The sequence below is a fragment of the Oryzias latipes genome, chromosome 9 (assembly GCF_053564925.1).
Source record: "Oryzias latipes strain Hd-rR chromosome 9, Olatipes_Hd-rR_3.1".
Lineage (NCBI taxonomy): Eukaryota > Metazoa > Chordata > Actinopteri > Beloniformes > Adrianichthyidae > Oryzias > Oryzias latipes.
In genome coordinates, this window is record NC_136245.1 from 15,803,582 (window position 1) to 15,873,040 (window position 69,459).

The 69,459-nt window shown below is 40.3% G+C and overlaps 4 protein-coding genes across 13 annotated transcripts; 1 reads left to right on the plus strand and 3 right to left on the minus strand.

Annotated features, from left to right (window-relative positions):
- Nucleotides 1-5,049: 5,049 nt before the first annotated feature.
- Nucleotides 5,050-33,720, minus strand: gapvd1 (GTPase activating protein and VPS9 domains 1). Of its 8 annotated transcripts, none has more exons than XM_020706101.3 (29): nucleotides 33,530-33,718; nucleotides 24,856-25,076; nucleotides 24,173-24,440; nucleotides 23,505-24,077; nucleotides 23,336-23,419; nucleotides 23,114-23,248; nucleotides 21,185-21,377; nucleotides 20,517-20,597; nucleotides 19,148-19,305; nucleotides 18,733-18,862; nucleotides 18,428-18,553; nucleotides 18,125-18,298; nucleotides 15,845-15,976; nucleotides 14,757-14,891; nucleotides 13,968-14,087; nucleotides 13,501-13,572; nucleotides 12,545-12,858; nucleotides 12,334-12,421; nucleotides 11,740-11,772; nucleotides 11,208-11,264; nucleotides 10,995-11,123; nucleotides 10,780-10,900; nucleotides 10,562-10,674; nucleotides 9,297-9,456; nucleotides 8,974-9,161; nucleotides 8,484-8,697; nucleotides 8,188-8,260; nucleotides 7,885-8,082; nucleotides 5,050-7,625 (listed from the first exon to the last, which is right to left on the minus strand). In XM_020706101.3, the coding sequence occupies exons 2-29, from the start codon at nucleotides 25,038-25,040 to the stop codon at nucleotides 7,485-7,487; spliced, it is 4,395 nt and encodes a 1,464-aa protein (XP_020561760.1). In that variant the 5' UTR covers nucleotides 25,041-25,076; nucleotides 33,530-33,718; the 3' UTR covers nucleotides 5,050-7,484. The 8 variants fall into 8 exon arrangements, with proteins under 8 accessions (XP_020561760.1, XP_020561759.1, XP_078808329.1 ...); XM_020706100.3 differs by having other exon boundaries at nucleotides 13,495-13,572; XM_078952203.1 differs by lacking the exon at nucleotides 20,517-20,597 and having other exon boundaries at nucleotides 33,530-33,720.
- A 1,088-nt stretch (nucleotides 33,721-34,808) lies between these two features.
- Nucleotides 34,809-42,135, minus strand: unm_hu7912 (un-named hu7912). Of its 2 annotated transcripts, none has more exons than XM_023958619.2 (2): nucleotides 41,872-42,135; nucleotides 34,809-39,321 (listed from the first exon to the last, which is right to left on the minus strand). In XM_023958619.2, the coding sequence occupies exon 2, from the start codon at nucleotides 39,270-39,272 to the stop codon at nucleotides 36,090-36,092; it is 3,183 nt and encodes a 1,060-aa protein (XP_023814387.1). In that variant the 5' UTR covers nucleotides 39,273-39,321; nucleotides 41,872-42,135; the 3' UTR covers nucleotides 34,809-36,089. The 2 variants fall into 2 exon arrangements, with proteins under 2 accessions (XP_023814387.1, XP_078808330.1); XM_078952204.1 differs by lacking the exon at nucleotides 41,872-42,135 and adding an exon at nucleotides 40,581-40,752.
- A 6,570-nt stretch (nucleotides 42,136-48,705) lies between these two features.
- syn1 (synapsin I) lies at nucleotides 48,706-59,738 on the minus strand. Of its 2 annotated transcripts, none has more exons than XM_023958618.2 (14): nucleotides 59,482-59,738; nucleotides 58,825-59,322; nucleotides 58,144-58,201; nucleotides 57,058-57,149; nucleotides 56,775-56,931; nucleotides 56,598-56,687; nucleotides 55,976-56,038; nucleotides 55,756-55,898; nucleotides 55,609-55,683; nucleotides 55,420-55,522; nucleotides 55,195-55,344; nucleotides 53,505-53,574; nucleotides 52,906-53,410; nucleotides 48,706-51,452 (listed from the first exon to the last, which is right to left on the minus strand). In XM_023958618.2, exons 2-14 carry the CDS (start codon nucleotides 59,184-59,186, stop codon nucleotides 51,425-51,427), a joined length of 1,896 nt encoding a protein of 631 aa, XP_023814386.1. In that variant the 5' UTR covers nucleotides 59,187-59,322; nucleotides 59,482-59,738; the 3' UTR covers nucleotides 48,706-51,424. The 2 variants fall into 2 exon arrangements, with proteins under 2 accessions (XP_023814386.1, XP_023814384.1); XM_023958616.2 differs by having other exon boundaries at nucleotides 48,706-51,490.
- A 3,033-nt stretch (nucleotides 59,739-62,771) lies between these two features.
- On the plus strand, nucleotides 62,772-66,730 carry vgll4l (vestigial like 4 like). The gene is made up of 5 exons (XM_023958615.2): nucleotides 62,772-63,357; nucleotides 64,777-64,900; nucleotides 64,979-65,213; nucleotides 65,713-65,794; nucleotides 65,943-66,730. The coding sequence occupies exons 1-5, from the start codon at nucleotides 63,291-63,293 to the stop codon at nucleotides 66,236-66,238; spliced, it is 804 nt and encodes a 267-aa protein (XP_023814383.1). The 5' UTR covers nucleotides 62,772-63,290; the 3' UTR covers nucleotides 66,239-66,730.
- Nucleotides 66,731-69,459: the final 2,729 nt, after the last annotated feature.

The window sequence follows — 69,459 nt, forward strand, 5'->3', positions numbered from 1 at the left end:
AGCAACGAGGTGGCATTGACGGAGAAATGGCATAGAGGAGGTTTGCTGCGGCCATTTGTCACAAAAGGAAAAGTTGGACCGTATTTCACGCGCACTCACACGCGCACACGTTCAGACAATCCGCCAATGAAGCACATGACCTCTGACAACACCGATCACATTGGCCAGTAAATGCTTAATTGCCATTTTTCCATTGGAGTGCTTTATTGATGTCATTTCAAAAGTGATTAATATGAACTGTTTAGTAGCTGTTGCATTTAGCACTAAATAAAACTGAGCTGGCACGTTGAGCTTAATTGATTCCTTTGATTTTTCTGACGACGTGCTTCGACGAAATGAACGAAAACATACATTACGGAGGGGAAAAAATCTCATAGATCAGCACCGACTACAGAAAAAGGCACTGAATATTTACACAGATGACTTTTCTATATATATATATTTTTCTTTTTGTTGAAACACACTCCGCCCCCCCCATCCCTCCCTGCACCCTCTCCGTGGCGCTTAAAAGGGTCATTAACAGGATCACTACCTCTTTTAAAGCACACTGGTGGAGGACAGCGTGCGCAGCACTCCAGTTTTTATCTCTCAGTCTGGAAGGGCAGAGACAGAAATATGAAGACGTGGCTTACAGGAAGGAAGCCTATGGCAGCCTGATATTAAAATGGTTCAGGAGTCAAGTAGAACAAGTCAAGCAGCTTGAGGGCAAACAACAGAGAGGAGAAGGAGGAGGAGAAGAAGAACAGGTCATTCTTAAAAGCTAATGGACTGTCAGTGGTCAATAGAATATATCAAACATTATAAAGCATGTTTCCTTCATGGCCGGACTGAGCAATGAGTCTTTCATTGTTCATTATTCAAATTAAACAATATGGTAGAAATCGGTTTATTTTTTTACCAGAATTTTTTCAGTTAGCATTTTGTGAATTTAACAGCACACATAGTTTGTTTTGCTTTTCTAAAATATTAATTTTTAATTAATTTGTCTTTTTCTGCTCATCTATTGATGCTCGACCAGTGTGAATATCAAACTGGGCAGTTCTCAGATCAAATTTGTTTTTGTTCCTGCACATGCCCAAATGCACAAAACTTCGTCATATTTCTATTTAGATCTGACAGAACTTGACATAAACACATTGGAGCAATGCATTGCTTCATGATCAGTTTTTATCAAGCGTGCCTTATCCCAAAGGGTGACTTTTCTAGATGTATCCAGCAGGAAGGATGACCGGCTTCACTTATCTGCACAGCCTCTCTCCAGCGACAGAGAGCTTGATCTATCCTGAAAGGGGGTTTGAACTCTTACAAGATGAAGACATGACATCTTCAGCTTACTTGATGTCAATGATAGGACAGCTCACTTGTACATCGGGCATGTTGCCAGCCAGCTCTCCCTAGGTCCTGAGCACTGCCTCTGAACGGAGGCCAAAGACACAGATGACATCCGGGGGAAGCCCATCACCTGTTGCTTTAGGACAGAATAATCAAAGTGGGTCATGGCAGGATGCTGGCCTCTCAGTGTGCGCAGGGCTAGCTAATGTGTGTGTGAGTGTGTTTTGCAGAACTTGTCAGGGGCAACAGCAATAGCTGAGCTTTGAGATCCACCCCAGTGACAGAGATCATCAGCATCAGCAGCAGATCTTCAGCCCAGATCATGTTCACAGTGAGGGCCACGCCAAGCACACACACCGCCGCCACTGTTCAGCCGGACAGAAAGAACACCGCCGGCCAACTAATGTCTGCACACCAATCAGCATAAGTATAAGCAGCACGCGCATTTCTCCAGGCAATAACCACAATGGACATTTTAATATAAACAAATAACAGCCATATTGATTTACATGCACCCAGATAAAATACTACATTATTACCCCTTAAGGGATTTCCCTCTTCCAATCAACACTTGACACCTTCCCCCGAACAATATTGCTTGATTGCAACCTCAATGAAACCTCAATCAGGAGTGAATTTACTGTCGAATTTATGGAAATGCACCAAAGAGCCCCGTGCTAGTTGTAGGGTACACCTGCACTTGTCAAGGTGCTCAAGTGCGTTGTGTAATTGGCTGTTGATTGCTGCCATTAACATGTGATGGCTAAGTGCGTCTAATTCCTGTTCCATTTCCACAGTTCAACTTGGTGTTGCCACCCACTCTTTCTCACAGAGGTGATTAGCAGGACCCGCGAAAATTGTTCTTTTTTCTAATGATAGAAGCCCAATACAAAAGGAGCGTTTGCTTTAAAGCCCCACTGTAACTGACACTTTTGGCAAATTGATATCCTTTATGGAGTGTTAAAGAATATGAAAACACAGGAAGTGTCGTTCATCCATGCCTACCGGAGATTCTTAATTTTTACATTTAAATTCCAGCACTTATGAGATTTAAAAAAAAAAAAGCCACTATTTGAGTTAGCATTTTCTATATTTATATGATTATAGAACAACCATATAGTATAACAAAATAAACACATATTATTTGTTAAAAGAAACAATAAGCTCCTTTGTCTCTGCAGTTTAGGTCAAAATTGTTGAGGCCTCTTCCCTTCTTCAATATCAGCACCTCCGGGCACTGAGACTTGGTATCCCTTTGAGTTTTAATTTTCTGCCTACATCCTCGCGGCCGTTTCATTTAAGTTTTAATATGTGTATTTGACATTTTGTTCATTTAGACAAACCCCAGCTACCCACCCAGCCCCCCTCTTTCCTCCCTGCTACATTTAATTTAATTGACATGCTGCTGCCGGATGTTGTTGTTCTCCTTTGTGCAGATTTCCCGCCACTGCCAGCAGGATGGTCCAGGATGGTGAAACGGTGAAGCCTGCAGTGTACCTGGGGGGGGGGTTAAAAAAATAAAAAAAAATAAAAAAAGGCAGCACACTTATGTGAGGAGCTCTAAAGCTCCTCCACATAGAACAAAAAATGCTTGAAAAAATCAAATATTAAAGCTATTTTCTGCACATTTTTGTCTTGTAGGATATTGTATCCAATAGGGAGAAAAGGTGAAAACTAAACAGACTAAAAACTTAATTAAAAAAAAAGTCTAAATATACAAGGCAGCATCAGTTCCAGACAGCAGGTCTAACTGGTTTTAAATGTGAAGCCCTCATGGCCAGGGGAGTTCTTTGTCTGAGCAGCTTTTCTGTCAGACCTGCAGAGCGTCCTCTGGAATGGTGTGTCTGCCATCTGCAGGTCAGGGCGGGTATTGCAGTCCCTCCCTCTGGACTGCACTCTGCAGCCGTGCAGCAGCTGCTCCATTGTGAATATGAACAGCTTGCATTACAACCATATGAGTGGTCCCAAAGCTTCATCAAATGGTGCTTAAAATCACTAACAATTACAAACTGCTCTAAAGTTCTATATTTATTTGATATAGTTGATTAGTTTATTATACAGATTTGTATAATTCTTTAAAATTTGAATCTTAAAAATGGAGAAAACTGTCTCTTAATCTTTTTTTTTTATTTTCCACGTGTGCAAACTTCCTTCCCACAGAGAGGAGTCTTTATTTTTAGACTATCATGAGATCATTGTCTGGTGCAAGGTGGGAGGCCCCTCTGTACCCCCACAGTCAGCAAACACAAACACGTGAAGTCATGCATGAGCCCTGCTGGACTGCTCATCGCTTATCCCACAGCGATCCGTGCGAAGCCTGTGACTCCTTCACATGTGTGAGGAGCACCATGACATCAACATTTAGGATCAGTCTTATAGGGATGAAGAAGACAAAAACACTCTTCCTCACATCATTTGTCTGCCATTACCTGTACATATTACACCCAAAGCATGTTTTCCTTGGAAACGTGCAAATGTATTTTTAAGCATGTGCATCCTCATGATGAACTGAATTTAACTTTTAAGAAGGTGATGCAGCTTCTGCCTCCTTAATAAACTGTAAATCAGCAGCTAAAATCCCACTTAACAAAAATATGTAAAAGAACACAGAATAAAATCCACTACATTTTAGGGCTTAGGGTAAACTCTAAAGTCTAATAGCTCTTTTTTCATGTAAGATTATTTTTCTTTTGCAAGGATCAAGGATTCTGTTACTTTAAAAATCCTAAATGTGCATTTTCCAATCGCATTTAAGCAATTTTAAGCAAAGGTTCTTTTTCAAAATGTAAACTGGATCATGATAGCAGTCAGGGCCACTGGACCACTCTGTCGCTGGATTCGTAACAAAAGTAGAAACTTACAAAGTTGCAGGAAAAAAATGTAATAAAACAATAATGAAGTTGTTGCACGCATTAGCTTATAGCATTATAGCATTGTAAATCTTTTCAACCAAGAAAAAATGTCTATTTTTCATTGTAAATGTCTTTTTGAATTTATATTGATTTAATACACATGTATTAAAAAATAAAAATCAAAGCTTGAAGCTCAAACTCTGTTAATATTGAAATGGACATTCAAATGTAGGTTTCAGTGTTTTTCCCATGAAAAGTCATGGGAAAAATATATTGACACTTCAACAGTTATAGACAAATACTACATTTAGGTCTGTATAATAGTGGCAAACACCCTAAAATAAAAAAAGAAACCACACAGGAACATTTAAATAAATAAAAAAGAAAGAAATCAAGCCTCTGTGCATCTCAAATCAGTTAGGTGCTAAATAATCAAAAGATTCCATCTGTAAATCTGGTCTTTTTAGCCATAGGCTTCTACCACTAATTAACTTCTCACTCGAAAATTTGAATTTAAATTAACAATTGTGAGATATCATCAGGGGATACAAAGCACCCCACCAAGTTTATGATGAAAAAAGAAAGAGTATTGGAAGGCAATTGGTGAAGTGCGGAGGGCTCTCAGATGAGGGGGATATCTCCAATTACAATCCACTGAAACACTTGTCAGCTGTAATGAAATGTTTGCAGAGAGGTTGCTATTTGTGGCTTCTCAATAGGATGCTTCTGCATCAACCAGCCAAGCCCACAATCATTATTCATGCATACCTAATGTTAGTTTTTTATTTTTTATTTTGCAGCTACCTAAAACAGAAAACTAAAAGAATTTAAAAAACAATAACACCAATAAATGAGAAAAAAAAGGTAAGTTATTTGTTTCTTTTATTGTTTTTGAAGAAATACATAATGCATTAATTACAGTAAAGACAAAAAACTTTCCCGTATGTCAGAATTGTGCAAGCTTATAATTAAAATTAGACGAAAAGTTGTTTTTTTTTTCTTTTTTCTTTTTATATTTTGACACCACTGCACAGGGAGCAGCACTACACAGACCGAATCCCCCACCTAAGACTACAACTCCTGACACACAATTACATGGATTTTTCTAACTTGGTTTTCATCAATACCTCAATGCATCATGTGTAACTGCCGTGATCATCAAGCTGCGGGATGCACTGACGCACACAAACCAGGCCCGAATAATCCCATCACATCTGTCCAGAACGTACTCCTTATTAAAGTGACATCACATAAACCTGATTATACTAGAAGATGCAACCTGCAACTTAATTTTCCAGGGCATGGTTTTCTCATCAAACTGATTACGCCGACTTTACGAGGAAGTGCGCCGCACATGCACACACGCGCCGGCTTGAGCTATGGCGAAAGGACATTTAGAAAAGCATTTGTGATGATGCCCGTTAATGCTTGGAAGAGCAACAGTGAGGTGCTTCAGTTTGCGTCTGTCAAAACATGTGAAATCACAACAGTTAAGAAATGATCAAGGCCAAAGCAAGGACATGTCAACATGCCCATCCAACCCCCTTTTTTTTTCTTCCAAATATCCCAGGAAAATACATCAGTTTTGTGCAAAATAGATTTTTGATATGTGTGTATCACAGATGCATCCTCTTGCAGGTTACTGGCTCGTGGCACACACACTATGGGAGAGCGAGGATTACTTTTTTTTTTTTTTTTTTTGTGGTTTTTATGCAAGAGGAGGCGGGAGGTCGAGCAATCACACTCACATCTCATTCACACTCGCTTGACCAAAACCCACACATACGTTGACCACACTAGCATAAGCTGCAGGTCAGTAACACGTTGATCGTGTTGGTTATTTGCTTTTCCGGCCTCCGTTTTGTGCCGTCAGGTCAACTACTGGTTTGTCGAGAAACTAATACATGTGGCACGTCTGCACAAAAATGAAAAACTTTTTCCTCATTTCTACAATGCTTAAACTATATTAAAAAAAAGGCAAAACTATAAGGGGGGAAAATAAAATAAGTGCACATAAATACAAATCCCTTTTTTGAACTTGAGGAGTCGCGAAGCTAAAAATGATTTCCTGGATCTGATGCTGACTAAAGTGGTACTAAAAGATAAAGGAGACAACATGGACACCAGCTGGACAGATTCAAATGAATGTTTTGACCTTTTTAGTCATAAATAAAGAGACCCCCGTCAGCTCCTGCCTGACAGTTACTCAAACTGAAATCCAGCTCGTTGGCTTCAACTCTGAGGTAGGATCTAGAAAACCAAAAGGGGATTTGAGCTCCAGTTTGGCTAAATTAAAGGGACTAAAACCGTGACGACCAGATGTGGTGACGCCCAGGCTCTTTGTTTTTTTTCTGGATGAAAGTTTCCTCGCAGAGATGCCGTCTGCCCATTGGAGCGTGGAGGGGAAATAATGCCAATCTTAGATTTTCCAAACAAACTATACAGAGCGCCCCACATCCAAGGCACTACTATATCAATATATCCCATAAATGCCACCAGCGCTCTCTGCTTGCCTGCTCACTGCTAAGTTACCTTTACTAACTCGAGAACGTCAAACTAGCTCGTTGTAGCATTGTTTGCCTGTGCCATCTTGAACGGGAATGATATGCATTTTCATTTAAAAAAAAAAAAAAAAAGAGGCGTGTTAAATAGAATGACAGAAATAAATACACTTCATATAAATATGCACGCCCCCACATCCAAATTGAGGCTTGTTTGGGAATTAGATGAAGTAAACAGTTGGTGAAACAAGCTGCCCGACTGTATGATACAATAAGAGAACGTGGAGCATTGTGAGTTGATCTGCGTTTATAAGCAGTTAAATCCCATCAGCAGTTCTGACTGTAAATCCCCTTATTTAATAAGTGTTGTACTCTCATTTGATTGGAGGCTCGTAAATCACATCAATGAAGTCTAGTCCCTTTATACAGGATTATCTCTTACAGTGATTTAATGTTGTGTTGGTAATTATGAATATATAAAAATCCTAACAGCTTGAGAATCAAAACGGACTCAGAAGACAAAATGATAAAATTCTAATCAGATTCACGCTTAATATGTATGCCAAGTTTTTTTTTTTTCTTCAAAGGCGTTTTGCAAAACCGGAACTTGTTCACATACATACAGTTATATATATTTTGCTTTTCTTTCCACGTCTCTGACTATGTACAAGCTATACAAATAAAGAGCAGGCAGAGGGCCAGGCCTCTTAAGCTGTGCAAAAGGAGCAGTTGGTTGGGAAGTCTCCCAGTCTCCCGGCTCCTTCTCCTGCAGTCTGCCCATACAGGTGGCTGTTCTGCTTCACTTGCGATCATCGATGGTCTTAATGAATTCCACCGCTGCGGTGAACTGCATCCACCAATAGCACTCCTCCCCACTCAGCCGGCTGGCGTAGAAATTATTGATGTACTGCACGGTGGACAGCAGGCAGGGCGGGTTTGCCTGGAGGGGAGGAGACGCGGGGATGGGCCCACATTAGACGCTTAAAGAAGCTCACGCAACAAAGTACAGATTACAATCGTAAATACGGGAAATATATGTGCGGGGCTGGGGGACGGTTTGCAATGCAATGATGAAGGTATTAGGTGAGAACTTTCAGGTGATTGTTCATAAACTTGATTGACATGACGTCAACAACTGAAAGTGGAAAAAGTCTTAGAGAAGTCACATCATGACCACTAAATCCAGTTTGAAAACTTACCCTAATGAGCACAAAAACAAGCACAGGAACAAAATCATCTGCTCCTGGGACAGAGTCTTCATTAGCCAGGCTCAGGAGGTTCATGATGGTGGAGCACATACGCAGAATGCACTGCACTTTGTCTCGAGGAGTCTTATACGCATTGATGGACTTGATCTCAGCCTGCGCAGAGGGCCAGGGAGCTTCCCTCAGGTAAACCTAAGAGGCAAAGCGGTTTAACAGCCTAGCAACTTTCTGAGGTCTTTCTGCACATTTGCTTGTCTTACTTTATAGAAAAAAATAACAACAACATTGAGGTGATACCTCTGGAATTTGAAGGGCTCTGTGATTTGCTGTGACGACCTTTGAGAGCCGCTGGATGTGTTCGTAGAAAAGCCTGTGACGATAACAAACTCAGTTCAAGCAGACAGTAAGAAAATTACAGATCATAGAAGCATGTTAAACACCAAAAACACCAATTCTTGGGAGGTTCAATACCATGTATTATTTTGTCTGATTGCTCGAAAATGCTAACCAACAAATCTTGGGTGTAAAAATATGATGTAAAAGTCTCTCGGTGAAGCGGATTGGTTGACAGGGTTAGTAACGGAGCGACTCACTGGTCTCGGAGAATATCCCCATCCTGATTGGGGTAGAAGGCCAGTTTGAAGATGCGGTTCATAACGCTGCGCTCGATAGCCATCTGGGCATCCTGCAGCTGGTCCTCGCTCGCATATTGCCAAATGGCATCACGGGCCATGGCACCGTACAAATAGCGCAGAAAATCCTCCACTGCCGCCGTCTTGTCATCAGCTGCTGTGCACCCCTGGAACGCTGCAGTCGAGCACAGAAATAACAGATTTAAACCTCACACAGCACGCGTTTGTGTGTGTGTGTGTGTGTGTGTGTGTGTGTGTGTGCACGTTGATGCAGCGTCATTACAGTTCCTTTATAGATCTTGCAGCACCAGACAGGGTTTAAAATCAAATCTTCCAACCTAAGTTTATCTTGTAAAAATCTTTTGGTTTGGAGCCACAAAGAAAAAAATGTTTTAAAGTAGTGGAAATAAAGAAGCCAGGATTCGTTTTATACTGAAAAGAGAATCAATACCTTTGATGAAGTCGAGCATCTTTGACTCCATGTGTTCAAGAAGAAGCCTGACACAGACGGTGGTGAAGTAGAGATTAGCCACCTCTTTGTCTCTCAGAACCCTCTGAAGGAGCCTCTCCAAATGAGCCTGAGAGGTCTGCAGGCCCTGACGACATCTGGTGAGGTAAGCTATGTAGGGCGCCCGCTTCCTGCAAAAAGAACCAAAAAGAATGAGCGTTTCTTCTGCTTTTATACCCCGATGGAGCGGTCTCTGAAATGCCCTTTAAGTAAAATTATGTGTGTGGATGGCTTTAGTGAACTTTCTTCCTCTGTTCCCGTTTTACCTGTAATCTTCTGCAATAGCAGCCAGCAGCTTCCTGCAGGTGCGAGCGTCAAAGCGGCTAACACAGCGAGTGGTCTCCTGGATTTGAGCCATCTGGTTCTTGTCCTGAAGGTTGATGGCTTCTGCGAGCTGGATCTTCAGGAAGCAGACGATCTCATTTTCTGAAAAGGAGGATGTCGGAGATGGAGGGCGGGGTAGCTCTGCAGAAAAATACTGTGGCCAACAGGTTTGACCTCCTTACAAATGACCAGCCAGTTTGGCAATCCTAAGGAAAACTGGCACATACTAACCCAGAATAAACCAGTACAACCCTGCTACTTTAAAACATGTAATGGTTTTATATTTATTTATTTCGGTTAGGGCTGGGTATCAACAATAATTTCCACTCACCAGAGCCTGGATTGATTCAATTCACGATTTTTTCGATTCTTTCGATCCACTTGATTCAATTCGATTCAATTTTGAACATATTCATGTTAATCTGATATAGTTCACATACTGTAAAATGTATTAATGAAATAGCTAACCAATCACATAGTTAACATGTTACATGGTTTCTCAAACGGAGAAGCTACAACATAAATGTGCAGATCATAAACATTGTAAAGCCTTGAAACTGGCTCATGTTACTAAAATGAATGTTCTGCCTCTCCTGGAGGACGTTTCAGTTTGGCCACTAGGGGGAGCTCCACTATAGCTTTACACTTTATTCCAGAAGATTTGAGCAAAAGACGGCGCGTGAAACCACAGATGGTTACTTTTAAAAACAGTTTCCTTTAAAGAGTTAAGACTATTCATACCCAAAAGTATTTAGAATTTAGACAGCAGTATATGTTTAGGTTAAATGAGCGTTAGCCATACTATGGGAAATCCCATTATACGTTAGCATCAAGCTATTGGACTGCTGTTATTGTTAAAATAACCCTGTAGATGTATCGGAGCATATTAGTAATGTACCATGAACCTTCCGATTGTATTTTGTAAACTGTCTAGCAGTTTTACAGTTGTACACAATGATTGTTTCAAAGTCTGATCCCGCTAAATCTCACAACAGTAGCATTAGGTCACCGGAAAAGATCGATCTCTACTTTTATAGATTCATTAATCAAGCTTGGATAGATTCAGATCAATGAATCGATATTACCAACCCAGCCCTAATATCCGTATCTTTTGGAAAACTCACAAAGCACTTGCAGTCTCGTCTAAAGTGCATACTTCAACCAACCTCCTGTAGGAAATATGATTGTCTGCATAAAGTGCTTCTACCTTCAGGATCCATGTGATCAGGCAGGCCGTTGCGTGTGGTTGCTGGTGCCAGGAGAGGCAAAGCCACAGAGTCTGCCGAACATAAAGCCAACCTCAATTTTTTCTTTGCATCACTGAGGGAAAAAAACAAGAAAAAAAGTTAAGAAATGACAGTCTTTCCATTGGTTTTTGGCAAAAATTTGACCAAAAACTTTTGCTGGTTATGTTAAGGGAGACACCTGAAAGAGAACTTGGAATCGTGTTGTTGTGCCGACTGGCTAGCTGAATCCAGGAGGTCATCGGCAGAATTGTTCTGCAGAGCGTCTTCTCTGGGACAGTCGCTGTCTTCGACACAAATATCTGTACAAACATTAAAAAATGAAGAAAAGGAAAAATCTGCATGAAAAGGGTTCTGTGGCCGCAGATTGCATTTATGAGAATTTTCCTCCCTGACCTCCTGAGCCGTCATAGGACGCTCCTGCCGCAGTTCCATCGCTGGGGCTTGTCCTCTTAATATTCCTGTATTTGTCCAGAATGTCTTCAGCTGCCTGGGGTTGAGTGCTCTGTCTAGGCAGTGGCTCGTCTGAGAATAAACACAAAAACCAATCGTGTTAAAATAAAACCCATCAGCTCATATCAAAGGAGCAGGAGGCGAAAGGCTGCCGACCTTGTAGGACATCATCCTTCTCCTGTTTGTCTCTTTTCCTAAACGCTGCCATGGGAGCTGTGGGAAACACATGTGATGAGGTCCACTGCTTTTCACATGTCATTTTACTTTTAAAAACATAGCAAAGTAAGGGAAAAAAAAGCAAAATAAAAACCCTTGATTTGGAGCAGAATATCATTTAAAAAAAATAAGCTCATTAAAACTTTATTTTCCTTTTTGTGTTTATCTGATTAACAAAATGTGCCAACTGGACAAGCAGATACACAGGCTGAACAAGGTAATGGGTGAGGGATCTATACACTGATATTCTGTTTTATGCATAAGGTGGAATGACACTAGTGCAAACAAAAAAACAATTGTGAAGGGTAGCTAAACAGATGCATAGATGAGGAGTGGGATCGTGTGAACTGGAGCTACATCATGTCACGCTACAGGTCTCCAGGGTCTAAGGCAGCAGCTACAAAGCAGCGTGGTGCGCAGCCGCCGGCTGCAGCAGAAAAGCTAGCTCAGTGCGACAACATGGAAGCGTTACCTGGAGCATCGCTCTCAGCCGTCCAATACAGCACTGTGAGGAACACAACAGACACGGGTTGGCCTTTCAAGCACAGGTCGCCACACGGAGCGACAACTCGCTGCTCATGACCGTACAGAGCAACAGGACAAACAACAGACTGTGGTTTGGCACACATTAGGGGGGTGCAGGCTTTACCTTTGACATTAGAATGAAGTCTTATACTTTACTAAATCAATGCATTGTTTACTTAAGAGTTCTGCCATTATTTTCTTCACAGATATATAAGAGGTGGTTATACAAAAGCCCTACGACAACAGATCTGCCATCAGTTAGTGCTGATGACATGGAGGGCTATTTAATGACCATTAGCTGCTGGCTGACAGCACTACTGGGAGGGCTACAGCCCAACCATCTACACAACTAATGCCTCTCTGATGACTTATTAGCTCTGAAAAGTCTGAATAAATGAGTGGCTCCTGAGAACTGTGAGGAAAAGGACTGGACTGGACTGGACAACAAAGATCCTTTTTTAAAGAGAACAAATTCATATATCTGTTTGTTTCCATTGAAAACAAAGAAAAAAGGCAATCCGGAAAAGAGGGGATTATATACCTTTGGGAATGGCGGAGACGAAACGTTTCTTCCACCACGGTCTGTTGCGATCAGACTTCTCATCGTCACTGTCTTTCCTGTCTTCTACCTTTGAGTGGGATAGAAATTGATTTTAAAAGTCTATTTTAGTTTTTAAAAACCATTGATGCTATTTCATTTCTTTTGGTCCGTTTACAAACCGAAGAACAGTGTTGTGTGTACGACTTCTTACCTCTACTTTCAGAGAATCCTTGCTTGGCGATGAGACAAAAGCCCCGCCAGGTTCTCGCTCTTCGACTGCCACTCGCCTGTTGAGGCCGGGGTCGCTGGTGGGCCGGCGGCCCGGACACACGATGTCGGAGCTGCGGCTGCGGACCAGCCGGTCAGGGAAAGAGTGGCGCTGCTTGGTGAGCTCCAGCTCACTCAAAAGAGAATGGCGAATCTCTGGGGCCACAGCACTGGCTTCAGGGATGGGAGGATCAGGAGGAGGGTGAGGAGGCCGCACATAATGCACTTTGGGTCTAACTATTGTGCCGGTGGAGGAGCCTGCAGGAACACAGCACAAAGGAACCTTTCAAGCATCCACCTCTGTTAAGATTAAGTGTTCAGTAAATACTCTTCTTCATCTTACTCACCACTTCAAAGTTTTTTATTGTTTGATAGAATTTTTTAATTTATCACTTAATAAAGTACAAACATTTGCTTGGTCTAAAGAAGTAACTCCAAACATAAAAATAGTGGGGGGGGGGGGTCCTCAATGAGGGGAGGGAGTTAAAGAGAGATGCTGGTGGGATATGAGCCCTAGGTGTGGGTAGGCCACCTGTTCCAAGGGTAGACTCTCTCCTGAAAAGCTTCCAATGGCAGCCTCGTGCCATGAGCACAGTGGGACAAGAGAAAAGTGCCAAAGACCCTGGGGTGAGGTCTCTCAACCTGTCATCCTTTCACCTTGTCACAGACTCGCAGCCAGTACCATTCCCCTCTTAAATATTTACCTGCACTGCAAAAAACATGCACAAAAGGAGGAATAAAAAGGACTGCTGGGAAGAATTTGGGATTCCAAGAGAGCGAAGAGCAAGTGGCATTTACTTTCAAAATAATGTCCTGCAAGTACTGTTAGATGGTTTCTAGTTAATGTTTTACAACAGTGGTATAGAGTCACACAAAGTGACAAAAACTATTTACATTCACCAGTGGAGAGGGGGTCAAACATGGCAAGTAAGGAATCTGGCTGTGATGGTGGAGATGTCAAATGATGGCCTCCTGCAAAAAAAGAACAATAGACATTTGTAAATAGAAATTTATAAATGGCAGCACTTAAATTTCTATGGGCAATTATTTAATTATTTATTAAAAAAGAGCTCCTGAAAACAATTTTGTTGTGCATTGCATAATGATAAGAAAGATTCTGATTCTGATATTTAGTGCTGTTGGCTAAATTGCAAGCCAATATATACATATACTGGACAAACTAAGGTCTGCTTTCCTAGAGGACAAATACAAAAAAGCACTCATCTACAAGTAAAAATCTTAAAATATTTTAAAAGTTCGTTTTGCAGCAGCTGTGAAAGTGACGGCAACCAATGAAAAGTTGTTTGATCAGATCTATGATCCAGTGAAAGCTCAGCCAGCCTTGTTGAGATGTGACAGTCTCCTACCGTGACTCGACTCCTCCCCATCTGGACTCGTCACAGAATCCTTCCCTCCGAAATCGGAGCTGCATTCTGACCGCAGATCCTCGATCTTGTTGGGGATTTCTTCCGAGGTTGCACTGATTCCTGTTGCCCCCACAGAAAAACTTCAGTCATGCTAAAATTCAGGACAAAACTATATCACCTCTGCTGAGAAACGTTTGAGTCTGGCAACTGCCCAAAGGAGAGAAAAAAAAAAACACCTGAATGGGCAAATTATTCTGAGACAAAAGAGGATATTTCTCTCTTCAGACTATGCTATATGGTCACTCTCAGGTGGGAGCCCACTGGGATCTTTAAAGTGGTAATGCAAGCTCCCATGGGTTAAAAGAACATCCTAGATAAGAATGATCGTCACAGCGGACTATCAATCGGCTGAATCTCTAGAGACTGTTGTAGCTGAGCCAGGAATGTCACCGCTGGCTTCTTAATGTAAGATAGTACTTTATGCATGTCAGCATAGTATGTCCACCTGAGCCCACGGACAACACAACCAGCATTAACCTCTGTGTAAAGCCAAAACCCAACCGTTGCCACCGTGCAGGTCAAAAACTTTCACCAAAAAACGATTGCTCCACACAAAAACAAGGACAACTGAATCTAAAGTATATGTTTTCACAACTATATTCACAACTTTCCAAAAGACAGAATGTACTAGAAAGGTCAAAGATGGGCAGATAAGTTTGAGCTTGTTTCTGATACATAACTAGTTAGAGAAATTAGAAAACGGATGTTGTACATGGGTGTGATTCTTACCTGAAACAACACTGAGGCCTGGGGTGCTGGGTCTAGAACTCACTTCTCTGACCTCAGTGTCATCTGAGGTACTGCCAACACCAGAGCAGCTCTCCAGCTCCTGCAGACGCTCTTCCTGCTTCAGATCTGGAGCTTCTAGAGATGAAAACAAAAAAGAAAAAACATCGTAATTATCAAGAAACAAAGTACACACATAGGCAAACAAATCCATGCATTTTAATTGGTAATTCAAACAATAAAGATGCAGCTTCTAATTCTTTGGCTAGCTTATGGGTCAAACCCAGAGGCTTCACACCAGCAGCAAAGCTCATTTGCATGCTCGTTAGTAATAATGTGTTGGTGAAGTGATCTTTAGAGTGTAGTTTTCTGCTACCTAGCCATGAAACAAGTTCTCTACTTGAGGCAAGCCTGCATTTGCACCATTATTGAGCAGAACAGGGGAAGCAAACGAAACAAAAAGAAAGACACCCAAGCATGTCATTTCTGCACACAGTGAAACAGAGCACTACTTCAATTAACACAACAAGCTTAATTTTTTAAGAAAACACTTAACACTGTTTATTAAAGAAAAGCTATTGGTTTTCATTGCCTTTTGCAAGCCTTTGTGTACACTATTTGCAAGAATAGATTAGATGTAAATGTTAAAGTTTAAAAAAGGCACGCACACCTGAACAATAGTATAACTGATGAACCTTTTTTGGTGTACTGGTCTCAAATCAGCTTAAGAACTGACACTCTATAGGCTGCATGTAAACGAGGACAGCTGCTGTCCTTGTGTTTCCTCTTTTCACTGCTCTGTCACAGGTGCAAACACACCTGGTGGTCCCTCTAAGGAAACCCTTAGCTGCCTCTTACTGGCACGGGCAGATCTGCCCTGAAAGACAGGCAAGTGCACGCAAATATGATGACAGATGTATGCACACATTTTTGTGTATGGAATGCAGCACAGGTGCACCTGCTGTCCCATCCCCCACTATGCAGACAAAACCTACACATGGATGTGTAAATGTTCAGATGCACGTCGGAGTGCGTCGCAGGAATTTTAATCAAGCGTAGAATCAAAATGCAACATGAACCCGATCACCTACCTGAGTCGCTGGGAAGGACCTCCACGCTCCAGGCTTCACTCGTGGTCTCGGAGATGGTGGATCCATAAGGGTCCAGCAGAACTGAGCCTGAGCCAGGAAGACACAGCAGGCTGCCAAGCATGTTCTCTGCCGCTGGTCCAAAGAACAAAGGAAGAACAGGCCGGTAGCCTCCTTTAGAAACACCATCCTCATTGTTCGGAATTCACAGTGTACAGTTTTATGGCAACAAAACATTCTGGTTTTACATTTATAGCAAGCCTTAAGAATGGTTTAATTTTTTATTTTTTTATTATTTGATCCAGCATTTATGTGCCAGAAAGTGCATATGTAATGACAACTACAAATTACATTAGCATACTAAAAAAAATAATTTACTCTAAAGACAAAAAAATGAACTCCTACTAGTAAAACTTAAAACATTTGAAATCTTTTACATAGAACATCATTTCATCATGTTAAAAGTCCAAGCTGAGTTAAACATTTCACTTTTTGCACTCAGATCTGACTCCACGAGGATGCTTAGGTGCACATTATAGGCAACTATGGTCAGCTTTGGTAGTCCTTTGCTGGAATTCTAAATGGTAGAATTCAGGATACATCTCACTAATTCCGTGTATTGCCCTCACCACTGTTAAGCATGCATGCCATCTGGGTCAATCATCCCAAACAGACAAAACACAGAAATGGTGTGACATGAGCAAAAATGAACCGCAAGGAGTGATCCAGACACACCGTTACACCAGAAGATTGTGTGATTTTCATGCTGGGACCTAAATGCACGTGCATAATCGTGCCAAAGGCCAGAGGTTAATGACGGCGCCTCATCTTGAAGTAGCCTCCAGGGCCGTGACTTTGCCCAGCTTATTTAGCCCTGCATAACTCACAGCCAAATTACTGCTTAGTACAAGTGCTCAGTGCTGTCCCTCCATCTCCGTTTGGGAAGTGGGGGCTTAACAAGGCAGAAGAATGCAGAGGCGACGGGAGCAGAGCGAGCAGGTGTGAGGGGGAGTTGGCGTCTAAGGCTCACGACCAAAATGTCAACCAGTGGTAGCAGCCCTCCCTGGTGTGCGCGGCTTCCACTTCATGGCACACGCGTGCCATCAGCCAACATTGATGCCAGCACCCCGGCAACAGTGAGCACTGCACTTGGCAAGCCAGTGCTCTCATTGTTGGTGGGAAAGCTTTATCCCGCTGTCCATGTTTACAGTCTTCAAGGTAGGGGCGCAGGGTATTTGTCTTTCAGGTGGATGATTAAATGAGTGGCACAACAAGAAGTGAAACAATTAGAATTTCTGCCTCATTATCATGGTAATCTTATCAGTGGGATAATGAGGTATTAATGGATATTTAATGTGCATCTCATAACCCAATCCCTTGGAGAAAACACATAAGGAAATCACTGTAAATTCACTTAATGATGGAAAAGTCCCCCAATACCATATTCCGAAGAATGAAAAATGGTGAATGCAAATGAGAAGGAACCAAGGTCAATAAGACTGCAGGGACTGAGTGAATGTCAGCGCAAAGAGGCAGAGCGAAAGCAGGCCAAAGAATGGCAACAAAAACAGTGAGGCAGAGAGGAGACAGGAAGGGTCAGAAAGCAGACTTATACTCCGTCTACGGCTGCTTTCACAGCAAATGAACCACGTAAAAGGAACTTACACTATATATTAGACACTGGCTATATGGGGATAATCTTAAAAAAGGTTGATATATTGTTTTTTTTTTTTAGAAGTAAAGACAAATGCATTGTGGGTAGTAGCTAAAAATGCATGAAGAAACAAAAAAAATACAACTTTCATCTAGATCTGTGTTTGATCTCAAGTACAGTACAAAAGAGACCTACTGTAACAAGCCGAGTGGGCCGGTGTTAATGACAATAAGACCGACAATAACTAATGGTTGTTTGGACCTATAAGGCCCAATAGTGTGGAGTTCGCTTGAGCTTTTCAACAAATATGCCATCTAGTTTTTATCTAAATTAGTAAAAATCATCCCAACTTCCCGTCAACTGATCATTGTACCCAAGTAAACGAATTAAATACCTTCAACAAAATGACAAAAATAATCATAAAATTAAAAAAAATGACAATAAAATAATCATTTGTCTTCTTGTGAACATTCACATGTGCTCCACGTCTTTGTAAGAGCTAAAAGCAAACAAGTGACCTTTGATGCTATTTCATATAAGCACCACAAGGTGATGACATTTCCCAATACCTCCTCTGCCAAAGAAAAAGGCTGACTTAGGTTATGGGAATAAAAGGATCTGGGAGGCACCTGGCATTTCCTGCAGTCGGTCCTCATCCATGTTTGGGTCAAAGTCACTGCCCAGGACATCGGTGCTCCAAGTTTCACTGACCGTCTCAGAGATGTCACGGTCGTCTGTCAGGCCCATCATATCTCTGATCTCGAACTTGCGTAGTTTGTCATCCAGGTTGTCCTGGGTGGTCGCTGAAGGAGAAATGCAGTTTTAGAGTTGGACCGAGGATGCAAAGTTTTCACTTCTTTTCAAATTGTCTTTTGACATTTATGCAAATTTGAGCAAAGTTGAAGCAAACATTTACACATTCAAAAACACACCTTGTTCGTGCTCTAAAAGCTGCAGAGCCTCGACACCGTTGCTCCCCGACGGTCCGGCTCCGGAATCAGAAATAGACTCAACTTCCGGGTCCAAAGATGACACAGAATTGGAACGATTGGAAGGGCCTGTGGTAAATATTACAAGAGAATGAAGAATATGAAATATAATTTTCAGAAAATTTTACATCAAATTCTGACTTAATAGGTAATCTAAATTACACCATAAGACAGTTCTAACTAACTAAACAAACAACACTAATAAACTCAATTTATTTTCTGTTATGTTGTCCATGAGGCAGACCCACCTTCAGAGATTCCCTCTAAGTTATCACTGCAGAGAGAAAATCGCAAGGTTTTATCTGGTTTCCCATGATGCTTAGCTTCATCAGCATGACCCTCTCCTTGGGTCCCGTAAGCCATTTGCATGTTTAAAACCTAAAAAAGCAGCAGAGTGAAAAAAAAAGAACCTGCGTGAGAAAAAAAACGACTTCATCTGTGATCTTGATTTAACGTGACTCATTCTTGCATCTGTTAAAGCCATTTTTGTTTTTTTTGCTAAGAAATATAGTATTGGCAGTTAGCATAAGAGCTATAAAATGCATGACATGAATGGAAAAAAAACTTGCTCGCTTCAATGACAGGAAATAATATTACTCAGAATTTATCACATCATCATCATCATCTCCCTGCAAATGAGCGCATTAATTCAAGTCACATTACCTCATTCTCTGACATCATCCCAGGGACAGTCAGAGGGCCAGAGCCCAGAGAAATTACCAGCACCTCCTCTGGCATCAGCTCTTGTATAGACTCTTGGGAGCTGGCCTCTGCCTCCCCCTCCTGGGCTATGTTGGTACGGCTGCGGCTTCGAGCACTCGCTTGTTGGTTAAAGAAAATATAAAATAAAAGTTTTTTTATTCAAAAGTCACAACAATTTGCTTTGTAATTATCTAAATCTATAAAACAAGCAGTAAAATTTTCTGAGATGGAACAGAACAAGCCAGAATCTAAAACACACAAAACAAAACAAAAACACACTTCCAAAAAGAATGTCATACCAATGTGCCGCTTTTTGCAATGCACAGTATTGGATAAAATAATGTTTTTGTTTAAAAAAACTATGAGAAAAACACATCAACGAAACTTCACACTGGTATGACAAAAGGTTGAGCCTATTCAATTAATTTATACCAACAGACCTAAAATTCCTTCTAGTTTCTGAATGTTAAACAGCAGTTAGTAGCAAAACTAAAATAGTAGTTCTTAAAAGCATTTTTACCTCAACTGAATTCGATTGTTTACAGAACTCAAGCCTTCATACAGACCAAAGTGACTTTTGTATAGAACAGAAGTGACACTTTAGTCTGAAAAGTTTACTGTTGCCCTTTGTGGCGTTTAAAAATAGCAGAGCTTTAGAAGGTCATGTAAGGCAAATAAAGTTAAGAAGCAATAACATTTCAAGTTTAATTTGGAGTAAAATGTTGTATCAATGAGTTTTTTTCTGAATCAAGGACCAAAATGGTTTGAATGAATTAAATTCCAGGTTCTGTGAACAAAGCAGAAATAGTATCAACCAGCAGGTTTGAGTATCAAACTATTTTTAAAGAAACCAGAAAGAAATTTGAAATGGCCTAAAATCAATTAAAGTTATTGGAAGTTTCTGAGTCCATCGAAATTATTTCTACTTTTCTCTTTTACAGTATACATTTGAACAAATGTGTAATTAAAAAAAACACCTTTGCTATTGCTTAAAGAAAAATCCCAGTGAATGAAAATGGAAAATAGATGGTTCTTTTTTTTGGTATAGTCTTCTATTGCCACCATTCTATTGGTAACACTTTAATTGCAATATCAAAAAAGAAAAGAAGGGGAAAAAAGTGGAAAAGCATTTAGTGTCTTTTGAAGAGCCAACAACGAGAAGACCAAGCAGAACTAGTGAAGCACTTTCAAAATAATGGTGCAATGGTTACAGTGCAGATTGGACAACAAATTAATGCCTGATGAATGTTTCTTAAGTCAAAGCTGGATGAAGCAACACAGGCGAGGGTTAAGTTCTCTCCAGCTCAAACATAACTGATAGATTACCCACCAAAAGGGGTTACTAATGGAATGTGAGCACACAGATTGGTGGCTGTGGGGTCCCAAGATGTTATAGCTGCTAAATGTTGTCCTGGTCATTCAATGGCAGCACAAAGGGAAAGGAGAGGGACAAAGCAGGGAGTTGGAAAAAGAATAAAACAATATATCTCAGAATTCAGAGTAGGGTCACACATATTCTGTAGGTAAATGTCACATTTCAAAGGACCAAACAAAAGCAGTAGGTTTTCTAATTAAGAAATGTGCCACAGTATCATTTGTTCTGTAAAATGCTAACGAAGGTTTACTGTGGATATTTTCCATCCATTCCAATTAAAATGAGTTCATTTATATTTGGCGATTTAATTGGCTGTCATTTTTGTAATTGAACCTCAATCCATACCACGCTAATTATCTTCATAACAAGCTGAGAAAGAACTCATTAGGTTCCTGTAAAACACAGACTTCACCAGCTTTCACTTCCCAGCTCTTGTTTACAGTTCCTCTTATTAAGCAGAAAAAAAAAAAAAAAAAAATCACACAAATCGTACAAAGCCTTGTTTATTAAAAGTTAAACGATTTTCCCTTTAAGATCCTACAAATATAGAATTTATTGTGAGATGCTTCGGTGAAAAGAATCTAGTGATCAGCAAATAGCCGTTGGTTGAGAGATGAAGATACCTATAGGTAGTCTGTTCTTCTTGTTGGCAGGAGTGGTAGCTGGAGAAAGCTGAGGTGTGTTGGAGGGAGTTAGCTCCAGACTGTTGCTCTTTGTGGCTCTAGACTGGGGTACGTTAGCCAGCATGGTCTCCAGTGCCATTTGCTCCTCTTCGTGAAGGTGGTCCCCACCTATGACAGCCCGAACAAAGTCCACCTGCACAGAATGAACAAAGCATTTTAACATCATCCGATCATCCTTTGATCTATTGTAAAAGTGCTCCCAGTGACATTTTAATTATGATTGTGCCGTTTTTAGGCAATATAAAAAATAAAAAACCTGTATTGTCTGGTGTTTCTGCAAAGCGGCAATAGTTCATCAGAAATTTGCCTCAGAGTTGTGGGCGGGACCGTTGGGGTGGTGTAAGCCTGCCCACACTTATCTTCCCTTTGTTTACACTAGCCTACCGCTAGCCTACAGGCCCCCACACCCCCCAACCGAACATTACCAGAGCAACAAAAATGATTCACAATGATTTGAATAAAGAAATACTCAGAGATGCAAATTTAAGCTCAATTTTCCTAATATACGTCCTCCGTCATCACATAAATACCACAAGAACATGTTAAGAACACCAAAAACCCAATTTTTAACTAAGTGAGTCCTTAAATAAAAAACAGCTAAAAATGTAAAGAAGTTATAACAAGTAAAGTTTTAAGCTAAGGTTGTGTCTTTTCCTAACTTGCCTCTGACCTTAAACTTTTGGAAAAATAAGAAAAAAAAATACCACCAAGGGAGCCGGAAAAAGAAGTGATGCATGAGCTTCACAATTTCAAAACATATTCTGTCAGGTCAGATTAGGGCCACAAAGCCAAGTTCAAGCGTAAGCCTTTTCTCTAGCCGTTTCTGCTGTGTCTGCAGTTGCTTTGCAACAATCACGTGTAATGTCTCGCTACTTTTCTCTTGTGTGTTGGCTTTATCTGACAAATTACATGTTACCTTCAATGTAACCTTAAGTTGAGAAAAAAAAAAAAAAAAGGGAGAACAAACACAAGAACTCGCTTTAAAAAGGGCCTATATATCATGCTAATTCAACTTTTTGAGCTTTACAGTGTACTACAATTTTAATTACTCACAAAAAACAACCCCAGAGCAGTATTCTGATCCGTTCACATATTTCTGAGTATTCTTCTGAAAACCTGCACTCTGAGCACCGAACCGAAACTGCCGTACCAAAACGGTTTGGTTCAACTACGTGTATCGTTACACCCCGATGGATAGTGTTTAAGTCCTAATGTATAGTTGTCCAATCCCATATTTCAAGTCCAATTCCCTCTAGATATGAATAAATACACACCAATTTTTATTTTTCATTTCAAGAAATTAAAAACTTTTATGCTCTCGTGGGCCACATAAAATGACATGCGGGCCTTCAGTTCAACACATGTGCCATAAGCAAACAGGCACATATCCATCATACATTAAAGAAAGATTCTTAGCCAAACATTTCTCTTCCTGTTTGACGGCTTCTTCAAGTGTTTGTGGACAGTTGTGCAATAAATAAAATAACTTATTTATTAAAGGTTCCTTTGTAATGCTGGAAACTGCAGCAATTTGTTTCATGGTGGTTTACTTCAAAAGTTAAAAAAAAGAAAATCACGGCTCCATTAGCTTACTACTACCACCAGAAACTCTGAAAGCCCATTTAGCAGAAGGTAAAATGCCTCTGGAGAGAAATACAAAGTCCTTTTGAAGCATATGCAAAAGGCCTAAATGCCAAGATATTAAAAAGATCTAAAGAGGATGTGGTTTAATTATTAGTCCTGTGGTGAAAGGAAAAAAACCCCACAGCGGATTAAATGGTGTAAAATGTCAAACAGCTATTTCTACAAAGACAACCAGAGATCCCAATGCAAAAGCTTAGCCTGTTGTTACCAAAGTATCCTGCGTACCAGTGCAAGTAGTTGATTATGAGTTACGTAGACGGCGGTCCTACTCAGGCCTTCGAGAAGATTCATGGCAGACATGGGAGGAGTCTCAACCGCTCGTCCTCCAATCACCACATCCAAAAAAGCAGCAACACAACTCTGCCGATCAGAAAACCAGAGCAGGCATCTTCAGCATTAGGGGCTTAAGCTTGAATTGCACAGATTTTAAGTCAATGACAAACGCACCTTATCAAACTTAGACATGGTGCTTTTCCTCCTTGGGTCTGCATCGTCATCAGCCATGGCCAGTTTCTGCAAAAGCTGACCCACCTGCAGAAAAGACAAGCAACACCAGTCAACATTTTACAGGCTTAAAATTCAAACTTAACACATTCAAACACTCTGCATGACTTGCCTGCATCAGATTAAAGCGGGCGACCTCGTTGATGGGTGCATCTGAGATAATGCCATATTGCTCCGGGTTGACTATAGCTGGGCAAATGAAGCAGGTCAACAGCAGGTCTGTGCACATGGTGCGCACCTCACCCACTTCAAGGCTCTCCACACATGACAAAGTCTTGTACATTTGGGACACGATCCAGCGCAGGCTGTGAGGAAAGCAGTAGGTGTTTTGCTTCAAGTAACCGATAAACTTGTTCACAAGAGCAACCAGTTTGGCTTCGTTGGCTTCAACGGCGGCCTGCACCCTTTGCTTGTAACCTTCAGATCCTTTCTCTCCAAAGCGTTCCCGCTGGGCAGGAGTGAGGCCCTCCACCACCTTGGATGGGTCAGTCTCCAGGTGGTCCTCATCCTCCACCAGCAGTTGCATAATAGGTTCATGAAGGGTGGCGGTGAGGAAGAGCTTGGCTGAGTAAAGACCCTCAGAAAAGAGCTTGAACAGGATGCTGAAGGCACAGGTTCCACGCCGGAGCAAACGCCGAGGGTTGTCACTCTCCTTCAACTCAAACTCTATCAGGTATCTTAGCACCTGGGAGTGAGCCACACAATAAAAGTTATGAAATCATATTTAAAACCAATATGTTACTTAAATGAATATTTCTGCGATGAATGTCAAGAACTAACCTGAAGTAAGTAGCTCTCATCCTCCTGCATGATGCAGTTGCCATAAAGAGCTGTAAAGACTGTATGAATGACACCTTGGGTGGGCTCCTGGTTCAATCTCTCTCCTGCCACCAGGCAGGATGCAACCAGTCTGGGATTCTCCCTCAACCTGGCCAGGAACTCCCCATAGATCGTTTCCTGGAAACCCAGGGTCTTGTAGCCATCGACGAACTGTGTATCTTCCAGCATTTTGGCATGTTGGCAACACTCTGCCGGGGAGGCCTCCGCACTACAAACAGAGGTTTAATTATAAGTGTGCATCACAGAAAATCTTCTGTACCAGCAGCCGCCTTCGTTTGTCAGGTCCTGGAAGAGGTGCAAACCTTCGATTTGAATTCTTTGATTGGAACTACAGTGAGCATCTAATATTGATTAAGGGCCAATTGTCATCATCCATGATATTCTTACTTTTATAAAAGTTCCAAATTATTCTATTAGGTCTAATCTTCGACATTTAAAGTCCCACTCTTAACACCTTTTGAGCTATTGTAAAAGCATTCTCAGTGGCCTTTTACTTACGATTATGCGGTTTTTGTTGGTGAGGAGAAGCCCACCCCTACTACCCGTCACCCCCCTTTGAGTCTTTACCTCAAATGTGTTCATTATCATTACCATCAGGAGGAGCAGAGGGATTGAAGTCTGACCTGGTGAGAATGAGACGGTCGAGGTTGATCCTCTGCTGCTTGGCGATCCACGCGGCCCGGTACAGCCTCTCAGCCGTCTTCAGTACATCATTGTTGAGCCTCTGAATCAGCTGCTTCTCAGACATCACATATAGCCGCTCCTGCTTCAGGTGGTGGGCCAGAGTATGAATGTCTGGCTTCACCATCTTTAACGGCTTAAACAAGCAGACAGGGACGCAAAACTAGCACATGAAAGGGAGAAAGGAATAAAAGGAAAAACTTTTTATTTAAAAGAAAGCTTCAACAATGTTTTTTTTTTTCAAATCAATTTTAACACAAACATTTTTATTATTCTATTGCCAGACTACAATTCCTTTAACCCATAGTGATGCTTATTAAGAACATCCAGCTTATGAATAAACTGTACAACTCTGCAATCATTTATAGAACATAAGGATATGCCTGAGAACAAAACCCATATCACCTAGTCTCAGATGTTGTTTCAGTTCAACAAATCTAAAAAGGAAGCTTGGATTTCAGGACTGGTAACTGTTCTGGTTAAGAATTTCATTGCTGGGTACAGTCGGTTATCAAATATAAAAGAAGCATTCATTGTGTGATATTCAAGTCTTTTTTTCTTCAAGTTGGTATTATTTTGTCTCTTTCTTTTACCTTTTTTAAAAAAAAAAAACTTTTATGCTTTAAAGAATCGATAAAAGCCATTACAAAAAGAAACAATTGGACTTGGACTCCAAAAGGTAAAAACACTGATGGGTTTATTGAAAAGAAAGTATTAGAACTGAAAGGGTGAGTCTTATTTTCAGAAGAAAAAAAGAACTTGATAAGCAAAAAAGTTGTAAAACTTCTTTATTAAAGCCGAAAGTTTGTACAATTTCAGTTCTGTTTTTTTTTTTTTTTTTACAGCTTCAACTAAGATACAATAAGCGTGACAGTACTGAAAGAAAATGTTCTCATTATCTGTAAATGAAACACCAATGATGGTCACACCATGCGAGGAAGTGATTATTTGCATTCAGTGTGCAACATTCCAAACTGTCCAGGAGCTGTGACACAACGGCACATCCGAGCAGCCTTCTCTGCTAAGACGAGAGATGAAGAAAAGATGAATGTAATTCAAGCGGAGTGTATGAAATCGAAATGATTTGTCACAGAAGTTTCCACAAAAGTCTTTTTGTGTCTGCTCTCTAAAGCAGGAAAGAGATCTAAAGGCTGTAGGCAGAGGCTGAAACCAGACCTGAGAAAACTGCAAGAGTGTGGGAACAAGTGCAAGATGCAGTTATTTCCCAAAAAGCCTTTGACAAGCAATGTTTGAGTAGATGTCAGAAAAACATCACTGGTTCTAACTGGGTGGGAAAAAGGTTCTACTTGAAGACAACCTTATTACAAAATAAGAACTTAACTCATGTTTTCATTGAAGAGTTACTACAATACATCAACTTCAAATACTGAGAGAATTTTTTTTTATTTACATTAAGTAAAAATACATTTTTTACCTAAAAACAATATTATGAAGAAATGTCTCATAAATGAACTACACAGCCAGTGAGCCAAAAGTGTAACAAAGCATAACAGCATTGTATTCTTCAGTTTTACAAAAATAACCATGATCGTCAGGTCAGCTCATTTTTTGAAGGAAAACCTGAAGGGCACATTCTGATCAAAATGCCACAGGGATGCACCGCTGGTGCCTCACACCTCTATTAATACTCTATTAAGATTGATGGAACCATGAGACTCCACTTCATCCCTGTCTGGTGTGTGCGGAGCACCTAATTTGGCAGTGGAGGTTTGGAGCAACCAGGCAACTTTGGAGACAAACTGATTGAGTAACCCTCAAAGAACATTCTTAGACGTACGCATTTAAACTAAACTACTGTATGTAGAAACAACTTCTTCAAATACTAACATTTTTTTTTCAACCACAGTTAATGCATTGTTAGTTTTTTTAACCTCCTCCTCATATATAGAGAGAGACATTTATTTCGGTTATGTTAGACACACAAACTTAAAACATCAACATAAGCATCGACACTGAACAATGTCAACATAAACATTGAACAACATAAACATTGAACAAAATTAACCGAAAAAGGTGTCGGGTGAAGCCAAGGCTTATTTCCCGGACCCTGTTAGTTATGAGCTTTCTTAAATTTTATCCTTTTATATCAAAGCTGTTTTCAAAAATACTTTAGTTCAGATCGACTTTTCACGTTCCTCAATGAGGCAACACACCAGGTAAACAGCAGTATTAAGTAAAACTTTGTTTTAGCTTCCCCCAGTTTGAATTAATGTTCACTATATTGCAGTGGTATTGAGTCATCTGCTTTCAGACCCACATGAACTTAAGTCACATCCCACAAGTAAACCAACCTTTGCAGCTATAACTACTTCAACACATTAAACTTTGGAAAGTTTTCCTAAGTTTAGGAGTGTGTTAATGGGAATGCCAGAATATTCTTCCAGAAGAACATTTGAAGCCAAAACCTGATGTTGGACGAGAAGACGCAACTTAGAATCTTCATTCAGATACATTTCAAATGCTTTTCTGTGGGCCAGTCAAGCTCTTCCATTGTAAACCCTTATTGTCTGTATGGACCCAGCATTGGTGTGCAGACATGTATGAACAGGGAGGGTCAGTCCCCTACTGTGCCAATAAAATTGGAAGCATGGAATCCTCCGAAATTTACTTGACATGCTGAAGCATTCAGGTTCCCTGTCACTCAAACTAAGGTAGTTTTATACTTTAAGTCATGGCACATTTTTACATTGACAAAATTCTGGGTCAAACCAAAAAAGAAAAAAACTCACAATGTCCCTGTCCAGCTTAAAGCCCCACTTCAATCATCGTTTGATCCAATTTAAAAGCGTTCCCAGTTATATTTTAATTATGATTATTTTTTCCAAAATCAAAAAACCTGTGTTGTTTTCTAGGACAGTTTTTGCAGAGCAGCAATAGTACATCTGAAATTCACTTCTGAGTTGTGGATGGGACTTTTGGCCTGGAGTAAACCTGCACTCATTTCTCTTTGCTTACCTTCTCTCCTGCTAGCTTAAAGTCCCTCACAACCCCAATCTAACATAATCGGTGCAACAAAAATGGCAGGAAATATTGGTGCCATCAAGGCTTACGGTTCTGAGCCAGATGCCAGCTTAGACGAGAAAAACAAATGGATCAATTTGTCTGCAAGTAGATGCATTGGAATGAAGCAGAGCAGAGAGCTATCTATCTATCAATAATGTCATCAATCATGAGAAAATGCAACACGTTAAAAATACGAAAAACATGATTTTCATTGGAGTGGGTCTTGAACATAGTGGGTAGCATAGAATAGAATACAGATAGTAATATTGTTTCTAAACTTACACTAACTTATTGGGAAACTTGGGTCAGTTTAGAGAAAATGAAAGCTTATCTTCTTGTAGCAATGGAAGAAAGACACAAATGAAGCTCTTCTTTAACAGCTCCAAGTCACTCTGTTTTTCGTATTTAATCATAGTCAGGCTTAAAAACCTCAGCTTATACAGATATGTCGTGGAAAACTATATATCATGTACAGAATTATATACTTAAATGATATATTATAATAGCTTGGTTGACCAGAAAGGGGTACTCCTTGGCAGCAGTCAACCAAAAACTGTCCAACGAAAAATGAGCAAAGTTTAGTGTGTCAAATCACACACTTGTTTCATTTTAAATAGTTAATCTAGCTCCTGTAAAGTCATGTCATTTCCAAGAACTGATGGTAAGTTGTGTGGGTCCCCAACCCAGACAAAGGGTACTGTGAAGACTGAAGAGAAATATACAATAATTTCTTCTTAAGCGTTTTCAAATGTGTGTCTATCACCTCACATATTGCAGTGGTGCTGACGTGATTCTCAGTAAGTGGAAACATCTCAATGTTGCCAGAGCTGCACATTTAAATGGAATCCATTAATTGTATCAGTGCTTGTAAACAAGTTTTTATTTTGCCCTTGCATCCGTCTTACCCAGAGAGATGGTCAGAGGAATAGACTTATAGTGCTCAGCTGACATCGGAAAAAAAGATTGAAAGAGAGGAGAGATGCCCAAGAGAAGAAGAATAGCCACGAAGCTCAGTTGCAACTGGCAGGTGCGCTAGGCCTGCAATACATTTCACAATTTTTTCCAGTCACATTTGCAGATAACTTTCAACTTTTTAAACACGACTTAAGAGAAACATCTCACAGTAAACCGGACATTCTGTGACTCGAGTTGAAAATCACTGAACTAAAAGCCAAGCCCAGCCCCTTCCAAAGAACCCCAGACCTCCACACCCAACCATCATCATTTTCAAAAAATTTCCTGTTAGTAGAGTACAATCAAATAAGTTCCATTCTCATGGAACGCACCATACGCACATGCATCCATCAGCTTTCCAGATAAAAAAGCGGGATTTGTCACTTCAAAGAATGCGCCTCCACAGACTCCACTCTGAGGACCAGGTGCTGAGCGCTTTACTTCACTGCATCCGACTCGTCTGGGTGCACTTGATGCATTGCTAAGATGTAGCTGTTCGGCCACAGAAATCCATTCCATGAGCTCTATGAACTGCTCTTAAGTTAGGAGTGGCCCATTCTTTTCCACATGTTTGTTGAAGCTGTCTTCCTCCATCTCTTTCCAGTGAGGCAAAAAAAGTATTTGGCTGTCACCGATTCTGCAAGTTCTCACTTTACAATTCTTCAGAAACCTGTAACTTCTATCAAGTCCCCAATGACCACATGTGTGGACAAAAATGCACTCAAAAACAAAATCCCAGGACATAGGAGGTACTTCTACCCTCCACTCATTACCTGTATAAATGGTACCTGTTTGAACTGGACACCTGTCCATACCCTTACAGTAAGAATGCAACCTCTCCACCATGATCAAGACCAAGAGCTGTCGAAGGACACCAGGAACAAGATTGCAGGCCAGAACAAGACTGGAATGAACCAATCTACAATAATTAAAAAGCAATTATTAGAAATGTAAGAAATACAAGATCACTGACAAACTCCCTCTACTTGGTTCTCCATGCAAGGTTTTGCCTGGTGAGGTACAACTGATTTTTAGAATGGTGAGGTAACAGCCCTGAACTACACCAGGAGAACTGGTCAATGACCTGAAGAGAGCTGGGACCACTGTAACAAATATCCCTGAGAAACACACTAAAGTAACACACTTAAACCATTTAAACACTTTGATTACCTCAAGTTTTGTGATGTCAACAAAAGTTTCTAACTGAAACAACAATTAGCAGCAAGTGCTTTTCCACTAGAGTCACTGCAGTTTTTACACAGAATTTTAGTTTGCCCCATGGGCACAAATATCACTGCTCAAACACGCCTGGCTACCCATTCCTTTATCCCCACTTCATGCCACCAACACTGAAATCGAACCTTCAAAGGCACTCGATATTTTGAGGAGAAAAAAATTGAATAAACGCTCTTCAATATAGAAAAAAAGGTGTTTAAAGATTTGGGAAAATATTACATGTATGGTGCGAGTGTCTTATCTCTAAATCATAAATTTTAGGTGGGGAATCATTAAAAATTATTTAAAGGATGATAAATAGAATGCTATTCTCAGTTAAATAACAAATAACTGCAAATAATTACTGGTAGTCAGGTTGTTGAGAAATTACAACAAACGTTTTAGAACCAATTGTGACACAAAACAAGTCAAATTTTGTTTTTAATTACCCCAATTCAACAGACTGATAAAGAGAAATCAAACTAAATCTAAAGAAATGCTCACTGGTGCATCATTGCCACACAAAGGGAAATCAGCATTGTGCAAACAGGTTTAATTTTTCAGGAATGTGTTCACGTCACAGGATAATCTATAATTTTTTCACAACAAAAGATCAAGACCTTCCACTGCCACAATTAAAAAGGGGAGTGTCATTTTGAAAGACTAGCTTACCCTTACAATTAAGTCAATTGCAAACAAGGTTGGGTAATATTTATGTAGAGCTTTTTCTGTGGACAAGTAATAGTAAGAAGAAAAACTAGTCTATTGACTTAACCAGACACTTTAAAGAAAAACCTGAAGTGAAAAAAATAAAAGATTAACATTGACAGGCATCTTATAAAATGTAGACTTTATGCTACCTTTACTTTCATGAACGTATTAAGCTTTTTCCTCCTCTCTTGTTACCATTACCCTCTCTCCTGTTTATAGTTTAGTCGAGCACTGAACAACTGCTCCTTGGGTAAGCCAGTCACTTACTCATCATTCTTTTTCTGCATCCACCTTATCCCATTTAATGTCTCAGGGGTGTGCCGGAGCCACTGTCCATCACTGAACCAGAGGCTGGTCACACCCTGGACAGATCACAAGTTCATCAGAGAGCCACAAAGACCTACACACACCTGAAGTTAGACAATCTCCAAAAAGATTAATCAATCACAAGACTCTGAATCAAATATTAAATGTTTTTTTTTAAAGGGACTTCGCCTTTGTTTGAGCTGCTCTTCTATGCTTTACAAGCATACTAGTGGACCAAGTCAACAAAACTGTTTTATACAACAGAGTCAAACCAGGTAGAAACTAAGTAAAAACTGCTGGTATAAACCAGAAAGAGGAAATTACTGTCCTAAATGATATGATATAAACTTTGTGAAACCCAGGAAGATCAACCTTTACCATAAGTTGATTCAAAAATGGCATTTATCACATCAATACAATATACACAATATGGAGCAAGCAGCACTGATATATTTTCACTACAAAAGGGATTTGAAGCCAGTTGCAAAGTAGTAAACATCTTAACAGCGAACACTTGCTGACATTCTGGTGTCCAGATCCAAGATCGACTTTGGTTAGGTGATGGTGCTGTTAGAAGGCTAAAGATCCAATTGCAGTTAACATTTTACTAAAGTGTTGTAGAAATGACATTTTTGCCCTAAAGGTAAGTTGTGTGAAAGGAGACTAATGACACAAGGTCTGCTGACAGAGGATGATCACCTTTGCTGCCCACAAAAATTATAAAACATTACCTTGTGTTTTAAAGGGGGGAGATATAATATAATATAATACAATAGATCAAAAGATGATCAGAGAGGGACTTTAACAGAACTTAACTGCATTAACAACTGCATCTTTTTAAATTTCTGTTTTATACCTTTATGCATATCCTCTTTACCATCCAAAATGCTTGAAAAGTCAGTCTTGTACAGCAAAAAAGAAGTTTAAGGAGATTTTGATGAGAATGTGACAAAACACGCAAGCATGCACTTTTCAGTATGTATCTGGAATAGCAGCAAAATAGCCCATGTCCAATGTTATGATCTGTCTCGTAATGCAATGGAAAAACTTAAAATGAGTCCAGCATACAAACCATAGGATAGGGACTTTTCTTGTCCGAATCCAAAACTGCACTTTTTAAAATGAAATGAATAAATGTATGGTGTTTCTTATTTAAAAGTGTTTTGAAACACCACCAACTCATCCCGCTACTTAATCTCAAAAACTTAAAAACATAGCAGGATATACGACAGATTTTTATTTTCTTTTTAAACTTTCACTTAGTACAAAAGCATTGGTGATCCATAGCCAACATCCCCTTCGCAGTTCCCTTTCTAATGCCTTGAGACTCTGCAAACAGAGTGAACTAAGAATATGTAACTGACCTTTTCCTTTATTTTGCCTGATTAGTCTCCATAATTTCTAAAACCCTGCAAGTCTGCATTTTTTAGATACTCAGCTGAGAAAAGCAACAGCTATGACCACAGTACATTTTTTCAGGTAAACCATCACCACTAAAGTCATCTGACCCAACTTGCAAATATTTAATTAAAATTAGGGTCTAAACCTTTTTCAGTTTTTGTTAAGATAACTCCAAATAGAAGTAGGGATGTGCAGGCAGAGGGAAAAATATTAGGATGAAGTGGAGGTTCCCATGGATACAAAAAAATCAAAAAAAGAACTGGGTGTAATCTGAGACAATACAGGATTTTTTTTTTACAATCAAATAAGAGGTGTTGAAGTGAGACATTATATGCAACAGAAAAAAGTACCAATGGATGCTGTTAAAGATTTAACTAAACAGAGAAGACTGCACATAAACAATAACATAAACATGCAGTAATCTGTAAACCCTTAGTTTTTAAAATATATTCCTAAAGTACGTTATCAATTGAGCTTTTACCTTGTGTTTCACATATTGAGCAAACAGATTTATGCACTTTGACTTCAATAGAGAATTAACAAAGCAGCCAACATTTACGGATCTTGGTTCATTTATGTATTTAAGTAGCACACGAGCAATCACTTCTAAAAATAATAATAATTATGATAATATTTAAAAAGGAAAAGAAAAAACGCTAACACTTAGCCACTTAACATAAACAATTATGATTTACCAATTTCGGAACAGCGCTATAATATAAGGGAACTAGTACATACCGAAGAAGCCAGAAAAGATAATACATTTCTTATAGTGTTTCTTATTTTTTTCCCACTGAATTGGAGGAGAGACATAGACAACCTTCCGCTAAATAGCAGCGTGCTAATGTTAACCAAATGAGTTAACTTGCCCAGCATTTGCTAATCAAGTAAAACAGGCTAACCAAAAGCTAACTAGTTAGCCCAGTTAGCTTAGCTTTACACTGCAAGAGCCTTTAGGATGAAGCGCAAACAACAACACACGCCTGGGTAGGGTAAGCTACTTACCAAGTCCAACTAGCGTGTTCTGAAGGTTCACAGCACCTCTAAACACAGATGGTCATAAAATGTCTCGAGTTAGAAGAATTGTTTGTTGGCGGTTAGCAGTCTCCAACTGGATTCAGCTAAGGCGGACAGTGCTGTCATTTGCTGTCATCACGAGGAGACCTGCGCAGCCCGCATGCGCACACGGCTGCCGCTGGTAAAAGGAGCCGCCACTTATTTATGAAGTAAACAACACACAACGCTTGAAGGAAAGGAAATAGTTAAGCATTGTTTGATGTGAAGATATTCACTTTAGTATTGTCTGATTATTTGCAGCCAATAAATTCACTTGTTTGTTTGTTTGTTTTGTACTTATTGCTTTTTGTGAATGTTTTTATTCATATGTTTTAATGTTTTTCTTTTTGCTAAAAAAAAAAAAAAGTGTAAATTGTGCCGAATTTGTTTGATTTATTCGTATGACCTGCAAAGTATGAATAAACTAATAATTGTACCAGGCATGTAAATAACAGAAGTATTTTCTAGATTTACAAATCTTTACACAAAAAAAAACAATCTGCAAACTGAATTTTAAAAATTATTCAATGGTTAGATGATACTGTGCAAATATTTCTTGATAGTAAAATTCATATTTACCTTTAAAGTTACATGGCCAACTACCGGTAGCTTGTAAGGAGTGCAATATAGTGTAATAAAGAAAAGTTATGTAGCTTGTACATATCTATGTATATTTTCAGTTAAACACAATTTTATCGTTCTTTAGAAGATTACCTATTTTTATTGTTTAAGCAGCTGGAGAGCACCGGAAATTTCGTTGTCACAAGTTTCTTGTGTAACAATGACAATAAAGGCTTTCTGATTCTGATTCTGATATAAAGCAACATTTTACAAAGGGACAACAGCCAAAATGCTAAAGGTGAACCCAGACATGATTTATCCTTTTGTGCTCTGTGCTTTTGCACCGAATTCCATCAAAAATACAAAATATAAAAATAATTGAATTGATTCTCAGTGCAGGTGGGTATTTTTTAAGACACGGCATGAGTTGCACATCTCTTTCCACTAGATGGTGGTCTAGTAGCAGAATCTCAAAAAATTCCTTTGACTAAATCTACACACATTTGAAGTGAAACTTGGTTTTGCTTATTTATTCCTTTTCTTTAAAAGCCAGCATTTAAAAAAAAAACTGGAAAAAAATAAAAAATGAAAATCAATGTTGATCAGTCCAAATCATTTTGAAACTGTACCAAACGTATTCTCAAAAAGTAGATCCAAGACCACATGGTCACTCTTTAAAGTTCATTTATTATATTTGTATGTAGGTTAGAAACATCACAAAATAGAAACTCGAGGAAGGTCTTGCACAAGGATTGATGAACAAGTAAAAGAGCATTCTTATATTAGTGAACAATGGCAATTACAGCAGGCATTTCTGAGATAAGTGCTGCAACTTTATTAGAAACAATCCTAAAAAAATTAAATGTATGCTTTAGTGCAAAAAGTCTTTTAAGCTCTTAATTCAAGGGAGATATTCTATGTGCGTAATAAAATAGGATTTTGTAATACAGATGTCAAAGTTGTTCCTTCATTGCATATAATCTAATTAAAGACATTCTGTGTACTAGGTTCAGATACATGTCAGGATGTTCAATTAACTCAGTTTTTACATTGTGTATTATACTTCCTCTATCTCTGAGCCTCAAATTGTATATCACTTACATAAAATGTGCTTAAAAGTAAAAGCAATATTAAAATATCTGAATATAAATAACATGCCTTTGAGCAAAATAATTATCTATTTACAATGGTAGATCACTGAACCTGTCTAGAGCTATCAAGTCTTTAAAAATAGCTATCTCCATACAATGCTTTGTGTCAAATGCATTTGTTTGTTTTCAACTGAAGGCCACTTTCAAACAAAGCAATATATACAAGAATGACATCAAGCCTCCTCCACAAGCCAAAATATGCTGCAGTTATAATTCTTGATTAAACGAAAGGTTGGGTGGTTTTTACTTGTCTTCGAAAACAAACTAATGTAATAGAATAGAAATAGCAACACAACTACCAAAGAAATGTTACTCAAATACTAAATAACCAATGTGATACTACAAGCTCTGCTGCAATGTCTAATATTAATTCCTGATAAAGATTTAATAGGAATATCAAAAGCAAATCACTATAGCAAAATGAAATTTGGCTGTGCCAACCGTTACGTGTACGCCAATGCATGTGTGCTGCTGGAATAATTCTGTGCTTTATAATATCTTTTGTACAACTTAGGACCTAGATTGCTGAGTTTCAGCCTAGTCTACATGCAGGCTATTAACCTCTCAGAGTGCAATAGGATCAAGACAAGCTAAAACCAACGTTAACAAACCTATTAAAGATTAGGTCTGTTGCGTGTGTAGCATGTGACTGTGCGTAGCAATGGAACTAAGTAGCAGAACAAAATCTCTATATACACATTTTAAAATAAAATTTCGATTTGGTAAATCACACACAATGTATCAACAATCGGTACATTTAGTGTTGCTGACATCATTAACACATATTTAGTGCTATACTACATAATATCATCCAAAAGATGAGGTGTACCCAACCAGTCTAGGGTCCTTGGCTCAGATGCAGCCATGATCATGCACATAAACTGTTTCCCTGTTCTCTTATCTATTGGATAAATTGTGGTAGGAGTGAACCTTTTGTTGGTCTCCACAAACTCACAAAGCTGGTTATAGATTTTGGGGTATTCATGACGGAGGAACACTCCCCTGGTCCTGAGCTCACGCTGGATGTTGACAAAGCACACCTCCCTGGCTTTTCGTCCTTCCTCTCCTTCTTTGTCAATGTCCGGTGTGCCTGGAGGCGGAGTGAGGATGAGAGTTTCCATTTCAGCATCCTTTTTAAGAACTTTTTTATCAGGACTCGAAGAAGCTAGGGACACCTTTGCATATTTCCGAACTGTTGGGGCTTGGAGTCTTGGTGACGGTCTGTTAGGCACTAGTTCACCAACAGCTATGGATACATTTAGAAGGAAACATTCATTTGGGTCATATTCCTTACCTGCCTGTTGCAATTCTTTGCAGTATTCACCCAAGTTGTCCCTGAAGCCATCAAGCTCTCTCAGAGATAAGTATGTGGGAGAAATGAGGAGGCTTTCGAGTCCAACTTGCAGAAAGTGATCTGCTGTTTCTGGATTAGCAAAACCTAGAAAGAGAACACCTCTTCCTCTGGAAAGGTAGCCAGCTTTTGCAAGGCGTGAAAAGGCTTTATGGATCTCCGAATTCTCTCTGCAGAATTTAAGAGTGTGCCGACAGACACTGCTGACGCGACCGTACAAGCAAGTTTCTTTGTGGGTTTCCCAGTCATCCCTGCGGCAGTTTCGTGAGCAGTAGAAGGTGTAGCAACTGTGACAAGATTTAAAGTACAAGCATGCATTGAACATATTCTCAGATTGGTTACACTTTTTATTACCACAAACCATAATTTCGTCTTCGTCTGTGCTGTGGTCTGGAGAACATTCCTCTGCGCTCCTCTGTAGAGCATCACAGCCACTATCAGGATCTTTGATTGTGTCAGGACTGGATTTTGAGGATGGGAGGTGTGTGTTCAGACATTCTAAGTTTTCAAGTCCAGACCCTTCTTTCTCTTTGTCATCATCTTCGGTGATCAGCTGTTTTAAATGGTCTAAAAGGCTTTCATTAGACTTTTGGGTAGTGGGTGGTTTGTAGTCAACAACCAAATCAGCCAACAGTTCATCCAGTTGCTCTAGACTCTGCTGGAGGGAGAAATTGTTGTGTTTCCTTTCTTTGGTAATATCTGTTGTGTTGGAAAGCTGCTTTTGAGTCGCTGTCTTCTCACTGCCTACAGTGTTCCAGCTAACAGAGTGAACCTCACACCGCTTACTGTTTTCTGCACAAATGTCATTGTCTGTAATGGTTATCTCTGGGGTGACAAACCAGTGCTGACTCCTGGTGTTCCTCCAATGGTTGCTAGAACCCCTGTCCAACGAGTTTTCTGAGAGAGAAAGAGCAGCATATCGCCTTGGTGAACTTGAAAGGTTTAGTATTACAGGTTTAGATGTAGCATCAGAGGATTCCCTGTGCCCTGCTTGGTAAAATAGGTTCTCATAACTGCGTCCACGCGGCACAGTTTGCTCTCTTTCATGCCTTGGATACAGAATATTGTCCCAGGACTTTGACTGGTTTTTCACATCTGTTCCTAGCCGACTTGTGTCTGTGCAGCTGTTAGTAAACCAAGGAGCTACACTAATATCTTGCTTTCCACTCAGCGGTGTGGAATGGGAGGAATGATTAGAATATCCAGATATACTTGAACGATACCAGTCATCTGAAAAGGCATGTGAGAAACGAGGGCGATGACGACCCTCTGTGTGATACATCCTTTGTGAAAAGTACTGTTCCTCAGGAGAACTGATTGATTTGGGATAAAACCTAGAGCCACTCACATGGTATGGATAGAACCGATTCTCTTCTCCATAGCAAGCTCTAGACAGAGGAGTTGGAGAAAAATATGTCCCTGCCTCACCTGCGGGGTTGGGCCTGCTGTATACTGACAGTGCTGGTTCTCTGTTGGTACGGTGGTCAGAATAATATGACCTTACTGGAAGCGTTTGCACCCATCGAGCACTGGGATCATATTGACTTGTCATTGTACTACCAAAGCTGGTAAGACTGGAGCGGTCATCCTGAAAGTAGGCCCTTGAGTGAGGATGGACTGTGTATCGAACAGGGTCCTCTGTGTAGAAAAACTTAGTTGGTATGTTGGGATTTGAGAAAGCTCTTTGCTCTTGACTCAGGTATGGTACCGTTGGGGATGATATTCTGTGCGCATCTACATGCTGGTAAGGGATAGGAGACATTCTGCTGCTATAGTGATATCCATGTCTAAAATCTCCACTGTAGCATTCACTCGGAGTGGGTGTTGGTGAGGACACAAACTGGCGTGGTACATACAAACCTCCCCTGCTACTGGCCTGAGAATGTCTTTGCCAAAGATGTTCAGTCTGTGTTTTGGGAACTTGTCTCAAAGTGTGCTGCAGCACAGCTGCATCTGGTTTGATGTCAACACGGCATCTAACATGAGGACTCACAGCTGGTTTTTCTGGTTTTTCCTCTACAAAACAGTCAGAAACATACAGAGGGGAGTGAGGCTGCAGTTTGATAGGGTGCACCTCATTCAAGAAAGCTCTATTTGAAGATTCTCGTGATGTCTCAGATGACCTTGAGGCATCTGCTGTGGCAGAGCCATCCTTCCCCTTCCTGTCTCCTGGTGAAGATACAGTGATGGGTACAGGTGTTAGAGTAGATTTAATCCTGGGAGCACTTTGAGATCTTGATCTCCTTTTGGAATCTGACCACGTGAGATAGCTGGTCTTGTCTCGAGCACTGTTCTGCTGGTAATGTTTGGTGTTAAAAAGATCAGGAGACGAAAAACGAAGATGTCCTGGCCGATCCAATCCGTTCCAGAGATCTTTGTTAAAGTTTTGATGCTCAGACCTCTTGTTGGGGTACTCCATCGAGGAGGAGAAAGGTTGTGGATCATCCAGTGACTCGATAAAGTCAAAACTGCGGCAGTGTCTTTTGTTAATGATCTCCGATTTGTCAATCATTTTCAAGTCACATTGCTTTGAGGAATGGAGAGTAATACAATTGTCTTGGTAAGGGTTTAGTGCAATATCCTGATACAGAGTTGAAGCCAGTATATCAGGGGGATGTGTCCTTGTCATCTTAGAGAAACTCCGTTTTGCAGATGGTGTGATTCAGGATCAACACAACCTGTGAAACAGGAAAGACAAAATTACTGGTAAATGTACCTTCAATTATTAAAAGTAAATTTGATTAAAAAAATTAAGGCCTAGAGAGTGGTTTTGGGCAACATCTACTTGCATGTGCTTAAAACAGTACTTAGTGCCCTTTAAGACAATGGTACCCCAGCATACTCAGTTGAAATAGGCACAGAATGCCAAAATATTTCTCATCTTTATACGTTTTTTTGCTTTGCGCTTTTTTGGATTCACTTACTTTACTGTGTATTTTATGATGTTCTCTAATAAAATGTATAACCCTTCTAAAAATGGATCCCAATACTTCCCTGCCTGATTCTCAACAAGAGAAGGTTAAACTGCCAGATGGTTTCCAAGCACAGCTGTGACTGCCTCAGGAGAAAGGTCAACTGCAGAGGACAAATTTTATACATTCATACATGACATTTAATGGGACTTAAATATATTCTTTTGGTTTTTTTGGTTTTGTTTGTTTGTTTGTTTTTCTGTTCTTCATTTACACTCTAGGTGAACTTCATTTGAGTGTTTAGATACACCAGCATTCACTTGTTTGGGTTGCAGCAGACGTCAGATAAGCTTTTACATCTGCACAAACAAGGCCAAGTCTGGGAAGAAACACATTCTTTGGTGTGAATGTGCAATTATTTATCTCTTACAGCAATTGGTGTCTGGTGCAGTTGCTTGTTTGCAACCAGGTAAAAGATGACTTTTTGCTAAGAGCCGCATCTCAGCATTAAAGAAGGAGCAAGGCCATCAGTTTTACCAAAGGTAACCAAAGGTTTTACCAAATAAATCGAAAAGAAGCAGCACAACTATTACCCACATTACCAAACATGAAATTATACCTTTCTACAAATTATTTGACTAAATGCATGAGGGGCAGCATATACACCAGCTTTCAAAATGACAGCAAACTATTTGCAACAATAAGTTAATTTATTTTACCTTAACATAAACAAAGTGTTGTTAAACCCTTTTTATAACAATATTTGAGAGATCTTTAAAAGTGTAGCATTTATGTATGATGATAACATATTTAAGGTAAATGTTAAAGCAATTACTTTTCCTTCCTGCAATATGTCTTGGATTGACATTGCAGTTGGCAACTTATGGTCACACCAACACCTCCCCGCATAAATTCGTTTTAGGAAAAAAAACTGAAACCCTAAAAACATACCACGGACAAAATGTTCCAACAATTGTTTTTTATGTGCCCATAACAGACACATGGTCTTTCTTGTTGGCACTCACCCACAAGCAAACCCTGTGTTGCCATCTGTTCATCATGAAGAGAGAGGGCTGACCAGCCATCTCCCCGTCATGTCTCCACGACACACCTAAATATCATTTCTGCTCACAACCTGCTTCAACACACTAACCCACAGATCTGCATGGTTTCACAAAAGCATTTCGGATTGTGGAATGGTGTGTGTCCTTTGCTGCTACCACTTAAAAATAATAGATGCAGGTTGCTACGTTTTTTGAAATTATTCTGTGCATTTTTTAAAGGGGGGTAAAACATAGCAAATAACAAATAATGCAAAGATAAACTAAAATACTTAATTCACAACTGCATCCCCTATAAAGCCTAGATGTTATTCAGTTGCCTGAACATTTTTAGGGAGTAATTATAGATTTTAATTTGCTGTTTCATTGGCACAATAAATATTAATAATACAGTGTTGCTGTTCCTTAAAAAACGTTTCTATATTTATATAATTAGATGCTAAACCTAATATGTCAATTGTTTTTAACATATTTACATATATCATATGACATAAATATTGTGAGTTTTAAGTGTGCAGTCAAAGAAAATGTTATAAATTTTCACTTATTGCAGCAAAAAAGAACAGGTTTGGCTGATTTTTAAATATCATTTTTGAATTACTCATGTTTAGGAAAGCAAACTAACAGTTATTTGAGACTTTGAGAGTTATTTGAGACGCTTCTGTGGCTCTTTTTCAGTGGAGGAACTACACTTTTTCAGGCAGTATAAAGCAGCATGCCATACAGTCTCCATGACTACAGCCCACAGCAAGAAAACCTTTGAGTAATGCTGCAGTTGCACACAGAGTGCAAGATCTTACTTGGAAAAAAAGCACAAAAAAAATGTGCTAATATCCATTGAATTAAGTATCTGTTTTAGACAGGAAATAAGTTATTTATTTTTATGTATTTATTTATTTATTTATTTCTAAGGCTGTTGCAGTAAATAGGCCTGCCCTCTGCAAAGGTAAGAAAATCCCAATCTATTGCAGATTTCCCTGAAAACCTCCCTTCCCATCCGCAGGCGCAGCCAGCTTCGTCCATTATCAGATTCCTGCTCTACCGCACTTTTGCGCCCCTTTTCCTCCATTCTGGTCCTGCCCCCCCCCCCCCCCCCCCCCCCCCCCCATCCTCCGTGCTGACCCGATGCCTTTGAGGCCGGATGACATCATTTGCGATGTGGACAGAACCTCCGGCCCCGAGCGGGGAGCAGTGGATCGTGAGTTCGGTAAGTTTGAGCATCAAAAATGCAGAGAGCGCACGGGGGAGGCCTTACCGGTACGTCAGGGAGCTGCTGGGATGCGGCGGACATGGTCCGCTCCTCCCGAGGAGAAGCTCAACCCACCAATCCGGTGCACCTGCTGGGAGCCGAGCACCTCCGTCCACCGTGATGCCGTCCGCATCACGCTCTCGCTGCTGACGGCTTTGTGTGAGAGCGTGTTTGTGTGATCGAGGAGGAGGAGGAGGTGTGTCTCAGCCTGCGCCTCTGGGGGCGTGGCTGTGCGTGTTTTCAAGAAGAAGGGGGGGCATTGGGGGGATCTTTGGGTGTGCAGTCTCCTCGCAGCAATGCGTCTGTTCGCCTGAACTCTGTTGGGCATTTCCGGGGAATCTGCTAGTCATTTTATCCACTTGCATAAGTAAAGAATTTGAATTTTCTTTTTATTATATACTTATTTATTTATTTATTTATTATTAGAAAATCATTGCATTGCATATATTTTTATTTTTTATATGGTTTACACATTATTATTATTATTATTATTGTTGTTGTTGTTGTTGTTATAACTATTATTATCATTATTGTTGTTTTTATAACTATTAATATTATTATGACTAATTATTTTTAATTTATTTTATTTTTTGCTTTTTACTTGACTTGACCACTATATCAAAATAAAGACCTACAAACATTTTTAAACTCTTCTTTTTTTTCTTTAAAAAAGCGACAAGTATTTTCCAAAGAAGCAGAAAAAATTGTGAAAATCCTGCAAAATTTCCTTTAAAAAATCGAAATACTTATCTTAACAACTAAATCATGCAAAGAACAGAAAACATACAATAAAAAGTTTATTAAAATCGTTTTCTATATTTATTTTTTACAGTAGTAATTAATGATTTCTTACAGAGTAATTACCAATTAACTTGATATTTTCTTCAGGTGATCCTCTGAAGGGAAAGGTCTTCTTTTTCATTTTTTTTGTTTTTTTTTTTCCATTTGAATGTTAATTTTGTCTTCACATTAAACCCAAATCCATCCATCAATCAGCTTTTTGTGGCACTTTTCATATAGTGCTTTAGCTTACATGCTATACAGGAGGCTCAAATTCTACCCATAAACCCCAGCACATCATAAAAACACATATGTGTATATAAAAGCAAAAAACCGGGATTAGGTGTGTAGAGTAGGAGTAGTAGTAGTAGTAGTATTAAATTAAAATAAACACAAGTCACCTGAATAAAAAGTGGACATGCTTTCAGGAGAAATGCCCTCACATCCTTGACAGGGTCAGTCAATCATGAGCACCAGCTCCACAACATGTGACTGCTGCAGGAAAACTGCTTACTGAAGCAACCCATGGGTGGTTGGAAATTCGCTGCAGACAAACAGAAGATTGCAACGATGCTCAGCTTTGACAGAGCTCAGCTGTCCACAGGAAACTCAGACTTTTGCTGTTTCAGCCGCAGCTTTTGCGTTAGTTGATTACCGTTCTCGACTTTTCTGTCTGTTCGCTGGTTACAAAACACTAGAGCTACATGAAACCCCATCTGTGGCACACCGCGTGTGTGAGTTATGATTCAGAATACAGTGGGTCTCACGTTGTGCATCCAGCATTCCTGAGAGTGGGCTCTATTTGAGTATGTGTGAATCATCCTCTTCAGCACAATGCACTGGCATCTGACTGCATCAGCTGCTGGTTAGCAGGCAGAAATGTCTGTCAGCTGGCTGCCAGCAGGTTTCTTAGGCAACTCTTGGTGTCCGTGGAGAGAAAATCAATTGCTGGCTGTTGATTAGAAGCCTAAGTGATGTGGATCAATCAAGCCTGCGCTGCCACAAAGTAACAGCATTAGAGCAGGGCACAGCTTCACCGTGCCTCAGCTTCTCCAACATGTGTTTGCGCCTCTGGGTGAAAAACCCCTTTGGCTATCTGGCTCATCAAAGCCTCTATGTTTGATTAAGTGTCTCTACAACTCACTTCCTGATTTATGCATTTGTATTGGGATGAAAATTTACAAGAGTTATTGGGATGCACCAAATTTTAAAATGGTCTGTCCAAAAACTCTTGTAGGTTTGGCATAGGAAACAACCCAATAGATGAAGATGGTATGGCAAAAATGAACAGCTTTGCTGTACTACAAGGTATCTTAAAGAAGCAAAAGATGATGCCTGCTATCCATGCAGTGCTAAATATTTTACACAGACTGCATTAGGGCCCCTTGGACAGACTTTCTTTGTAAATCTAGCAGTAGATTTTGTTTAGACTTGTGTTCCAATGGGATTTAAGTGCAGCAGAGAGAAATCTTAAATGCTTGGGGGGAGATGCACTCAGTTCTTCTCTTAATTCCCAGCAAACTTTGATTAAGTCTTCAGCATATTAAACAGCTGAATCCTCCCGGTCCACCTCTTTTGGCTAAGACAGTTGTGGTGCTACATAGTGCACACATCACTCTGACTTTGGGCTTTCATGAGGATTTAGAGAAAGCCATGTGAAGTATTTAGATGCTATTTCAGCTCAGCGGGGCCCTTTAAAATTCTTACTGGCTTTGATTCTGATTAAATAAAACTAGATTAGATTTTAACTGCTGCAAGTATTCTCCTTTTTTTTCTAGAGGAAGTAGTAATTACTAGAGACTGGTAGATAAGTGAAAACGCATGATGTAATTTTTGCCATTCATTGCATTTGCATTGCTATGTTTTTTACACAGGAAAAAAAGAAAAAAACAATAGAACTGGCAGTTGATTAGATGTGATGTGTCATGATTTCAGTGCTTAATTGGAAAACGATATTTGCCTTTGCTGCACCAAAAAAAGCACATTCCAATCCACTCCAAATAACACTTATAAACAAATTCATGTGCAAGCCAAGCCATTTGGGAGACGTATCCATGGCAACCAACACTGAGTGGGTGCAAAAGGGAGAGATACGATTTCAAAAGTAATGAAGTAAAGCGCTGATGGGAGACGCCTGTGGAGACCATAAAAATCTACGTCACAGAGGAAAGATGCAGAGAGGTGAAAATTGCTCACAAATTCGCACCAAGCTGCAGCCCAGTGGAGGTGCATCTCAGCATGCACTTCTTTTTCTGCTCCATGTTATCTCTGGAGTTTGATCGCTCAAGATTAACACAAGGTTTTCCACAGGGACAATAGCCTGCAGTGAAAATCAGGACTGGAAGAAGGACCTGAGCGGATACAGGCTTTCCCCCACCCTGCACATGTGGGCCGAAGTAAGAAATATTTTTCAGAGCAACTCTGAACAAACACAGACTCGTCTGTCCTTCCCTCTGGAGGCACAGTAAGACATCCCATGGTGAGGTTTAATTAAATCTTTATCACACACTCCACTCTTATCCTTCATCATCTGTTATTTTGGCTTAGGAATCACTCACTCATGTGTGCAATAAAGGCATAACACATTTATCATAAAATGCTGAACATCTCTGATATTTCTAGTTCATCGTGATTTTTATATATTTGCTCAGATTTTTCAAAAGATTTTTTAATCCCAGAATGAAGTCAACAGGAGGTTTTGTAATGACTGGCTCCCATTAAGATCCGTCCATTCAAGAGTGGACACAACAAATCTTTTGTGCCTCAGTGAGGATCAATGAAGGCCTTCTAAATATGGATATTATTCAGGCACCCTCCCACAGCCGTACAATGCAAAGCAGTACTGGGTTGCACTAATTGTGTGGATCTGTAGCTAGCAGTATAATGGCTGTAACAGCCACAATTTCACATTTTATGTGGAAATAAAAAGAATCGTCTTTATCTGTTCGTGATAGTGAGGACTGTTGTAACTTGTTTCATGTTTGCTGCAGATGAATAAAACACATGATGGGGCTTGGAGCCACTGACACAGAAACTACTCACTGAGTACTTTCCGCAGCCACTCATCAACTAACGTGTGCAAATCCGCGGTGACATTTTCCGCTATTTCAGAGCTAATGCTATTCTAATATATGTGCATTCTGGTTGCAGTCTTTATGAGCACCTGCACTTGCAGCTTCACCAGCCTGTTTAAATGGGTCAGCTCTAGAAATATCCTGGCTCAGAGAGAAGGAATCGTGAGGGGCCCCTCCTCTTTGTCCTTTTGTATTTTCTCCAACACAGAAACACTATTGCTGGCAAAATTCTCAAATTCCACATCAGTAACTAGCAAAGCCATAATAACAAGGTAGCAGCCGAAAAAGGCGAATTACATTGCACAGATTAGAAAAAGCCAAGATTTTATGTTTCGCAATGGGTTTGGATCTGCCTGCCAATTATGAACTCTTTTTGTTAAGAAACGAAACAGGTTTATATGGTAGTGAGGATAAATACCCAAAAAATAAATTTTGATTCTGATATACAGTTGAAACAAGAAGTTCATGTACACCACAGAAGAACACATATATGCTTTTTGTTTCACCGTCAGACATGAAATAAAAGTAAATGTTTCCTGTTTTAGGTCAATTACAATTAACAAAATTACTTCTATAAGCTAAATGTCAGAATAATGAGACTAGGTTTTTCTAGACAAGTGTTTTTTTTTACTTTTATGAAAGTCAAAAGTTTACATCCATTTCAGTAGTAATTGGTACTATTGATTGCCTTTCAACAGCAGTACTTGGGTCAAACATCTTGGATGGCCTTCCACAGACTTCTTACAAGATTTGGTCGGAATTTCGGGCCATTCCTCCTGACAGAACTGGTGTTACTGAGCCAAGTTTGTAGGTCGCCTTGCTTGTACACGCCTTTTCAGCTCTGACCATAAATGTTCAATAGGATTTAGATCCAGGCTTTGTGATTGCCACTCCAAAACACTGACTTTGTTATCCTTAAGCCACTTTGTAACCAGATTGGCAGTTTACTTCTGTTGATTGTCCATTTGAAAGATCCATTTGCGCCCAAGCTTCAACTTTCTGGCTTATGTCTTCAAATGTTGCTTCAATATTTCCACACACTGTTCTTTCCTCATGATGTTACTATTTTGTGAAGTGCACCAGTCCCTCTAACAGCTAAACAACCCCACAACATGATGCTACCACCCCCATGTTTCTGCAGTTGGGATGGTGTTCCATGGCCTGCAGGCTTCCCCCTTTTTCCTCTAAATATAACAATGGTCATTGTGGCCAAACAGTTCAATTTTAGTTTAGTCAGACCACAAGACATGTCTCCAAAAATACAAGTCTTTATCCTTGTGTGCATTAGCAAACCATAATCTGTCTTTTCTGTGTATCTTTTGAAGTAATGCTTTCTTCCTGCAGAATAGCCTTTCAGCCCATGTCTGTTGATAATGACACATTCTTACAATCTTCAGCCAGCATCTTCACAACATATTTTGCCTTCGCCCTTGGGTTGTTGTGGAAATATTGGACCAAAGTACGTTAATCTCTGAGACACACAACCCATCTCCTTCCTGAGCGATACAATGGCTGGATGTTCCCATGATGTTTATACTTGCGCACAATTGTCTGAAAAGGTGAACATGGCACCTTCAAGCATCTGGAAATTGCACCCAAGGATGAACCAGACTTGTTTGAATCCATAAATGTCTTCCTAGTATCATGACTGATTTCTTTTGATTGTCCCATGTTGTTTTACAAACAAGGTAGTGTGTTTCAAATGTGCCCTAATATATATCCACAGATATGTTTCTAATTAACTCAAATGCTGTCAATCAAGGTATCAGAAGCTTCCAAAGACATCATCATCTGGAGTTTCCCAAATTGTTTAAAGGCATAGTGTTTTTAGCGAATGTAAACTTTTGACTTTGATAAAAGTAACAAAAACTTGTCTAAAAAACATAGTCTAATTATACCGACATTGAGCGAATAGAAATAATTTTGTGAATTGTAATTTATCTAAAACAGGAAAATTTTACTTTTATTTCATGTCTGACAGTGAGGGGGGAAAAAGCATATTTGTGTTTTATGTGGTGTATGTAAACTTTTGGCTTCAACTGTAAAATTAAAAACTTTCCTCATGAGAGCATGAAGTCCTTAAACAAAAAGGCCTCTCCCCCCTGCAGGCAGCCAAATAAAAACTGCAAGCAAGCAAACTGAGTTTTAAAGACGACACTGCCCTTCAATGAGTAAACAGTCTGCTTACCGAGTGGATTTTACGAAACCCTTTCTTTAATTAAATGTAACCATTTTATTAGGCTTAATAAAAGAATCAGATCCATTTAGTGATTAAAGAACTGATCCCTTTTAACACTAGGCAGAAAGTTTATCAGACAAAACATTTTGAAAAACCAAGCCCTGTCACAGCTACATAAGGAAGAGGAAAGTGGGTTCAGGAGATTTATAGCAGAAATACATTAAAGCGTTCAGATTTTACAAGTGTGTGGGGTATCCCTGTAAACTATCATTAAAAGAAACCCTTAAAAAACAAAAAGTAAAACAAACAAGTGTTTTTTTTCTTTTTCTTTTTGGTGAATGAACTTGTTTATGACTATAAATCTAAGGTCAATTAATGTTAATTAACTTTTGTTTTCACAACTGCAGAGATGATATTCTGAAAATATGTACATAAATAGTGAAACAAAAATCAATTCAATTCTTTTTTTTTCAGAATTACTGGTTTAGAATTAGAAGATTTTATCTTTATCTCATGCACCACCTTGTGGTCGCAGTGTGATGACTTTTTTTTAACAGTAAAACAAGATTGTCTTTCTGGAAAATGATGCAGATTTCTTTGTTGTTTTTATTTTACATGGGTTTTAAATCTTTCTTTGCTGCTTTAAAATGTTTACACTAAATCTAATTTCACACTTTTAGCATATTTTCCTTGTCATTGTAACTTTCTGCATGAACCACAGAAATAGGAGAAGATTTGAGTCATATCAAGTATTAGATTAGCTTTTTCTTACAATAATGTACCGAAATATAAAGAAGAAAACATAAGTTGTTGGTCATAGACTTTATTGAAGATATTTCAATTTTCACATTATATTGCATATAACATCTATTGTTTTGACATGAAACTAAATAATCCACCATGTTTTACATTACACATGGTCTTATTTTTGGTTAACAAAAACCTCACATTTTGCACGTATATATTTATGTTTTACATTTTTAACTCTGGCAGGCATTAACAGCTTTTTCACCCATTCACAAATGTGGGATGAATTTGTTCCTTCACATTTATTAGTGCAATTAGAAAACCATAGAAACTAACAGTAAGACACAAAAAAGTACATTCACAGTCAAATGTTTTCACCGTTAAGTATGAGAACCTTGAAAAACAAAAGAAGAAGAAAAAAACATAGATGCAAAGCTGCTTCTTTGCACTACTTTCTTGAATTATTGTGTTCTGCTGCACCAAGAGGCCTCTGAGTGGCAGAATGACTTTTTTTTTTTAAAGTTAACCATCTGTGCTAAATAAAATAGCTCATTTTCATAAATGACACACTCAGTGTAACAAGCACTCCTCTTGCTGATTCTCTTGACAGGAGTCTGTGTTGTAATAAATCATACATGTCTGTGCTGACACGGAGTTGCTGTAAAATCGGAAAAGGAAGGCCAGAATCATCAGTGCATAAACTTACAAGCTCTGGAGAGTGACGCCGGGTACAGAGAGATAGATCGGTGCGAAACAAATAATGGAACAGTCCACAAGTTTCTGAAATAAAACGTCAAATCTTTAGAGACACATCTAGTTTCAGCAAGCACAAATAGCAGCAAAAAGAGAGAAGGGTGACAGTTTGCATCACTCACAGCTCTGTACAGCATATTCATTTGGTTTGACCAGTCACAGAACAACATTCAAACGCACCACTGAGCACATGGGGTCACTGAGGTTCCACAAAACAGACTGATAGGAACAGACAGCATGGAGAATCTGCAGGGAAATCAGGACATTGTTTTGACTGTCGAGTCTTTGCTAAAAGGCAGGGTATTGCCGTCCTACATTAGCATACAAATGTTTATGCACTCCTTCTGGAAGACATTTTTAGCATCTGGAGCTAGAAAAGTTGGACTAAGAGTGATAAAAGAAGCTTTGTCAGTGGAAGAGATGGATGGTGGTAAGAGCTAGAACTACTACAAAGGAAACTACAGTTCCTATTTCTACAATTTCTAGATTTATTTAAATGTTCCTTTGTATAGATGAGTTTCACAAATGCATATTCCTTGGCTGCATATGCTTTGGAGTATAGCCTCTTATTATAGGTCATACTACCACCATAAAGCACAATGCATACAGTAAATGGAAGCTGAAATTTCTGCTGAATTGTTCGAACCAAAGAAACTGGCAAAACCTGGCTGAATCTTGCTGGTTTGCAAACATTGGCTGTTTATTTATTTGCTTATCAAATAATTGACAATGAAATGAAACTATTTAATCTTCTAATACCTGTACCTGAATAGTAGGCACCCCCTGTCACACGTCATGGATACAACACTGCATCAGAGCGCTAACAGTAAGCCGTTGCTTGCTCAGGTGGCAGATGAGGAAACCTGAAAATGTAGACTTCATGCATTAGTCCATGTATTCAAGTATAACTTTGTTGTGTTACGCACACATGTGCAAATGTAATTGAAATTGCAGAACATTCTAGCACATGAAAATGCACGCTTGTCCTTTTGTCACCTGTAAACTCCACATTATGACTGTCATGGAAGACCCTCATCCACACACAAGTGTCACAATCAACTGGACATCCCTGAGACACCTCCACTTGATTTGACGCTCTTGTCTGTGTAAGGCGCGCTGTTCGGCTTTTTATTAAGCAGAAAAAAGAGGGAGCTATGACACGCTCACGACACCTACGGTACATGGCTAGTTCACTAACTACTTCACCTACATGTGACGACACGGTTACAAGCGGTTGGAAATCGCAACACCTGCCCCAACGACGGTTGACATGCAGCCAAGACATCACAGTGAGCGCTCAACGGCTAGAACATTTGCTTACGAGGGTTATTCTATGTGTGCGGCCGAAGTGAATTAGGCGTTGTACAAAGTTATTTAAAGGTGGAAGAGGGGTGATCTATTTCTTTTCTAGCCGTAAATGCACCAACTCAAATTTCAAGTTGAGGTTAAACTACACAAGTCCATAATCGACGTGAACTTTGTCCTGTGGTAACAAAAACACTATCAGCTCTTTTTCTCAAAAAGGAGAGGAGCCTAAATAATCAGAAAAGAAGATTGGGCAACCCTCCTCATCCCCAATATTTTTGCACAGACTTTTCCCTATTTAACTATACACACTACAATGACTTCACACTACCAACAAACGAGAAGCTGTTTTTCCATGTATGTGTCGCATGCATATACAAGCTTTTCAGTGGATGACTTGTTTAAGTCAAGGCAAGAGATGTTTCGAACATGGCTGTCTGACTGGGTTCAACCGTTTTGTTCATTCAGACAGATCTGAACAGTTTGGGCAGTAAAATGACAAGTCTGTATGTTTTTTCTTCCCCACAAAAACTAAAGATTCTGTTGGTCCTTGCTCATTGAGGGGTGGAAGGGAGTCGCTCCAAGGCTTGCCTGTCGCGTTCGAAGCAGGAAGGAATTGGGTGGGGGTTGTGAAGTGGGGCTTTTGCCATCTCAGTCTGAGAAGAGACTGGCAAAAGATTTGCGTAGATTGCGTATGGTTTCAGCCTTCACCTCGTCCTGGCTAAGGCTGGCTCGTGGCGCTGGGGTTTCTGGAATGTTGAAGGTATTGGTAAGAGACTGGGACTTGCTATAAAGAGAGGAGAATGGCGGTAGAGGAGAAGGAGAGGCTATTAAACCCATGCAGCAAACCAATGAAATGAAGAGTCTCGAGCACGGCAAGACAAACAGAGAGATAGAAAGAAAGGCGTCATTCCTTCTCGGGTCACTATTACCTTATCATTTCGAGTGAGCCTCGCATGATATGAATAGTGGATGCAATGTGCATCTGGGATTCATGCTGTGTGGGATTTAAATATTGCAAGTTAACTAACTAATCCTTTGGTTAGTCAATTAACTTTGCCAAAAGCCTTCCTCATCCTTAATAAACTAAGGGAAATGAGTCCTATTCTTGTACAAAACACTTGTCAGGATCTGGTCTAACATCATTTTCTGACCATAAACTGCACTTAGTTTATTATTTCAAGGTTGATTAGTTTTGCAACCAGAAAAGGTTTCACATTTGGGATTTAAAGACCCACTCTGATGAAAATGATGTTATTGGTGTTTTTAGCATGTTCTTGAAGTGTTTATCTGATGTGATGGAGGACATGCAAAGAATTAAGCGTAAAATTGTAAAAAAATGCAATTTATTGTATTTGTGATGTAGAAAATACAATCAAACTTCCTGCTCCGCTCCATTCTGATGCATCCACTAGTGCAAGATCTGCGTATGGCTTTGTTTCCTGGTCTAATATTGGCACATGCCTCAAAACTGTTTGGCAGGACAGCGCCAATATTCCTCGCCATTTTTGTTGTAATGTTATATTGGGGGTGTGAGGGTCTGTAAACAGAGATCTCTCATTAACAGTGAGGGGAAGAGGGGAAGGGGTCGCTCAGTCCTAACTGTCCTGCCTAAAACTCATGAACTCTAGCTGCTCTGCAGAAACTATGCCCTAGAAAACGCCAGTTTTTTTTTTACTTTGGCTAAAAATGGCATAACCATGATGAAAAGACCACTGGGAAGGCTTACAATAGATTAAAAGATGATCGGAGTGGGTCTGTATGTAACTTTTTTCTATAAATAAATATTTTTTCCAGGATTTTTATATAACAGAATTATTTAGTAAATGTATTTTTAAAATAACTTAAAAAAGGTTTTAAAAATTCTAACAAAGTACAACATGTACATATTTTTCTGATCCATCACTTAATTGGTAAACAGTCTCTCGGATTTTGAAAATTTGTTCATCTCAATTAAGAACTAGAAATTATATTTTGCTTAAAATAGATATTCTGACTTGCTTTTTGAGTGCTACATCTGACAAATGGAGTAACCAAATGTTCATGCACATTCAGGTGGATCATTCGTCAGGACAGAGTTCCCATGTGGCATGCAAATCTAGCAGCGGGCCAACCACTAAGAAAACATCTTCTGAGGATGTTGGCTCTGGGGTTTACTGAATGAAAAATGAGATAAAGGGGATTTTCTTTGAAGATACTTACTTTATTTGTGGAGAAGCGCCCAGTGCAGCACTCTCCTGATTGGGTTTCTGTGGAGGATGAGGCTTCTGCTGAACAGCGGGGCGCCCTCCTGGGCCACCCTGGCCTTGAGCAGCAGGTCGTGGTTGCTGGGTGGTGGGTGCTCCTGGGCGACCTTGCTGGCCTGGATGCCTCTGGGGCGCCGACCCTCCTTGTGATTGCTGTCTAGGCACTGGACCAGGTTTCTGTGGCTGGGATTGTGCACCAACAGGTTTCTGGCCAGGACCTCCAGCAGGAGGTTTCTGTTGGGAAACAGACTGCTGCCTTTGGGCCTGAGGGGAACCTCCCTGGCTTCTCTGAGGAACACCCTGACCCGGTGGCCGTTGTTGAGCTGCAGGTACTTGGTTACTCTTGGCTTGTGTATTGGAGTCACCAGAAGACGGGCTGGCGGCTAATTGCTGGGCCTGCGCTGGAGGCTGGCCCTGAGGTTGAGGGCGCTGCTGGGAGGGAGGACTCTGCTGAGGACCACCTAAGGTAAACATTTCAAGAGACACATGCTTAAGAAAAGTCAGGCTTCTTTTTTGGAATTTTTTCTAACTGAAGGAACTTTTCAAAGCCTTTACCTTGAGGTGAGGGGCGCTGTGAAGCCTGCGGTACTTTGGGCTGTGAGACCGGCTGGGGAGAAACCGCTTTCTACAAAACAAAAAGTAACGACATTAAAAAGGTTTGACTATCTTTAAGAAGTGGTTGAAATTGTCAGGATTCCACTTGAAACATGTGTATTACTATCTCACTTACGAATAGTCTTACTGTCACAGGTGGGTTGTATTTAGATAAAGAGGAAACTCACACTTCTCTATTCTTTCTATTTCTTTAAATCCAAGGTGCAACACTTGAATGGGTATCTAGGCTTAGATAAAATCAGATTACTATGGATTTTGTTTTTATACAGTGTTTCAATGGTTTGAGAGGTTAAAGAAAGTCAAATACAAAACAAATTAGCATAAAGACTTTTCTGTTTACTGAGATAATCAATTAAATAAGACTAAAAAATATATGATTTGTTTTTTTTTTAAACTTATGCCCCCTGTTGGCCAACATAGAAAGTGCTTTATCCATGCAAAGCTTTACCTGCACTATTCATGTCAGACATACAGTAAAAATATAAAAGCTGGATCTTCTCTTTTCTTTTTGCATTGTAGAGTGAAATCGTAAAAAAAAGCTTTAGAATCTGAGTACAATCTAATAAAGACCTATTAAAATTCCCATGCTTTTGAACTAATCGTGACATTATATACTTGTAATAAACACAATAAACATGATCTAAATGGCTTTGCAATAGTTGTCCCCATCACACCACCGTACATCGTCGACATTGTTTTAGTCTGGAACATTTTTTCCTATAGGAAACATCCTGATGCCCTGATGTTGAATCCCAATCTGTTGGTGCAATCCCACGCTCACGACAGCTAAGTCTGCTCACGACTTGTCAATCCCAGCCTGATAAGCCTCACAGGCCACAGAGGGGTGGGACGACACCCCATCGCTGGGATGGTTGTCAAGCCTAAACTCCATATTCGCCTTTAACAAAACTAAGTTAAAGCTATATTTCTGCTGTTTCAGAAGTTGAACAGAAGTTGTGGCTTTTAATGCTAAAATTGGCCATTTCTAAATATTTTTCTTTTGGAAAGGAAGATATATTTATTATGAATAAACAAATAAAGTTAAGACAGTCACTTTAATTTTTTCTATTTTAGAGCAAATGTTCTGAAGCAGGCCAATTGTTTATGTGTGACTGTATTTGCTTCCAGAACAACAATATATGACTAATTTAAAAATGACAAGGCTAGGAGTAGAGCTACTGCTCCTCCTCATCGAGAGGAGCAAGCTGAGGGGGCTGTAGCATCTGGTTTGGATGCCCCCTGGACTCATCCAAAGAAGAGGGCAGGCATGTCCCACCAAGAGACCCTGGGGAAGACCCTGGAGCGACTACATCTCTCAGCTGGCCAGGGAATGATTCTCATGGAGGAGAAAGAAGAAGGAGTGAGTGGCCTGGGAGAGGAAAGTCTGGGTATCCTTGGTTTAGACTGCTGCCCCCCGTGAATCAACCAGGATAAGTGAAAGAAAATGGATGGATATTTTAAACAGGATTAGATCACCTCACAAGATACTCAATATGACCTTCCTAAGTGACACACAGACATCTCCTGAAGAGTACAAACTCAGATAAATTTTTCCACAAAGGTTGTGATATTGGAAGGCTTGGAACAAAAGAGGAGTACGTTGAACAGAGTGCATGTGTAGTTTGAGCACCTGTGTTTGCTGTCCGGCTGAAGTCCGGACTGCTGAAGAGCTTGGAGTCCGCGGAACGGTCTGGTTCATTCTACTAAGCACAAGGTCTGCGATCTGAACCCGGTCCTCATCCTGCTGGTCCCCGATGAGCGGCATCGAACAATCATCCACCTTAAAAATTCACGTGTTGAAATACATTCCACTGTTGGCCGAAGAGATCAACACCACTCTGCTGTCTTTTAGTACCTCTATAATGTAGTCTATCCCATCTTTACCATGCAGAGCCTCCACAGCACAAATATCTAATCCGCCAAAGATCTCTGCACAAGAATCCACCCACAGCCTGTACCTGCGTTAACGTCATAAAGAAAAATATGAAAACACACAAACATTGAACTGTCAACATGTTCCTAGAGGACAGTTATCCAGTCTCACTTGTCTGACATGGCCACCTGCTCCAAAATGGAGGAGCCAGTGTTAGTTTTCCAGTTACCAGAAACGGATGTCCTCCTGTTAATAGGAATGAAACGTTAGTTTGGGAATCATTTTGATGGAGGAAATGCCGGAAACAGAAATGCTTACATGTAGGCTTTGTAATTGTTACCAATCTTCTGAATGCGGACGTCATATTTTGCATCGATAAAAGGCTCCGATGTTGCATAGGTCTTGGTCAGTGCAACAACACTGGCAATATCTTGAAAGTCGTACTGATTGTCCACTTTGACCTTAGAAAGCAAAGATTACAAAAATGTCGGAATATGTTTATAACAGATGATTAATAGGTTGACTGATCCTGCTTTACCTTTCCCATTCCTGAGTGAGCATGGCCCATCTTGACCACAACAGGGAACCGAGGGGAAGTTATCTGAAACAAAAAGACATTATTGGACAGTTCAAGTTTAGTTTCTGATGAAAGGCTAAATTATATCCTGCAAAAAGGTTTTAAATGTGAAGCTGTGGAAGGAAATGTACTCAAGGCATTGAACATACTTTTAAAGTCCCACTAATCATCTTTTAATCTACTTTACAAGCGTTCCCAGTTCTCTTTTGATTTTGATTATGCCGTTTTTAGCCAAACATTACTGGTGCAACAAAAATGAAGAGCAGTGTTGGAGCTATCCAGTCGTAGGTTTTGAGTCAGATGCCAGCTCAGACGAGGAAAACGAAGATGTGCATGGATCTGTTTGTCTACAAGTGAATCTAGTTGTTTACAAGTGGATGCAGGTTGTGGCCTGTCCAGTGAATTTTCTTCATCACAAAAAAAATATTTTTCATACGACATTTTTGTCTACTTCTGTCCTCCATTAACAGAAAATTGCCACGAGTAATAGGAATACCAAAAACCCATTTTTAATCAGAGTGGGTCTTTAACATGACATTTGGTAAAGCTGAAAGTTAAGAACAGGGAAGTAGAAAGAACCCACCATCTCCTTGTGGTTCGGATAGTAAACCTGCTCAATCAGTGGGAACTCCTCTGGGCCCAGCTGCTTATGGAGTCTTGACATCTGAGCAAACTGAGGCAGAAGCAAACTCTAAAAGTCTGCATGACAGAAATCAGTCTGCACTTTATTCAGAGATTTAAGGAGCAGAGCACCACTCACCACCCATGGTTTATCGCAGAAATTGTAGACAGAGTGCAGAGAGTTCACGCTCGGAACCCCCGCATACTGCAGTCCGATCACTATGTTGCGGTGGTCTCCGTTTTTGTCCATGCTAAAGGCGTGCTGTCTAATCAGCACGAAGTCTGGTTTAAAGGATCTGGCACATGAGACATGAGGAAAATATCAAACAGCATAGTTAGACAACCTGCTCTTCAGTCTGTGTGTGTGTGTGTGGGGGGGGGGGGGGGGGGGTCAGGGAATTTCAAAGCAGAAAAACGCTTACTTTGTAACCTTGTGTCCATTGCGGATTGCATCAATGTCCACATTGAAGCTACCTGTGCTGTTGACCACCAAGTTGATTTCAGTGAACTCTGCCTGAAGGGAAAGAGTCAGAGTCTGTTAAAAACCAAGAAATCTGCAGCAACATAAAACAAAGAAGTTTCTTATCAGTCAGGGAAAGACATGTCATTCACAAAAAATAGTCATTGTTTGAAGTTGTGTGCTCCCGTTAACAGACTTGGAGCAACATTGGCACATTGTTTTTCTCAAATTTTACCGCAAGTGCAATAAGATTCATTTATACTGTAATGCAGATTTTTAGTCAGTTAATATTATTGTCTGATCCTGTGGATCTAATACAGTGAAAGTGGATCTATCGTTTCCACTGTGGGATTAAGAAATTCTTATCTTATCCTATCGTAACGATAAGACAATGACAAAAATAGCACAGGCCAAAATAGGAAGAGAGGGAAATGCTCGAGGCGGAGAAAAAAAACTGGAAACATTCGGCATCCCTGCTGCTCTTTGCAAGCTATGAATAGTCACTGGCAAAAACTGCATCTGCAAATGTTCTTATAAAACAGCCATGTTTTCATACAAAAACTCCATCAGTCAGCTGTCAGAGTGCACCAACAGATTGTGCATTTGTTTACAGAGTTGTTTGCATCTTACATATTGTTTTGAAAAAATTCTTCTGGACATCTCAAGGGAGGTGTGTTGGGGGGGGGGGGGGGGGGGTCAGTGTGGCAGTGAAGGCAGCTGACCTACTAAGAGGGCTTTCAGTAACAGCAAATAAGACCAAAAGACATTTATCTATATCTCCATAGCAACACCATTCCTGAAGGTTCTGGTCTGCTGGGTGTCTTTTAATTCTTAAATCAGAAAATAGCCTCTTTGATCAACAAACTTCAATCTTTTGTTTATCAAAACATTCAAACATATACTGAACATTTTTAAATTACGTCAGGACCATCAAAGAAAAAACCTAAAATACTAGCTTTACTTTGAAAATATGTAAATGTATCCCTAATCTCAGTGTCTTAATTGACTTCATGGGGCTAATTAGAAATCCATCACCAGTGATATCCACCTGTTCCACTTTTATGTCGAATTCTCCGTGGACTTTTCTTCCTCTGAAGATCTTCACCCTGAATGTGGAGAGAAAAAACAGCCGAGTTGAGGCATTAACATAAAAGCAGATCTCAAACATCTGTATTTTGTGTTTACTCTTTAAAAATATTGTTAACTTGGCTGACATCAACATCCTCATGGAGGCTGAAAGGAGTGATTTTGTGCAAGTGGAGCAGAGCTAGCACCTCAACTTGAGGTGTTATTCTCTCTTCTCTCCTTTAAGCGAAGCTCCCACCCTGCTGCCTTGAAGATGCTAGAATCACCTTTTGCAAATTCTCCAGAGCAGCTCCTTGATTTGACCACAGCCCTGAACTGAATTTAGCCTGGATTTAAGCGCATTTTGGGGACAGTTCAACGACAGAATACTAAATGAGTTGATGCAAGATTGCCAAATGAAAATGGCTCCTCTGCATGATCGTGTTCAATATGCGCATTCTGGCTGTGGCGCCACTGGCGCACTTTGCGCAGGCCCGCGCGGGTGTCTCCTGCAGGGGGAGGTTCAGATATTGGGGGGGAGGAGGCTTAGTGTGATATACCTGGCAGCATCGGCTGTTTCCTATGACCTTCTAGAAGTCAGCCCACTGACTGACTGCAGCCCACGGGCTGGCACACATTCCTGTCAAGACTTTTCGGCACTCACCAGTCGGTCTGCTGATCGTCGATCACCAGGATGATCTTTGCGTTGCTGAAGCCTCCTGCTCGGTCCGCCGCCTCGGAGAGGGTTGCAGCCGCAGCGGCGGTAGTCTGCTTGACAGCGTTGGATAGAGAGGAGAAAAAGCTGGAGCCCGCGCCTGCAGAAGTCTGCTGCTGCTGCTGCGGCTGCGGCTGCAGCGGCGGCGGCTGCTGCTGCTGCTGGCCGGTGGACTGCCGCCTCTCCGCCGGCCCGGGCGACACTGCGGGGCTTTGCTGCGGCGGATCGGGGCGTTGGAGGTCGCCCATGTAACCATTAGGGAGATTGGACATGAAATTGCTGTCCGAGAGCCGTCGACGTAGGTAGTTCATGGTGGAGGAGATTTGCAGAACTGATGGAAGCAAAAATGCGGCTCCAAATATCCGAGATACGACTCAGAACGGGATTTTTGGGAAAAGGCAATGATTAATCTACTTTTCCATGTGCAGAGACGGGGGTCAGTGTTCCCTAAAGAAAGGAAAATATCAGATTTTTAATGTTCAATACAAAATGTGATTGTCAAAAATGCAGATAATAAATTATTCATGACATGATTGTTCCAAAAAACATCGGCTGGATCAGTCACAGCAAATACGTTAAATACCCGAGGTAACTGATGGAGCCTACCTGGGCATGCATCCAAACTAATCCGCCCGGAGGATGAGCCGATGATTCCTCTTTATTGATATCGCAGGTGATCCTGCAGCCAGGTAACCCACGTGTCGTCCGCGCGTCTTGGCAGCTCGTGCGCTGGGTTTAAACTTATGATATAAATGAAGTCAGGGCTTCTCCAGCATCCTTTACTTCCCCTCCAGACCCAGCTGCTACCGTGTGCCCTGCGTCACTTGCAGTCATCCTCCGAGAGAGAAACCTGTACAGTCATCAAGTCGCATAGTGTGATGAAGATTACTTCCGGTTACTGCTTACAAAATAAAAATATTTTTGTTGGGACATTTGTTGTTACTTCTTGAAACTTAAGTGTTTGGAAAAAAAGCAAAGCATAGAAAAAGTAGACAAATATCCCACTTATGGATAATACCAACATTTCATGCATAGTTTGTCACCGTCTGGATTTGTGGATTTTGACTTTTTATATTGAAGGGATCCTTCACAACTTCCTGTCTTGTTGTTTTTCGTCTTGTCACAGCTCATTGCTGGGCTACGAATGTCAGTGGTGCTGGCGAGCTCGGGCTCGCAGGGGCGTCGCTATGTGACACACAAACATTGCTGCTGAGTTCACGGGGGGGGGGGGGGGGGGGGGGGGGGGGGGGGGGGGGGGCTGACGCCACGGGACCCCGAAGGTGCCAACAAAACAGGGAGCGACACACTGACCGCTCACGCTGCTTCTTGCCTTTGATTTTCGTCCATACAACATTGTGGGAAGCGCGCCATCTGGTGGTGATGATGAGAACTAATCAGAGTTGAACACACTGGTCCCCACCCCTGGGAGACTCAATGTGGAAACTGTGCTGCGATAGTGACTAGATGTTTACAGTGAAAATTTGTAAATTAGTGTCAGAATGAACCTTTTTTTTTTAGTTTCAATTATCCACAACGTTCTGCCATTTAAAGCCTAAAAGTTTTGCTGAGGTTCAAAATCTACTCAAATTTTTAGCATTGTGCAGTGACATTGAATCCATTATTCCAGCTACAAAGTTCAGGCTTATTGCTTAAAGAGGGGTTAGCGTTTTATATCTTTTGTTCTTGGATAGTTTTGCAACCTGTTTTAGTGTAAAAATGCAGATATATGAGTTGATAGTTTATGTGTGAGCATACATGAACACAAAAGGGAACTAAGACATCTGCTTGGGTGCAATGATTCACTATATAACATTTTTGTTTCATCTCCCATTTCTTTTGTGATTATTTTAAATAAATTTAAAAAGAGACACAATAAGCTTATAATGATTAATTTGTTTAAATAGATTTGGGGATAAAAATGACTAAAAATGAGATCAAACACTTTTTATGTTTTATAACAAAAGATGAAAAATATAAAGACCAACTAAAACTGTATACACCCAAAAACAAAACAAGCACTAGGTCAAAACAAAGAGAAAAATATCAAAAGAAAAAGGTCAATGCTCCACTGAACTGTTAAGTTGCAAGGATTTATTCCAAAAGGTATCAGAATGATACCTTTGAAACCTTAATGCCAAATTTTGAATGAAAACAATGATAATAAGAGGGTCGGTTTAATTTCTGGGTCATTGTAAACAGCCGATTGGCAAACCCACCGGTGAGTTCAGGGACTACTGAGGGCAGTGACATGCAGTGAGGGGAGGCAGGTGAGGGGCATAATATAGCTCAAAGAATACATAAATTAAATAAAATGTATATGTTTTTTATTAAAAAGAAAAAGAAAACATTTTTTTAAACATGTCTGTTCTATGATTACTTTTTTCTGTGTGAGGTTTCAATGTTTCTTTGGTTAAAAAGTAGCAAATTTACGAACTTCCTATTGAAATACATGAGAATGCAGCAGGTGAGGCATCACCCACCCATGCCTCACCTGCACCCAGACTGCAGCTGACGCATGAGCTTTACTGTTTCGGTCTTTCTATCCTCATAAGACAATAAGACGTATTATTCTAAATTCCCTCGTGCTTATTCCTCGCTTATTTCTGTCTGATTACATTGGGGCCAGTTTGGGACCCATTTAGTCTTTGTTATCCACTAAAAATGTGCATTAGGAATACACCAGGTGAGGCCCACAGTACACGTGCCTCAAGGCACCCACAGACAGACCGGATCCCACAGACACCACAGCTAATAAAATGTCAAGTGCAGCTGTCTAGTTAATCTATAATACAATTTAGCATCATTTTCTAAATGTAGGATTACGTGTTTAAACGCAGGAATTTGTGGAGACACAACACTGGCAGTGATCTCTGTTTAGACAGAGAGACTTTTAATAACAATTATGGTGCTTTTTATTTCTGTGCTACAGAACACGCTTTACCTGTTGCCAATCAAATGATGAATAAGTTACTCTATAGACTTAATGTAGACATTTACCAAGAAGAAAAAACGTAATATATTGGGTTACTTTTTTCCAATAGCTGCTTGGGATATTCTCTAAAATCGATGTCAAATTATCAGTGAGCTTGCAAAGTGTCGTTTTTTTTTATTTGATAAAATAACGAAAGAAGATTTTATAAACAATTAGTTACTGGGGGGGGGGGGGGTCTTTTGTTTTGTCATCTTGTGGCAGAGCAGAACTTTCTCTCTATGACAGGTTGTGGTCAAAAAGACAACCTAAAAGGCCTGAACTAGACTGACCACTCACACATTCTCCGCATTTTACAACAAAATTCCTCACATTTTACACTGTTCACGCTGCATGGAATTCTTCTTGGAAAAACGTGCTTTTCAAGAAATGCTAATTGTTTGTAATCTTAAGTCATTCTTTGTTAATTCAGGAGTGCCAAGGAAATGGGCAATGGTGGGGCTTGAAACCTTGTTATTACTTTCCTTGCCTTTAGGGGGCAGTCCTGACCTGAAATTAAATCTGACATGTTTTTCTTGAATATGCAGACTTTCTATCCAGTGGCTGTTTGCCACTTTAAACCTGTTTGGACACTATGAGGTAAATATTAACCGGCTAGTTTATGTAGCTGTTAAATGTGGGAGATGTTATTCATCATTTTCTATAAACTGCCAGTGCATCTAAACTGTCTTTTTACTGTAGGATCAGTGTTAGAGTAAGTAGGAACAAAATCTAAGTGTGGCCCAACTCTATGTGCTCAAATAGTTCGTTTTACAGCAGCCTTTTCGGAAATAAGGAGTCTTTGTATGGCCATCAACAAAAAGCTTTGTATTACTGGTGAGGCGGGCTCCGAGTACAGCTGCAAACATGTTTGGACAGGTCAGTGGAATGATTGGAGCCTTGGTGGGCTAAGCACACAGAAAAATGCAGTTTGGTGAGATTGCAGATTAGGAGTCAGCAAGGGGGAGTGGACAGGTGCAGATTTCATGGAGGGAAAACAAAAGACTGGACAGAAAGGTTCAACTCTGCACTGAAGAGGAGAGTGTCTCTTTTTATGATGCTTCCTGCTTTAGAAAGCAATGATGAATCAAATGCCTGTGTGTGCACCCTTATATGCTTTAGACTGTGAAATTATCAGCCTTGTTTCCCACTTCTGAGGCAGGCCTTGCAAATCCATTCGGCCTCCAGCACAATGACAACACACACAGTGAATGAAAAAGGGCCTGCCATTGGCTCGGGCAGCAGCCAATCACAGTTTAGGGGGGATGAGTCACAGGGAAGCACCTCTGCCTACCTGCAACTACCTGATATTTTACCTGCTTCAGTTCAGAGCCAGGATCTCATTAGCTTTCCAACACAATCTATGAGCGCCATTGCTTGTGTTGAGTAAACTCCTGCAGTCAGTGTTTATCTGCATTTCCTTCCACTCCAACAGGGACAGGGAAACATGGCTGTGGCCAACTTCCAGTACATTACCAGGATGAGCAGTGGCTTCAAGGTCTACATACTAGAAGGTAAGATTAAACCACAATTTTCCCCTTTTTTGTCCTAAATTATTTTTGAATTTACATAACAGATAACATTCTCTAGTGCTAAGGAAACTAGGATATTAATATATATTGTCTTAAAAATCCAGTTTATACCTTTATTTTTATTATTTCACTGTTTCATAGTGTTTATAAAACATTCCTGGTCTGATGTGCTGATGATCTTGATGATTATTGTTTAAATCGGGTAGAAAAAGCAGACAACATACAGAGATACAGAGAAAGCTTTTGAGCAAACCTGGATTTTATTTTACTGTGGACGTTTGCATACAACGAAATCCGAACTCCTTTGTAAATGAAAGTACTCTGTTTCTTACAAACCCAAGCTAAAAAAGGGGATAAACCGTGTTTCCCTTTCAGATATAAGCAAAATCAGATAAAGTTCTGTTAGGCAGAAGGTCAGGCAGCGCATTCGTGCTGCTAATAAGAAAGAAATATCCACGCCTGAGGCATTAAAAAAAATCAGCATAGGTGTGGTTACGCCTGCCCCCTTCCACAAAAGAGATCTATGTGAAGGAGACGTGCACAGACCTTTTGGAGTGTTTACGCAGTTGGAAAACCAATCTGATTTAACTGCCCAACTGTTAAATGCAAACCATAGCTTTTGGCCTCCAAATGCAAAACAGTTCATCTCTGATTGTTTCAGTGTAACGAGGCTGGAGACCCAACTGTTTCCAGACGGCGGCAGAATGCTCCTATCATAATGACAATGTGGATTTCCACCAGTTAACTGAGCATACAATCACACAATGGAATGGGGTGTAATTTCAATGCAACAACATTTCCAAACAGTGCTGTTGTTCTCATTGCATGCTTGAACATCTGATTACATTTTTATTGTAATTAAAATCAGTTTTATCATCAAAATACATTTTCTCTCACATTTAGGACTTTAAAACTTTTTCATTTTTTAGTTCAAAGTATGTTTCTAGACATGCACATTTACAGTTTTCTCCTTAAACACTCGTCTTCAACACCAACCAGTTGAGCTTTGGCGCCCTATCCAAACCAGAAAAGCTGATTGCGCCCTTGAAAGCGTGTGACAGGGCTGGATGCCAGCATCAAGCAGAAAAACAACATTTACCGTTAGTATTGAATCAGCTGTGTAGTGTTGAAACCCTGACTGATCAGGTAGATCGAGTTCTGCAGCTTAACGGAGTTTACAATTAACGGTAACGAAAAATCGTTTCCCACGAATAGCTGTCATGCAGGTTAATGTTTTGAAGCAAAACAAGCTGTTACTCATCGCTGTACACTACACATCCTGGTCACTAGAGTAAAATGTCTCATGGTAATTTATCCTGAAGGATTTATTTGGATTTATAAATGAAGCTAAAATAATTTAATGAATAATTTCTGACTTCCTCCTTGGTATTTGTTTCCTAGGCCAGCCTGGTCTCCGAACCGAAGACCGGTACAGACACATAGGGAATGAACGGACACGAGCCCCAGCCCCATATCCGATGAAACGCAAGTGCTCCCACGACAAAGGTCTAACCCTGGAAGAAAGGTTGGTGTTTTATAAAATTATGATAAATTTGACACGTTGCATCTCCTGATGGATAAATACTTTTTTTTTTCCTCTCAGGCGAGAGCGGGCCATAAGCAAAACCCTTGGCAAAATAAGCCAGAGAGCAGCACCAGCGTCCGCGGTGATCCAACAGAGTCCCACATCTCCAAGAAGTCCGATACCCAGCCCACTGCCCACTCATGTCTACTACACACCAGTCATGGATGAACCACTGGCCCTCATCAAGAAACCAAGAAAAGAAGTTGAAAACACAGAAGAAAAGACAAAGAGTTCATCTCCCAGTCAAACCCAGGTAATCTAGTGGCGCCACATGAGCTTTAATCCCCCCCCCCCCCCCCCCCCCCCCCCCCAAAGTGATTTAGTGAAAGATAAAGTCACTACGATTAGTCAGAAGACATGGCACTGTCACCTGTTGCTTTTTAGTCATGGGAGTACCTCCAGGCGACCCGCAAAAGTGGTACATCTTCCATCTAAAACTGAAAATCCAACTGTGCAGCTTTTTAGCAAGCAAACCTGCATGCAGGCCTTAGCTTGCCTGAGCTATGCAATCCAGCAGGATTCAGGAAGAAAATGTGAGCAATGGAGGGAGGAATGCCATCAACAAGACCAAACAGACGGCTTTCATTGACCTGTTTATCCCATCACAATTAGTTTTTCCAACTGGTTTTATCAAGCCCCATGTAATTTCCAACTCAACAAGTTTCCTGCTTCACCAGGAGCTTTATAGAAAAGGAACATCCATGGAAGGAGCTGCTAAAGAAGTGTTGTCTCATGTCTTTCTTTCCCTACAGATGCGTCCCTCTGTCATCACTTGTGTGTCCTCATCCAGAAAACCGTCCTGCACATCTGTGGTCCACAGGAGCCGCTCACCAGGTCATTCTCACACTCCTGCACATGAGCTCACACTCCAGACAGTCCCTCCCTAGCTGTCTCATTCACATCACAGACCCGATAATCATTTAGCTTCACTGACTCACTTAGGTGTGTGTTTGAGATTTGTCATGTTTCCTTCCACTTTCAGTGGATTCCAGTCGCAACTATGACCATGTGCTGGAGGAGCATTTCCAGAGGAGCCTGGGAAAGAACTACCAAAAATCGAGCTCTCAGCAGCTCTCCATCAGCGTGTCTGTTGATGACCACTTCGCCAAGGCTTTGGGAGACAAGTGGCTGCAGATAAAATCCAAATCTTCCTCCTGTTCCTCCACGCCTCCAAGCAGTCCAAGTGTCACCCACTCCCCCAACTCCAGCAACAGCCCCACTTTGTGCCACAAAGAAGCCATCAGCAGCTCGACTTCCAGCCACTGGTCTGCGAACTAAAGCAGAAGTGACCCCTGATCCAGAAGGAAAACTGGACTTTGGGATGTTTTTGTGCTTCACATCAAGCAGCTCTGCTTGGCAAAGGGAAAGCCGACGCAAGAAGCTGACAGATGCAGGAGTGTCATCTCCGCTGACTTGTGTGCGTCCACACCTATTCAGCGTCGATGCAGACAAATGTAGCATTAAAGGGGATATCCTTGTTTTGTTACAGCTCTCTCCTCCGCTTAACACCTGAACACCTGCAATAATTGTAGTATGATGAGACAAGACGATGGAAAATCAGCTAATTATTCCTTTACATTTCTTTAACTCTGTGCCATTCTTATGCTGCAGCCTGAATGCTACAATTTCACAGTACTGTATTTATATTCTGATACTTTTGGGTTTTCTTGTAGTGTACATGCTGTCTGCTTTGTTTTTTAATGCCAAAAGGCAGTACACAGTACAGATTTTTTTAACAGCTTGAAAATAAAAACCAAAAACCTTTAAAAAGCTCTATTCGTTGATGGTAATGTTGCCTTTTCCTCAAGAAAGTGAGCAGAGAGGGGAAGGAAGGTAAATATTTCGCAGGATGGTTATGAATCATTTACAAGTAATAGTTTGTGAACCTGGACACCTTTTAGGGACTGAGCATGGTGGCAGGGGGGGGGGGGGGGGGGGGGGCAGACACACTCATTTCTGAGTCAGGTAATGTCGGAAAAGAAGGAACAACCTAAAGAAAGACCTGTTGCCCAACATTGACTGGAAATTTGCCTTCATTCTGGAGTTTTTCCTGTAAGTTGGAGAGAATGTAGGGAGCATGTTCCAGCAAGCACTCTGCCTTCTGTTCTGGAATTCCTTTCTCCTGAGAAAATTCGGCTTTAAGATCCTACAGATCCTGTTTAGCAAGGAACAGGAGGGAGGGAAGTGAGGAAAGAAGGGTTGGGCTAACATAGGCCTGAGAACCAGCCGCAGTCTTCAGTTACTGATTTGCATGTTCTATCTTGTCTAATTTTAAACTTGAGACGACATTTATAGGGACCCTAAACCTTCCGTATTTGAAAAAGCAGTTAGTTCTTACAAAAACAAAAAAAAAGTTTTAAGTTTGAGCCAAAAATGAGAAAAACTAAATGAAATTTCCCCTGACATAAAAAAACATTTAAAAGATAAATATATGTAAAGTTTATAAAAAGTTATTAAAACGCATTTAAACTAAAAAAGAAAATACTTTATTCATACACATATCACAGACCACGAGGACCTTGCCCAACACACACCTAAATTCGAGCTACAACGCCATCTAGAGGCCTTTAGACAAACCTTAAACAGTCGCATGTTGAGTAATCTTACATAATGAATCCACAAATCTCCAAAAACACACATTTGCACAAATATTTTAATCCTATTCAGAAACCAAAGTGGGGGAACAGACAAGGAGGCAGCTGCATTTTTCAGCAAACCTTCAATTGTAAATTCATGATGAAGATTATAATTTTTTCCCCCCAGCAATTTTTCATTGGGCAATGCCATAATTTAACCTTGAATGATAGCAATATCTAACATTTGACTCAAATAAAGTACACATTTACTTATACATTCAGAGGACTGAACTAAGAAAAAGAAAGTAGATGTCCAGATGAACATACCATGAGAATGTCAAGAGAAAAGCTTCTCATGATGCTGCAGAATAAAGGTGCATTATTGTGTTAGTTATCCATGAATGGTAATTACAAAGTTTAGCAGCTCAAAAAAGAAAAACCCAAGAAAACAACATTTAACTCACAACAACAGTAATTACAAGAATCTAACTACAAAAAAAACACAGACCATGCAAATTCTGGGAAAGTTTTTAATTTTTTTCTGTTAGATCATAGTCAACAAATCCATAATCTGTTTGTAAACAATCCAGTAATCCCATGAGAACATGATAGATGGTTGATCTTCAGAGCTTGTCTACAGATTTAGTGTAGATGATTTAAGTTGAAAGTGTAATTTCAGTCCTGTTAGTGTGATCTCATGTGTCAGAGTGGTGGTAAGAACCGGCAGTAAGAACTGGATTTTGCCTGCTCCAATATAGGGTGCAGGTAGAATATCAGGGGGGGAGCAAGCCTGGGTGTACTGAGAGATTGGGGGTTGTCATATCCCTCCAATTCCCTGACATGCATGGAGAACCATGCTATCATTGTATCAGTTCATCTGTCTATATATGTGTCTTCTCATTTGATCTGCCTTATACATTTTATGTTGAATGCTCTCACCGTCACTACCCACAATAACCGGCCTTGGGACCAGCACTTTGGGTAATTTTAATAATAATAATGGATTGGATTTATCTGCGCTTTTCCAGACGCTCAAAGCTTTTACAATGTGTCCATTATTCATTCACTCCTCATTCATACTTGGTGATGGTAAGCTACACTGATGTAGCCACAGCTGCCCTGGGGCAGCCTGACAGAGGCGTGGCTTTCAGTTCGGGACTACAGCCCCTCTGACCATCAACAGGACATTCATGCAGATTCACACACCAGTGGAGCCACACTGGAAGGAAGGAGGGGGAAGTGTCTTGCCCAAGGACACAACAACAGTTGACTGGGGGGAGCAAACCGCCGACCCTTCGATCATTGGACAACCTGCTCAACCGCCTGAGCCATCGCTCTTTTGATTTACATTTAGGTGGGCATCTGTCCCCATCCCCATTGCCTATGACTATGTCATAGGCAACGGGGATGGGGACATATGGGAACCTGTGTCTTCCAGCTAGGAGGTCCTGGCTTAAACTGCTGCTGTGGTCTTCCCAATCCAGGCCTTTAGGCAACATGTTTTCCGATCAACCAGTCATTGAAGCTTCTTATTGGCCAAACACACCTGAAACATTCAACCAGCAGCAGATAAGATGGAAAACCAGCAGGACGCCCGCCCTCAAGGCCTGGAGTTTGACACTGTAGGTTCTCAAACCATGTAGTCAGTTAAATCACTTGAGGGTTTATTGCTGGATGAGGATTTGCATGCACTCAACTGCTGGCACTTGATTGTGTAAACTTGTTGTACAACTGTTAGAACAGAAACCTTCTTGCACTTGCACCAGAAAAACGATAATTTAGTGTAGAATTAAAGCACCTTCTCATAAACATATCATGCAATCTTGCAAATACCATGCAATGTTTTTTTTTTCAGTCCATATAGATTGGTTAGAGATTTTTAACATGGAAAGGGGAAAATTATTCCACAAGGTTGGCACTTGT

What these genes read in the sequence shown, in the direction of transcription:
- gapvd1 (XM_020706100.3), bottom strand. Translation starts at nt 25,040, where the DNA reads ATGGTGAAGCCAGACATTCATACTCTGGCCCACCACCTGAAGCAGGAG. An exon ending in ATAATCAACTACTTGCACTG is followed by an intron (nt 21,378 to 23,113) that starts GTACGCAGGATA and finishes CATTCTGTGCAG; the next exon opens with GTGGACTTTGTTCGGGCTGT. An exon ending in TCCATTAGTAACCCCTTTTG is followed by an intron (nt 19,306 to 20,516) that starts GTGGGTAATCTA and finishes TTAACCAACAAG; the next exon opens with CGAGTGCTCGAAGCCGCAGC.
- unm_hu7912 (XM_023958619.2), bottom strand. Translation starts at nt 39,272, where the DNA reads ATGACAAGGACACATCCCCCTGATATACTGGCTTCAACTCTGTATCAG.
- syn1 (XM_023958616.2), bottom strand. Translation starts at nt 59,186, where the DNA reads ATGAACTACCTACGTCGACGGCTCTCGGACAGCAATTTCATGTCCAAT. An exon ending in TCTGCGATAAACCATGGGTG is followed by an intron (nt 56,688 to 56,774) that starts GTGAGTGGTGCT and finishes CTTCTGCCTCAG; the next exon opens with TTTGCTCAGATGTCAAGACT. An exon ending in CAGCCGGACAGCAAACACAG is followed by an intron (nt 53,575 to 55,194) that starts GTGCTCAAACTA and finishes TTTGTTTTGTAG; the next exon opens with AAAGCGGTTTCTCCCCAGCC.
- vgll4l (XM_023958615.2), top strand. Translation starts at nt 63,291, where the DNA reads ATGGCTGTGGCCAACTTCCAGTACATTACCAGGATGAGCAGTGGCTTC. An exon ending in GGTCTAACCCTGGAAGAAAG is followed by an intron (nt 64,901 to 64,978) that starts GTTGGTGTTTTA and finishes TTTTCCTCTCAG; the next exon opens with GCGAGAGCGGGCCATAAGCA. An exon ending in CATCTCCCAGTCAAACCCAG is followed by an intron (nt 65,214 to 65,712) that starts GTAATCTAGTGG and finishes CTTTCCCTACAG; the next exon opens with ATGCGTCCCTCTGTCATCAC.